The sequence below is a fragment of the Bufo bufo genome, chromosome 1, assembly GCF_905171765.1.
Source record: "Bufo bufo chromosome 1, aBufBuf1.1, whole genome shotgun sequence".
NCBI classification, from domain to species: Eukaryota; Metazoa; Chordata; class Amphibia; order Anura; family Bufonidae; genus Bufo; species Bufo bufo.
The window spans coordinates 149,882,643-149,948,041 of record NC_053389.1 but is presented as its reverse complement, the minus strand read 5'-3'; the positions used below and the strand labels follow the sequence as shown (position 1 = coordinate 149,948,041).

At 43.0% G+C, this 65,399-nt stretch overlaps 1 protein-coding gene across 1 annotated transcript; it reads right to left on the bottom strand.

The window, feature by feature from the left end:
- Positions 1-4,812: 4,812 nt before the first annotated feature.
- Positions 4,813-58,824, bottom strand: DRAXIN (dorsal inhibitory axon guidance protein). Its single transcript, XM_040430492.1, has 7 exons — positions 58,711-58,824; positions 35,511-35,933; positions 19,247-19,437; positions 16,202-16,310; positions 13,639-13,716; positions 9,681-9,770; positions 4,813-5,173 (listed from the first exon to the last, which is right to left on the bottom strand). Exons 2-7 carry the CDS (start codon positions 35,914-35,916, stop codon positions 5,061-5,063), a joined length of 987 nt encoding a protein of 328 aa, XP_040286426.1. The 5' UTR covers positions 35,917-35,933; positions 58,711-58,824; the 3' UTR covers positions 4,813-5,060.
- Positions 58,825-65,399: the final 6,575 nt, after the last annotated feature.

Sequence of the window (65,399 nt, the reverse complement as noted above, 5' to 3'; positions counted from 1 at the left end):
TCATAAACACTTATTTAAGCCACATTCTTATCAGTAAGATAAGAACTGAGCTATAATGAGTGCTTATAAGGTCAGAGAGCAGAGATAAGGAGTCCGTCTGCTCCTCGTCTGACAGAAAAGACATAAAATCGAAAGGGTGCTACTAGTGCATGTCAGGTCTGTACAGAAAAAACTACGCCATATTTTTAATAAAGACCAATTTAGAAAAGATTTTTTAGCTCAAAACTAGTACAATGCAGTATCTGCTCCCAAAGGTGTACATAGCCTTTAAAATAGACAAGCCTAATTGCTGTATGGTGAATGTGAAATAGGTTTGTGCGCTTTCCCTCCCCCAGTCCATCTTCCTGACCCTGCTCCAATGCTAATAGCATATTTGGATGGACATTACATTCAGTACTACCAACCGTACAGGAGTATACAGCACCACATACCTCATATATCCAGTGATGTCTCTTCAACTTATGCAAGTTCTCTTTCCTCATCTTCTCTAATCGTCCAGATTGCCATGACGACTTCTTTTAGCCTTGTCTAATCTCTGCACAGTTTGCCACACAGACATCTCACATACCCCACGTTTCTATCATCCTGCCCCTCCTGGTAACCCAACAGTGTTATCCTGCAGCTACTCCCAATACTGTGCTTGCTGTGTTCCCCAATGCCCCCATATACTATACTGGAGATATAACAGTAAAATACAGATAGTGTCCCCCATATTAATAATGCTCCAACAAGGTTCACCAATTGTAGTTTTTTCAAAGAATGCCCTCATTACTACAGTGATAAGGCTCCCCATTAGTGCCCTTGTTAATAGGAGTGTCCTCCATATTGTGCCCAATAGTAATGCCCCCCCACGGTATCCCCAGTAGTACCCTCAGTAGTGATAACGCTCCCCAAAGGGCCGCCAGTAGTAATAAGGCCCCTCCATATAGGCCCTTGTAATGCGGTGGCCACTGCATTCAGGGCCCTAGGGAAAACATCCTTAGCCCAAGCCCCAGATGTTTTGGCCTTTGATGCCTGTGGAACAGACGGCCCATTCCGGCACCAACACTTCTGGCGTTTGCCAGAATTGCCAATGAGCAGTCCGGCCCTGATAGTCCCACTCTGACTTTTCCTATCTTTCAAAGTTATGCGGTTATGCGTACCTCCCAACCGTCCGGGACAGTCCTACTGTGTGGGGGGGGGGGAATCAGTAGGCATAACTACTGTGTGGGGGTACTAAGGGAGCATAAATATTGCGTGGGGGTACTAAGGGAACATAACTACTGTGTGGGGGGAACTAAAGAGGAATAATTTTTATGTGGGGGCACAAAGCAGACTGTGCGGGATTGGGTGTGTATAATAGGCATTGGGCAGAGGAGTGACTTAGTGTAAAAAATAAAGAAATGAGCTGTACTTACCTAGTGGATCCAGCTCTGATTCTCCTGGATGGGCTCTGTTTAACCTGCTGCATCAATTACGTCACGTCGACAACATGTGACTGTTGGCATCAATCACTGGGCTCTTTGGTGCACCACTGAGGCCAGTTATTGGCTGCAGTCGTCATGTTATTGGTGTGACATCACCACAGCAACTGGGTAAAAAGAGTCTGGCCAAGAAAACCAGAGCGGATCTGAGCGGATCAGTACTGCTTTGTTCTTTATTGCAGCCTATTCCCCATTAACGTCCATTTTCAGTACAAAACCATTTTAGGCTACTTTCACACTAGCGTTGTTTGAATCCGGCGTTCAATTCCGACACCGGAACTGCCCGCCGGATCCGGAAAAACGTGTGAAAACGGATTACATTTGAATCCTTATCAGGATTTTGATCACAATAAAAAAATAAATTGGAAAAAACGGATCCGCCATTTATGGACTTTAACTTTTTTTTCAAATTTTTCGGGTTTAACATGCAAAAGCCGGATCCGGTTTGACGGAACACACGGCGCCGGATCCGGCGTTACTGCAAGTCAATGGGAAAAAGGCCGGATCCGGCGTTCAGTCAAAGTGTTCAGGATTTTTGGCCGGAGGTAAAAATACAACATGCTACGGTTTTCTGAAAAGCCTGATCAGTCAAAAAGACTAAACTGAAGACATCCTGATGCATCCTGAATGGATTACTCTCCATTCCGAATGCATTAGGATAAAACTGATCAGTTTTTTTCCGGATTTGAGCCCCTAGGACGGAATTCAGTGCCGGAAAAGAAAAACGCTAGTGTGAAAGTACCCTTAAAGGGCTGAGAGGTTATCTCAGAATGACAATCAAGGGACATGCTACCCTAATTTGTTATACAGGTTTCTAGAAACGTTGGGTGACAAGCAATAGGCCAACCCTTTCAGTTGTTACCCAATGTTCCTAGTGTCTTGAAAGCAAACTTGTGTAGTTTTCAGTGATTCATCCCCCACTCCTGTAACTGCTACATGCCATAATCAGGCAGATTCGTAAAGATGGGTGACAACTCCTGTAGTAGCCGTTGTGGTAGCCATAGAACGTGGCACTGAGGTCGGCTCTTCACACGTGAATTTCACGTCACGCAAAACAAAACTGACAACAGTCTAGTAAATGATTGTAGTTTATTTACATAGAAAAGTCACATCAAGAAGCTTTGGACCGCCACATTGACTCTTTTTTTTGCAGCCCGATCTACATAACCATCTGTGGGTTCCTATTGTTTCCATCTACATTTCTTACACAAATGTAACACACAGCGCAGACTTTTATTGGGGGGGCATGTACGATTCATTCACTTTACAAAAATCGGAGCTCTAAGTCACAAAATATAAGGATCGCTCACACAAGCCCCTCGAGCTGGACGATATCTACACAAATGGGCCCTCATAGACGGCTTATTCCTGAAAGTTAGGGCCGGATTATGGTTGGTGGAGGCCCCTATAACTACTCTGGGATCCATACCCCATCTGACCTCCTTGTCGTAAGCACATAAAAGATGGTTATAGTATGGAGATATCAGTGGACACTTGTTTTCTGGAGTTTTAGACATCAGGGTGCTTCCAGACCTACAAAGTGAAACACAGAGCAGGGAGACAAAATTTGTCTAGCAGCCAAGTGGTTGGATGAGGAGAACAGGCCTGGGAGGGAGGATGGGCGGTGTTGGCCACCAGGTGCCCAAAATGGCACTGGCCCCTGGACACTTGCCTCACATGTCTTCCCTGTAATCTAATACTGAATTGGCTATAGGTCCCGAGACCCTACAGCAGTGTGAATGTGTTCGAATCGCATTATTCCATTGATATTGGTTCCTTGTCACTTGGAGATCCCCACTGAAAATCAGCAAATGATTATCTTTAAATGGCATCTGTCAGCAGTTTTGTACCTATCGAACTGGCTGACCTGTTACATGTGCGCTTGGCAGCTGAAGGCATCTGTGTTTGTCCCATGATCATGTGTGCTGGCATTGCTGAGAAAAAAGATGTGTTAACATATGTAAATGAGCGTCTAGGAGCAACGGGGGCGTTGCCATTACACCTAGAGGCTCTGCTTTCTCTGCAACTGCCGCGCTCTCTGCACTTTGATTGACAGGGCCAAGCAGCATAAATGTGACCACACCTGGTTTTATCAATCAAAGTGGAGATGGTGCAACAGTTGCAGAGGAAACTGAGCCTCTAGGTGTAATGACAACGCCCCCATTGCTCCTAGAGGCTCATTTGCATATATCAAAAAAATCAGTTTTCTCAGCAATGCGGATGCCTTCAGCTGCCAAAAGCACATGTAACAGGTCAGACAGTTTCATAGGTGCAATCTGCTGACAGATGCCCTTTAAGTCATCCTCTTTATCCAGATGTTTCTTGGTGACGTGTTTCTGGTAAAGTTGGGTGACAACCAATATGGCTTCCATTAGAGGGTTTGCTATGTAGCTGTCCCAGTCTTTTACATCTGTCAACTTATAAAGGCTATAGAACAAAAGATGTATCATGTAGGAAGACTAGCAGGTAAGCTGGGTAGCTGTAATGGCAGCCATATATGTTGTCACCAAGTTGTTCTAGAACAGAATGGCAAATCATAGGCATCTGTCTCGCTGTATAACTGGACACAGTTGCTGTTCAGGACTTTAGGAAACCTGGATAACAAACCCTGTGGCTTTTATAGGCAGATTGGCCATCCAGGGTCCTGAAAAAGTGGAGTCACAGTAACTTTGTTTTCCTCCTAGAAACATGAGAACAGATTAATAGTGTTTTAGCAGCTTCACAGGTCAGAAAAACATAACGAAATTGTATGTGACAGTGGGAGAAAAGGTACACTTTTATTTCTCCTCTAGAAACAGCGCCACTCATATCCAATGGTCATATCTGGTATTGCATTATTCAAGTCGATGGAACCGAGCTGCACTACCAAACACAGCCTATGTACAATAGTGATGCTGTTTCTGGAAGACATAAGAGGATAATTTTTATGGAGAATTTTTCAGTTCTTTGGGTGTAGTACCCATCAGATCCTGTAGTTGTCACTATATCTTGTTACTCTTTTGCTAGTAATTCTTAGTGATTACTGAAAGGTCTGTATACAGCGTCAGACCTATATGAAGGTTTCTTCATAAAACTGCAGCAAAATCATTGATTTTCAATAATATTACAGGCTATAGCTACTAGAGAGATGTGTTAACATATGTAAATGATCCAGGGAGTTATTCTGATTGCCTGATTGGAGTCGGGAAGGAATTTTTTATTCCCCTAAAGTGGGGAAAATTGGCTTCTACCTCACAGGTTTTTTTTTTTTGCCTTCCTCTGGATCAACTTGCAGGATAACAGGCCGAACTGGATGGACAAATGTCTTTTTTCGGCCTTATGTTATGTACTATGTTACTATGTTACATCGCATTTTCTCTGCCATTAAAGCAACTATTTAGCACCTGATTGAGAATACCAAGTGCAGTCCCATTATAAATGTGCACAGAAATATTTGCAAAAGAGCCGCTGTCATTTGTGTCACAGTAACTCACATTTTAGTGTACAAATTTGTCCTTGTCATTACAAAGAATGACAGTAAAGGACAAGAGCTACAAATATTCATGGCCAGAGGCGTATGTCAGGTCTCCTCTACACTCCAGATCGCACATATACAATTCAGACAGAAATAAAGGATCCCTGATCTTTGTTAATGGACTCTGGATCAACACATCTTCCTTTCCTCCTGGTTACTCTCTGATTGCGATGGAATTTAGCATAGCAGCGGAGCCCTAGACAGGACAAAAGATATGGAAAGACGTCAGAACTCATACACAACCAGTTTACAGCTCCATACACGCTCCAAGTATAAAAACATAATATAGTAACTATTAACTGAATTATTACATAGTGCCCTTTGACGTTAATGGAAATGCCCCTGTGGTCTAAAGCAGTGGGTTTAAAGGAAGAGATGTTAGTGGCTAGGGCAGTGAAGGAAGTTACTTTTCACAAATACCGTAGGAGCCAGAAGAGAGCAGTGTGGAGCTGCATCTCATAGAAATACACAGAAGATTCTGCATACAGCACACACAGAAAGTACAATTAGTGTGAGACGGGAGAAGAGGTGTATGGATTAACCTACTATATCACTGCAAACCTGATTCGTTCGTTTGGGCAAAAATGCTTTCTGGTCATGGATGTACACTACTCACAAAAACTTAGAGATATTTGGCTTTCGGGTGAAATTTTTGGAAAGAGTAAAAAGATCACGCTACAGTGATAGTATATCATGACAGTAGGGCATTTAAGTAGAAGCATACGATGGTGATTTCCTCATCTCAAACAATTTATTGAAACAAAAGCCAACAACAGTGGTGGGTATACCCCCACAATAACTTGTTATGTGGCCTTGAGCATCAATTACAGCTTGACAACAACGTCTCATGCTGTTCACAAGTCGACTTATTGTCTGCTGAGGCATGGCATCCCACTCTTCTTGAAGGGCGGATCTCGGGTCATTGAGGTTCTGGGGTACAGAGTTACGAGCGTCTACACAGCGACTCAGCTGATCCCATAGGGATTCAGGTCTGGAGAAAGTGCAGGCCGCTCCATTTGAGGTCCCCCAGTCTCCAGCAGCCGTTCTCTAATGATGCAACCTTGATGAGCTGGCGCATTGTCGTTCATGAAAAACTAGGCCTATGTTGTTCATACAGAGGCACAATGACTAGATTAATTATGTTATTCAATTAGTATGGGCTTGTCACTGTACCATTCACAAAGTGTAGGGCAGTTCTGTATTGACTAGACACACCTGCCCACACTGTAACTCCACCAAAGGCAAACGGTGGCTGATGTATATCGCTCTCCTTGACATCTCCAAAATAGTTGGCGGCCATCATTTCTGATTAGCGTGAATAGACTTTCATCAGTGAACAGCACTGAGGCCCACTGGTCCCTCGTCCAGCGTAGATGCTCCCTGGCCCATGCAAGAGAATGGCGCCTATGGTCAGGTACTCTTGCAGACCACACTGATATAAATGGTTTTGAATGGTCTGACCTTACACTTGGGTGCCTGGAGTTGTATGGCATTCATCATCCACAGGGTATTGTTCACCATGAAGCAGTCATCAGAGTGGGATGTGGCCAAAGGACGTCCACTTCTATGCCTTTCTGTGACTCTTTCAGTCTCTCTGTATCTCTGTTGCAACCTGCTGATGACACTCTGTGACACTCTAAGCTCAGTGGCCACTTCTGTCTAAGAACATCCTGCTTGAAGCCTCGCAATGTTAGGTGCCTCAATTGTTAGGTGTCGTCTTGGTCTCATGATGTCAAAGTGTGAGCAGCATGATGAGGAGGACTGTTTAAATACCAATTGTAGTTGAACCAGGAAATGTATTGGGTGATTCATGGATATAACACCTGTTGTGAATTTTTCTGTTAAGCTCCTTGTTAGAGAACAGCAAGTTGTGCAAAACGTATTTAAACATTGAACAGTTGGACAGTGCATTCAAAAGTTTAGATAAGGTCACATTAAGTTCACCTTTAAAGGTTAGAGTGCATTTTAGGTTCATCCTAAAATTTCACCCAGAAACCAAATATCCCTAACTTTTTGTGAGTAGTGTACATAAAGAAGAACAAAGGGGGGGGGGGGGGGCTCTGAGGGCTGGGGGGGGGGGGGGGGGGGGGGGTTCTGAGGGCTGCTACCAGATGATGCTGTAGTTTTGTAGCCAGGGCCATATTTTCAACAAGGCACATGAGGGCATGTGCCTATGGCATCAGAAAGGAGGGTGGGCATAACAAGCAGTGTATAATGTGATGGAAAAATGAATACAGTCTGCAAAGAAAGCGATATGGACAATCACAATACATTAGTAAGTTCCTTGTATTAACTTTTTCTACATGATAAATTGCTAAATTGAGACAGCCAACCCCTTTAATTCCTCTGACTTGGTACAGCAGTTAACAAAACTAAGTGATAAGGAGACATCAGAGCAGTCAAATGAGGAAAAAAGTGAGGCCAGTATATGATCCATACATACATTGGCAACTAGCAGAGAGGATTCCTCTGCTTGTCACACTGCAAACCATTCCATAATCCACACAGACACCAAAGTAGTAAAGCTCCTCAGTATAAACCTGTATTAACTGCAAGGCCAATAACCTCATCACAAAACCACAGCAATCATGGTAAAACCAAGTGCTTTTACAACAGTATTTGTTTACTACATGTTCAAAATCATTTTATGTAGCTAGTGTATACCCTCAGGTCAATAAGCAGCTTTAGCATTAGATGTGTCTAGGGCAGCAAAAACTCTAAATACAGCCCTGCCTGTAGTTCACAGGAAGTCAGCTACACAGAGGAGAGCGACAATCAGATGCACAGGACTAGTATTCATACTGGTGTTCACATCACTCGGCTGCCCATAATGAAATAATTCAGAATGTACGGATACAACTGAGCAGCGATGAAAAAAATTACACAGCTAGAATATTGCTGATCAGTTAACATTATATGTACAGAAAAAAAAAATCCTGAAGTGCTCCTGGTTGTCTAAGGCAGTCAACATTATATGCTCCACTGTTAGGCTGATCCTGGAATTCTACTCCTTGGGGACCCCATAGTAAATGGATGATCTGGGCAGTTTGCCATTTGCTGGATTGGAAAAGAGCTGTTGTTTGTAAGACTTCTCCATTGTGGCCAAGTAAGGAAACCTCCCTCCATAAACTCCATGTGTGAAGAGGGTTGTCTACATTGAACACTGTATGTCCAATCAGTTGGTTACACAGAAGGGGAGGGCCATATAGCATTGATCAAAATGGGTCTGCAGAAGTTTAGTTTGGTTCCCTGTAGAAGCCTTGGGCCAATTTTGCATCCTGTTATTAGCTAATAATGCAGTTGCTCTATCAAGGGGAGTCCTGCATATAGCAAAGGATTTGGCTCCTTCTCCCCATAGAGGCCTCATGGGGCCCCTGTGCAACAGGCTCTCACCTCCCCTATACCATGCCTGCTTATAACTGGTAATGTAGAAAACGGTAGCTCATTACTAGTGATGAGCGGCAGGGGTCATATTCGAATTCCCGATATTTCGCGAATATTTTGTAGAGTATTCGTAGAATATTCGCGAATTCGAATATTCGGTATATTCTACAATTTTTTTTACTCGAAAAATCAGCAAGGTAATGATCGTGTAATATGCACTGTAGAATTTAGTGCTATATATTTGTTTTTTAGAATATTCGTCATTTTTTTCCATCTGAAATCATGATTCCTCCCTGTTTAAGTTACTTAAGCAGGAAGGAATCATGACTTCAGATGGAAAAAAATTACGAATATTCTAAAAAACAAATATATAGAGCAATATAGCTAATATAGTGCAATATTTGTGTTTCAGAATATTTGTAATATTCTAAAACAAGAATATAAAAAAAATGAATATAGAGCAATTTAGCAAATATAGTGCTATAATCTTTTTTTTTAATAGTTGTAATTTTTTTCCAATCTGAACTTCAGATAAGAAAAAAATTCCAACTATTAGATAAAGAAGATTTTAGCACTATATTAGCTAAATTGCTCTATATTCTTTTTTTTCGAATATTCGCTATATTGCTATATATTCTTGTTTTAGAATATTACGAATATTTATCGAATATATAAGTTTTTTAGAATATTTGTCTTTTTTTTTTTCAATCTGTACAGTTGTTCCACTTCGGCATACTCCTCCCCGACAAGCGTCCCCGTCACCATGGGAACGCATGGGGGTTAGAATATACCATCGGATCTGAGTTTTCAGGATCTCAGTGAGATCGTGAAAACTCAGATCCGATTGTATATTCTAACCCCCAGGTGTTCCCATGGTGACGGGGATGCTTGTCGGGGAGGAGTATGCTGAAGTGGAACAACTGTACAGATTGGAAAAAAAAAGACAAAAAATTCTAAAAAAACTAATATGTTTGATATAGTGCTATATATTCGTTTTTTAGAATATTCGTCATTTTTCCAATCTAAAGTCATGATTCCTCCCTGCTTAAGTTGCTTGTGGGCCAATGACTCATTGGCCCACAAGCAGAAAGCAGGGAAGAATCATGTTTTCAGATGTTAAAAAATTACGAATATTCGATATAGCGAATATATAGCACTATATTCGAAATATTCGCGAATTCTCGAAGTTGCGATATTCGAGATAAATATTCGTAATTCGAATATTCGCGCTCAACACTACTCATTACTCCTGTTTCCACAAGGTTGCACTGACTTTACTGGTGGATTCATTAAGTGTGTGACAGGCGAGCTCTACTGACCTTCAGTGCACATGCAGTCATCGTAACACTTGTTATTAAGCCCTCGGTTGTGCGGTTTGCAGAGATGTTCCCGTAAATCACAGCACGACCCTGGGAACAGAAGATTCACAACACAATAAATACTCAGCAATAAAAGTATAACCTAAGGATGCACTGGCTAAGTGCTCTTTTGAAATCAAAGGAGAAATACTGTTTCTTCAAAATAACAGAGACCTACCAGAAGAAAAGAATCTCTGGTGTGCACTACAAATGTGAAAACATTCCTTTTCTGAGACTTTGATATCGATGGCCCGCCTTCAGGATAGGTCATCAATATCAGATTGATGGGGGTCCAACATCTGTCACCCCCACTGATTAGCTGAGACTACACTTCTGATTCCTGTCAGGTGCAGTGTTGTCACAGAGACCTTGCATGGACTTGCAGTTACCCGGAGGCCACTGCTTAAGATGAGAGTTGTCCTGTTGTCACATGGACGTTAAATGGGGCTGAGCTGCATGACATAGTCGTGATGTCACTGGCCTGCGGAAGCTGCAAGAAGGCCGCCGCGTTACAACAAGTGCTGCCATCACAAACAGCTGATGGGCAGGGGTGCCGGGTGTCGGACCCCTGCCGATCAGATGCTGATGACCTATCCAAAGGATAGATCATCAGTAAGAAAAATTTAAATGACCCCTTTAAGTAAAACCATGTTATTTATATGGTATGGTACGTTAACTCATTGCTTTGTTATAATCTCCCTGCAGGGGTGGGCCAAGCTCCATTGGTCTCTTGTCAGTCAGTGTAGAGTGTGGTGCTGGAGTTTCAGTGGAGTCCTGTGTGGAATACAGACAAGAGATTGGGGTCTGAAAGAAACTTGCTGCAACCCATCCACAGTGAGTGTACAGAAAGCAACTCTATTGAAGGTTAGGCAGCCATATTGGTTGGTGTGAGGACTATTGCCTATGAAGTTAACGCACGTATTTTATTTTGGCTTATGGACTTTACAGCATTTTGACAAGGTGTAAAGGCTTCAGGTCCCTAGTCATATAAGAAAGAGACACATTATAAGTCTGTAAAAGATCTACACCCCAGACTGAGCACTGTAGAATCTCAATTTGGGAAAATATTGTCACCACCAGGCTGGATTATCATGAAACATAGTGATATTTAAAAAATGCTTCTGGATGTGGCTTGTGGAGTTGATTCTCTTTGCTTTGCCAAAAGTTTATTCAAACTGTTAACAAGAACTTGCTTACATTTACCAGTGAATGTATGTGGATACTGGAGAAACGTTCAGTATCTGCTGTGTACCTTTATCTGTCTCTGTGCACACCCACACCACTATCTTGGATCCCTGCCCTACAACTTATCACAACCCCAACACCATGGGTACCCCACCTTCGAGTAGGAGACTCCCCTTACTAAGGGTGTGTTCTGGGGAAAACGGTGTGCCCCCTCCTCATGGGGCACGGACCCTAGGGAAGTGTAGGAGCAGGGTTATTTCCACCGTTTGGACCACCACTCCCATCCTCATGTCCTTCCCACGCCAGGCATGACACTGCAGACCAAAATCACTGCTTTACATCAATATCTACGTATTGATGTCTGTATATTTGATTGATTTGGATAGTGATTTGAATCCACACATGGGAGATCATTTCCTAAGATCAGCGTTTCACAGGCCTATCTTAGGCCCCTTTCACACGGGCGAGTATTCCGCGCGGATGCAATGCGTGAGTTGAACACATTGCACCCGCACTGAATCCCGACCCATTCATTTCTATGGGGCTGTTCACATGAGCGGTGATTTTCACGCATCACTTGTGCGTTGAGTGAAAATTGCAGCATGCTCTATTTTGTGCGTTTTTCACGTAACGCAGGCCCCATAGAAGTGAATGGGGTTGCGTGAAAATCGCAAGCATCCGCAAGCAAGTGCGGATGCGGTGCGATTTTCACGCACGGTTGCTAGGAGACGATCGGGATGGAGACCCGATCATTATTATTTTCCCTTATAACATGGTTATAAGGAAAAATAATTGCATTCTGAATACAGAATGCATAGTAAAATAGCGCTGGAGGGGTTAAATTAAAAAAATAAATAAATGTAACTCACCTTAATCTACTTGATCGCGCAGCCCGGCATCTCTTCTGTTTTCATCTTAGCTGTGTGCAGTAACAGGACCTGTGGTGACGTCACTCCGGTCATCACATGATCCATCACATGATCTTTTACCATGGTGATGGATCATGTGATGACCGGAGTGACGTCACCACAGATCCTTTTCCTGCACACAGCAAAGAAAGAAGACAGAAGAGATGCCGGCTGCGTGATCAAGTGGATTAAGGTGAGTTAAATATATATTTATTTTTTTTTAACCCCTCCAGCGCTATTTTACTATGCATTCTGTATTCAGAATGCTATTATTTTCCCTTATAACCATGTTATAAGGCCTCTTTCACACGACCGTTTTTTTTTTTTCGTTTTGCGGGCTGTTTTTTGTGTTCCGTATACGGTCCGTATACGGAACCATTCATTTCAATGGTTCCGCAAAAAAAACTGAATGTACTCCGTATGCATTCCGTTTCCGTATTTCCGTTTTTCCGTTCCGTTGAAAGATAGAACATGTCCTATATTTGGCTGCAAATCACATTCCGTGGCTCAATTAAAGTCAATGGGTCCGCAAAAAAAACGGAATGCATACGGAAATGCATCCGTATGTCTTCTGTATCCGTTCCGTTTTTTGCGGAACCATCTATTGAAAATGTTATGCCCAGCCCAATTTTTTCTATGAAATTACTGTATACTGTATATGCCATACGGAAAAACGGAACGGAAACGGAAACACAACGGAAACAAAAAACGGAACAAAGGATCCGTTTAAAACGGACCACAAAAAACTGAAAAAGCCATACGGTCGTGTGAAAGAGGCCTCAGGGAAAATAATACAATCTTCAGAACACCGATCCCAAGCCTGAACTTCTGTGAAGAAGTTCGGGTTTGGGTACCAAACATGCGCGATTTTTCTCACGCGAGTGCAAAACGCATTACAATGTTTTGCACTCGCGCGGAAAAATCGTGCATGTTCCCGCAACGTACCCGCACCTTTTCCCGCAACGCCCGTCTGAAAGAGGCCTTAGGCTCCATTCACACGTCCGCAAATGGGTCCGCATTTTTGCGGAACGGGTGCGGACCCATTCCTTTTCTATGGGGCAGTAAGGTAACGGCCAAAGGGTGAGAAAGGCGCTCATAGGGTAAGTAAGTCGAGGTGCAACAGCTTCTTTCAGAGAGCTGGTGGATGCGATAGACTCACCTGTTATGGTTGCACCGAAGTTAAGTGCAACCGTATTGTAGGTGAGCAGTGAAGTATAAAAGGTGCAGGTCAGTGCTGCCAGATGCGTCAAGAAGCCCCTTGGGACTTTCTATGGGGCGGAATGGATGCGGACAGCACACAGTGTGCTGTCAGCATCCGCATTTGCGGAGCACGGCCCCGATCTTCAGGTCCGCAGCTCCGCAAAAGATAGAACATGTCCTATTCTTGTCCGCAGCTTGCGGACAAGAATAGGCATTTCTATAGGGGTGCCGGGCGGGTGTGTTGCGGATCCGCAATTTGCGTGTCTGCAACACACCACGGACGTGTGAATGCAGCCTTAGTATAAACCCAGCTGGAGGAAAATCCAACCAATTTATTAAGAGGCACATTATTACATCTTCTGCTGTCTGTGCACCAGAAACTGAAACATACCCCAGCCAGGAGCTGGAGTGGATTTTAGATATAATTTACGGCAGTTTTCTGGCGTAAATTATAGTAAATATACTAGTCTGTGGTTCCCCGCTCCTTTCCATTAAACACCACCAACTTTTTTTTAAAGTGTCGAGAGCATCAGAAAACACCTTGCGTAAAAAGTTGATACATGACCCCCATAGTCTCCACGACAACAGTTAATATACACGTCAAACAATATGACAGCTTCTCCTACCTGGCAGACAGTCGAGATGATGATCACACGGCTCCGCTTCACCCAGTGAAGTCGTATTAAGGTTTTCCCGCTGTTTACCTATAAGTAGATATCTTAGGAGTTATATGTATTTTTTCTATATACCTAAATTACGCCTTTTTTTTTTACAGGTGGCACACATGCGATTGTAAGTGTATTGCAAGTGCTATATATTGTTGTATACTTGCTAACAATCAATCATTGAGGAATAGGAGATAATTAAATAAAGAGCTGCAATCACATACAACGAATCAGATCGACGTTCCGTCAAGTACAAATATCTAAGGTTAGATTCACATTTGTAAATGAACTGACCCTCTTGAGTGGGGACAGAGGGAATAAAACTTAGCATTTAATAAATAATGTTTAGAATAAATGGCGTAACAAAAAAGTACAAAACACACATAAAAGACAGGCCTAAAGTGGGCCTAGACAATGGCACGGTGTTACCAATATAGAAAAGGAACGCTCTCACCCGTGATGAACACGACCAGAGGAATTCGTCAGGCAGGAATTAGCGCAGAAACCTGGGAGAAGGCGTCATCTTTTTCTTGTTCTTTTCTATAGGTAATTGCTGGAAGCCATGCACCGTGGTGTCAGTTGCTGTAGGCGTAGGCAGATGTCGGGGATGAATAGCCCTATTGAGACCCTGTAACAGGGAGGGGGCTAATGAGGCCCTGCCTACCTACACAGAGTTCTTGCCCCGCAAGGAGCGACCCCGTCCGGATACCTGTCCCTGTTGGGGGCCGTATCCCTGATAAACCCTAAAGAAATTTTCCCGACGTGTCACGCTTCATTAACAAACTCATCAGGGGAAGTACATAATAAAGGGTAACAGGCAAACGAGGCCTGTGGTCAAAGACAAAAATAGCAACAAAAAAGCCAAAAGGGGGCTGGTGGTTCTGAGCTAGGCTGGGCTGGTTAGAGCTAGTATAGCTCAAAAACAGATAGCAAGGTGAACCAGTGGGGCCACCCAGAGCTCAGAAACACAACAAAAACTCAATAAAGGACAGCCCCTTATTGAGTACCCAACTCCTTGGGACTTACAGAGACCTTGTGTTTGCCTTATTTATTTCATACCCTAGTGCTATTGCGGCCCACTGGCTCGCCGGCACTTTAGGTCGTCCTGTATCTTGTTGCTGGGGTCCGGTACCACTGGCCGGACTTCACTTTTTGTTGTGTTTCTGAGCTCTGGGTGGCCCCACTGGTTCACCTTGCTATCTGTTTTTGAGCTATACTAGCTCTAACCAGCCCAGCCTAGCTCAGAACCACCAGCCTCCTTTTGGCTTTTTTGTTGCTATTTTTGTCTTTGACCACAGGCCTCGTTTGCCTGTTACCCTTTATTATGTACTTCCCCTGATGAGTTTGTTAATGAAACGTGACACGTCGGGAAAATTTCTTTAGGGTTTATCAGGGATACGGCCCCCAACAGGGACAGGTATCCGGACGGGGTCGCTCCTTGCGGGGCAAGAACTCTGTGTAGGTAGGCAGGGCCTCATTAGCCCCCTCCCTGTTACAGGGTCTCAATAGGGCTATTCATCCCCGACATCTGCCTACGCCTACAGCAACTGACACCACGGTGCATGGCTTCCAGCAATTACCTATAGAAAAGAACAAGAAAAAGATGACGCCTTCTCCCAGGTTTCTGCGCTAATTCCTGCCTGACGAATTCCTCTGGTCGTGTTCATCACGGGTGAGAGCGTTCCTTTTCTATATTGGTAACACCGTGCCATTGTCTAGGCCCACTTGGGCCTGTCTTTTATGTGTGTTTTGTACTTTTTTGTTACGCCATTTATTCTAAACATTATTTATTAAATGCTAAGTTTTATTCCCTCTGTCCCCACTCAAGAGGGTCAGTTCATTTGCCTTTGTCTCTTGGGAGTATCTAGGATAAGCCTTCACTGAGCTAGACCTAATTGATTTTCTTAGATTCACATTTGTAGCAGAGATTTAGTTAGGGGCCTAAGTCACAGTTTCCGACAAAATAAAGGACAAAATACATCTGCAGGTAGCTGTAGTTCGGTCATGGCCCACCTGGAACATTTTAACTCTTTACAGAGTTGACATTAGGCATAACTCTGTGCCTTTAAGAGTATGTGGCATACCTGGCCAAGATTTAAACCTGTTTTAGGGTACTTTCACACTAGCGTTTAAGTTTTTCGATATTGAGTTCCGTCATAAGGGCTCAATACCGTAAAAAAAAAACGCTTCAGTTTTGTCCCCATTCATTGTCAAAACTGAACTGAACAGAATGGAATGCTCTAAAATACATTCCGTTCCGTTTAGTTGTGTTCCCAGACCGGAGAGCAAACCGCAACATGTTGTATTTTGCTTTCTGTCCTGGGATGCGGATGTAAGTCAATGGAGACGGATCCATTTTTTCTGCCATAATAGAACACAGATCCGTCCAATGTTAAAGATATGTTAAAGATAATAGAACCGGATCCGTTCATAACGGAAGCGTTATTGCTGGACTCTGCTGGATCCAGCAAAAACGCTAGTGTGAAAGTAGCCTTAGGCGTCTTCTATGTGCCCCTTTAATTACCTTTCTTTGGGGATGGCCATGTGTCAGGTTTCATATCTTCATAATCTGTCCAATCAAACAAGGTCATGTCTAATGTAGGCATCACATCCCCTCCCTTTTTTCCATGGGACTGGAAAACATAACAGTAAGTCAGTATGAATAACATACATATGCTACTTGCAGAATTAGAATCACACTTAAAGGGGAACTCCCACCCAGAGGTGTACTTCAGATCTTCCGTAAACCATTTTTATACATTCTTTGGGGGAGATTTATTAAGACTGTCTATGAAAAACCGTTGATCGACTGGCAGCCAGGCCCTCTCCTGCTAAAGCCTACCCAATTTCTCTATTTTTTTTAAAGCAATGAGAAAAATGTGGCATACAGCCATTAATAAATTTGCCCCTTAGTGTTTGTTCCTCTAACAGAGGATGTCACACAAACAATATTCTACATTTTTAAAACCAGCACCTGGATCTGAATACTTTTGTAATGGCATGTAATCAACATTTTAGTATAGCCAGTGAGTTATTCAATAAAATGTATTTGCTGTTTGTTTTCCCCTTGTTTCTCTGTCCACCACACTGGAGGTGGTCGCACATGCTCAGTTCCCTCTTTCAACTACCACCAGTGAGATATACTGTTAGAAGCTGTGACAGATACAGAGAGAGAGCTATAGAAGAACGGGCACGTCCCTGAGAAAGGACACATCCCTTGAGAAGCTGACTTGAAATAAATCTAGCAGAGTAATTGGAGCAATGAATAGGGAGCTGTCTGGATCCATGTGAGGTACAGGCTGGTTCAAGCCGTTTTAGCAAGCACTTGTCATGTACTATACAATGTCTCTTTCATGTTTTGCATTGATCATGGGATAATCCCTTTAAGTAAAACTCTATGCTGCCTGTTATCTAGAAAAGGCTGTGCTCCCAGTGCCACACCTGTCCATGAGCTTGTATTGCACCTCAATCCCATTCAAGTGAATGAGACTGAATTGCATACCAGACATAACCTATGGACAGTCACAGGAGTGATGATGTATTTGGGGGGAAAAAATCCCTTTTACTAATCTTGGACAATCCCTGTACCTGTAAGGTACAGGGGTTGCCGAGTGCTTGTATTCGACTATTTTTGGCAGCCATAGAAAGTTGAATGGAGTGTCTGTGCACATGCATGTCCGTCACTCCATTAAAATTGGGGAACACTGACCCCTATTCTGGTGATCAGTGGTGGCCCCAGAGATTTTACCCTGGCCAATCAAACACCTATCTTGTGGGTTAACCCCAAAGGGGTGATCCCTTTACTATTAGGGAAATGCAAATATTACAAGTAGTAATATCTCACACACATTGTCACTCAACGTTCCCAAAATCCTGACTGACAGACCTAATCAGGTAGTAACATGGAGCAGCACAGCATAACAAGACAGCTTTAAAATTCAGGACTCTAGAAAAAAACTTCAAGGGGCTGTACAGGATTAGAAAAATATGGCTGCTCTCTTCCAAAGCAGAACCCCTCCTGTGCACAGGTTGTGTCAGAGTCCGACTGGGGTTCCTTGGGCCCACCAGAGGAAGTTGTTCTCAGGGCCCAATTCCCATATTATCATCAATAATATCTAATAGGTTTTGATTCACAGAAATAGACCCTATCAGCAATTTGTTGTCTCCAAAGGCAGCTTCTTTCTCTGGACCTTTGGGTCTCACTATGGTATCAGAGCATGGGCCCACCGGAGGATCCTCTGGTACTCTGGTGTGCCAGTCTGACGATGGGTTGTGTGTGGTATTGCAGCTAAGTTCCATTCACTTCTGTGAATAAAACACCATGGACAACCCATGGACATGTATGGCGCTGTTTTTGTAAGAAAGCAGCCATGGTTTTAATCCTGGACAAAAAGGAGCAGTGAAGGTGGCCATAGTAGCTGTCACTCAGGTCCAAAAATAGTAACAGTTTGACATAACAGCATATATATTTTGCTATATTCCTACCCTTAAAGGGGCTGTGCCATAAACTATTGTTCACTACTGTTCACGTCCGTTGAATGGGTCCGGATCCGTTCCGCAATTATGTGCAACGGGTGCGGACCCATTCATTTTCGATGGGGCCGGAAAAGATGTGGACAGCACACAGTGTGCTGTCTGCATCCGCATTTCCGGTCCGCGGCCCTGTACTTCAGGTGCGCGGCTCCGGAAAAAAATAGAGCATGTCCTATTCTTGTCCGTAGCTGCGGACAATAATAGGAATGATTTATTAAGTGCAGGTGATGTGCGGCATCAGTGTTTTGCGGTCCACGACCGCAAAACACTATGGACGTCTGAATGGACCCTAAAGTGTATTTTCATCAATTACCCTAGCTCCCATTCTCCCTTTTTTGTGTCAAATTTACCTAATTTGCAGTTTTCTCTTATCCCCCATGCTTGAATCCTACTTCCTGGTTTGTCAAGTGACTCCTGCCCCATCACGCCTTATGTGTTCTGACATCAGCAGGACACGTGATACTAACCTCGCCCCTTTTTCTTACCAGTGACACTTCCTACGTCCTACTTTACAAGGCTCCAATGCAGGACGTAACCTACAGATTTGCCACATGGCGCAATGGTAGGCTAATAACTTTAGAAAAAGTCAGTTTTGACCAATGGTGGTATTTGGGGAAAGTGATATAACAGCAATATCTGTTGGCTGGGATACATTGCTGCAATCCTCTTTTACTACGGTTTAATAGGTTGTGCTGAATCGGAAGAGTATTACGAAGAGAGCGGAGCAGCAGCAGCTCCAGAGCGGTGTGAATGGAGCAGACAGATGGAATGATCAGAGGTTGCATGCTGCGTGTTGGGCTTCAGCCTCATCCGCCAAGAACAAAGGACTTTATTTTTTTCAAAGACATCAGCCCCCGTCCTGCTAACGCCTGGAGAAAACTTTTTCAATATTAATCTAGCAGCTTATCATCTCCTCTCAAGTATCATTAATTGGCCCAGGGCAGACCCGAGGAGGCACACGCTGTCTGACATGATAAAAATATATTTCCAGGCATGTTCTGTGATATGATGGCCACTGGGGGCTACTGACTTCTACCTTGGCGCGGCGTTGTGTCTCCACCGCTGCTGTGGGATGCTGCTCGTTAATATACATCGGCTTTGTGATGGTTAATGGTGGACCGGTGGCTGACACACCAGGTGATGTCTCAGCGTGAATTAGCTGGGTGGGATCTCGGAGGCTTAAATCTTCTTTCAAAAGACCACTGGGCTCGGCTTCAAAGCCTCTGCCTGCAAATACAGAAGGACGAAGGATTAGAAAGCAAATTGGCGCTTGTTAATATACCGGCGAAGAGGGGCCGGACCACTTCATATTATGTCTGTGTATTCTGGTGCCGTCCACCTGAGGACAATAGAGCAGCATGATTTTGCAGATAGGAAGAAAATGCATGGAGACTAAAGTGAAGTCATTCTTTTAGGCAAGTGCATAGCTAGCAATCGCATAATGTAATGATATATCAGTATATAATACCTCTGCAGGGTTACAGGGAATTTGTGGTGGTAAAACATTTTAGCCTAGATTTACTAATCCTATAGATGGGGTAAGCTTAGACCGACTGCCTAGACCTGCACCATTTATCACAGGGGCTAAGGCTGGATGATGAATTTGCTGCAGGGATAGACACTTTTCTCTAACCGTATACCAACTATTGGTTGGCTTAAGTTTGAGACAGAATTATTGGGCAATTTTGGCACTAAATGGCACATCTTTGGCCATGCCCCCTTTTCTGATAAGAGAACGGTGCAGAAGAATTCTCAAGAATTAGATGGGCCACATTGTGCCATAAATGCACCAGATTTGAGCCAATTTGCACAAAATTTTGGCTCAGTTTATGACAATGCCTAGATGCACTTGTAACGTACCAAACCACAGGGGAAACACTTGAGGCTCACGGTGGACCGATGGGTGTAATAGTTCATGTACTCACGGTTAGCAGATGCCTCCCTGGTGTGGCGAACAGTGGATGGGAAGACATCACTAAATCCTCCAGGCACTCTCTGTTGCAGAGAACACCAGCCAGATGTTGGTTGAGGTGCCCTTGATGGTAATTGGTGTTTAAGGTGCTTTGGTAGCTGGGCCCCAGGTTTGTGACGCCAGCACCGTAAGGTGCAAATGTCGAGTTTAGTAGTGGAAATGATGAGGAGTCAGTTGTTATAGAACAATTCCAACGTTTACTTGAATTAATAGTCTCAAGGCAGATGTTACAGTCCATATGCCAAAGTGCATTCGTATGGCATAAGTGATGACTCAGAAAAAGGTACAATTGTATTACACTTATCAGTTTTAGGCAATTGTCTATTGAGGAGTTGTCTCTTTAAAGTAGACACTTCACAGGAAAGACTTCTTGTGATAGTCCTAAATTCAATCTATAGCACCCTGGTATTAAATATGCTGATATCTGTTCACTTTGAGCTATCCTATAAGGGCGATCTCCCTCGTGGCAGGCAAACACTTCTGCTTCATTATTTGCAGGATGCTCCACTAAAAAGGTTTAGGTTTTTCCCCACTATATCCCGAAAGGCTTGTCGTGTAGTGGACAAGGACAATTCTGCGCACTAATTATCAATACGTATCCTGGCACTTGGAAAGTTACTCTCAGGCACTGGTGCTGATGAGGTCCATAAGCTAGGTTCAGCTTTAACCCTTACTAGGCTTACTGCTTATTTATACATAGGCTCACTGTCTGGTGCTTGGTTACTGTGGTTGTCTTCTCCAGGCTTGATCAGGGCCCAGAGGAAAGGAAAACAGCTACATGTTGAGTTTAGCCTGTTTCTCTCCTTCATGTCACACATTATGGCCATATCACAGCCAGATCCCCCATAACAGTGTGTCCTCCACAGATTCCCCCATAACAGTGTGTCCTCCACAGATTCCCCATAACAGTGTGTCATCCACAAGTCCCCCATAACAGTGTGTCATCCACAGATTCCCCCATAACAGTATGTCATCCACAGATCCCCCATAACAGTGTGTCATCCACAGGTTCCCCATAACAGTGTGTCCTCCACAGATCCCCCATAACAGTGTATCCTCCACAGGTCCCCCATAACAGTGTGTCATCCACAGATCCCCCATAACAGTGTGTCATCCACAGGTCCCCCATAACAATGTGTCATTTACAGGTCCCCCATAACAGTGCGACATCCACAGTTCCCCCATAACAGTGTGTCATCCACAGATCCCCCATAACAGTGCATCATCCACAGATCCCCCCATAACAGTGCGTCATCCACAGATCCCCCATAACAGTGTGTCATCCACAGATCCCCCATAACAGTGTGCATGCACAGCATTATCTCCATTCACTGCTATGGAATTTCAAAAAATAAGAGCCAGTGATCAGCTATTATCAGAACACTCATAGGATAATGGAGGATGACCATGCATGCACATTGTGCTCTCCCTTCACTTCAGGGGCCCGGATGGGACAACACAATTTTTTCAGCTAGTGGTTTTATAAAGTGCACCATGGAAAAACAGAAGTGCCCTGGCCATTTATAACGCGGGGTCCATGTCCAGAATTCCCATTTAAAATGGGAAGGAATAAAGATCCACGCCAAAACTGCATCAAAAGTGTTTTTATAAAATTAGTCAGAAAAAAAACACATCCCAAAAAATTCTGATGAGGATTCTGCATTAGGTTTTTTTAAACACATAAAATACTCTACTGTGAGAACATACCCAAAGAGGCTGCAGGATCAGCAGCTTACAGTGGAAATGCTAAAGAGAGATAATGTGATAATGTGGCAGTCTACACTCAGCTGCTGTGGTTGCAATCGCTGTCCGTGCCTACAAAGTTCTGTCAAACTGCTAGTCCAATATTTCAGGATTTGGGGCCCCACTTTCAATTTTGCCCAGGGTCACACTTTGTCTAAAACCGACCCTGTGTGAGGGGCACATGTGTGCATAACTACTGTGAAGGGGGCACATGTGGGTATAACTACTGTGAAGGGGGCACCATGTAAGCATAACTACTGTGAGGGTCAGAATGTGGACATAATTACTGTGAGTGGCACAATGAGGGCATAACTACTGTGAAGGGGCACAATGTGGGCCTAACTACTGTGAAGGGGGCACCATGTAAGCATAACTACTGTGAGGGTCAGAATGTGGACATAATTACTGTGAGTGGCACAATGTGGACATAAATACTGTGAAGGGGAACAATGTGGGCATTACCACTGTGTGCTGGCACAAAGGCGGAATAATTACTATGTTGGTGTATTAAAGGGTTTTTCTGGGATTTTAATATTAATGATCTATCCACAGGATAGGTCATCAAAATCAAATCGGCAGGATTCCGACACCCGGCACCCAATCAGCTGGTTGAAGAGAAGGTGCACTCTGTGCAAGCGCAGCCTTCCCTTCATTGTTTACCTGCTCGCCGTGAAGTTATGTCATCAAAATTAAAGGGTTTCTGTCACCTGAAAAATGGGTATTAAGCTGGCTGACATTGGCCGGCTTCCTCACTGTGACGTATTCAGCGCAGGCGCAGTGAGGAGCCCAGCAGCCGCCGAGCGTCCTTCCCTCACTGCGCCTGTGCCGAATACTGAATGAGATGGTGCAGGCGCGAGATTTTCGCAGTAAACACGGCCGGCGGGAGGAGAGCAGCGCTGCCCTGGCCCTGTCAATCAAGAGAAGAAGGGCCTGAAAAGAGGTGGGCAAATGGAGCTTCTAGGAGCAGGTGCAACGCCCCCCCCCCCCCCCCCCCCCCCCGCTCCTAGAGGCTAATTAGCATATTATAAAAGTTTGTTTTTCTCAATAAAGGCTTCAGGCAGTGAGATGGCACTAATATAGTTATGTTCAGCTGACATTAGCACATCGCTAATGTCAGCCAGCTTAATACCCATTTTTCAGGTGAAAACCTCTTAAAGGGGACTGGGTGTATATAGTTTTGTTTTGGGCAGAGTTAAAGCTGTGGCTCGGCTCGCCACAGCACATATTGTCCTTCTTTCTGTTTTTCAAAGTTTGGGGGGTATGCCACAGCAATCAGCCAAAAGATCCCCGTAACCATGACAGCCTCGGAGCTGTCATAATAGAGCCAACCACTGTGCCCCCATAAATGAGCTAACAATAGTGCTCCCATAACAGAGCCAACCAAAGTGCTTTGATAATAAAGTCAGTCCCAGTATCCCCATAACAGAGATAGCTGCAGTGCCTGGAACAATAATCAGGCAGATTTAATAAAAAATAATGACAGAAAAGTGGAAAAGGATGAAAGGGAACCAGAAGACCTCTTGTATTTTATAAACGGAATTATAAAGCGCCATCCTGCAACCTTAACTGACATGTGATATCTGGCCTGCAGCATAGAATGTGCATGGGTGAGGATGAGGAACCTCCATGTACTCCTCCTGTACAGGCCTTATTAATGCACGTCTCTACACACATACAGTATAGCTACACTGTATAACAATGCCCTGTTAGTTTAACACAAATTGTAAACATTATTTTACTCCCCCCCCCCTCCGCCTCCATCTCCCTCAGAACACCCCCCAGGAGACGCTCTGCCCTTTCCTTCCCAAGAAATACAGAGCAATGGGACAATTAACCATAAGCTAAATGATCTATATGGATAAGGAGGAGGCAGCGCATAACAGTAACCTCACGCGTTTCAACCCATGGTATATTTCTTTAATTATAACCCTATGTTGCACCGGTCTCTGGTGGTGTCTACACTGGGTTATCAGCAATTACAGCCTAGCTGTTAGGATGTGTGTAATTGCATTCATTTGTCTAAATTAAGGCTCCCCACTGACTGCTTGTGTTCATGAATTCACAGACTACGATCATCCCAGGAACTGAAAACACGTCTCGTAAGCAAACCCATCCAGACAGAAAAGATGTCTCCAGTGGTGACGATTAGCGCTCTGCTGCTGACTATTCCCATAATGATTTCCAAGTTCTTGTTAGAATCAAGTAAGCAAATCTTGGTTAATAAAGTCTTCTACGTGGCCGGCGCGCTCGCCAAAGTGCTGCGCATTAATCTTGCCGCTCCATTATTGCAATTAAGGGAAACAGAAGATAGATATTTTATTGCTCAATATTATTTGATGTTAGATCCTAAAAGTGGGCAGAGAGCTGTAGACTAATCCACAGTAAGGAGAGGTCTGGCAACAGGGATAATCTCACTCTAGGGGTCCATAAACCTCTCTTTGATGTCTTCGGCTGACATTAAAAACATCTACGGGAAATCTTTATCTATGGGATTAAATTCTTTGCAGCGGTGAAAATCGTTCTTCCCAATCAAATTGAGAATGAGGGTCAATAATTGATCATGGTGATGGAGCACTGCATATCGGGCAGGTAAATCTATGGTGTCCATAGAGGACAATAGGAAGTGGAGCATTTTTGAAATTTGCAAGTAAAAAGCTCTAGTGATTTCCAATGTAGATTGTTTGCCTTTCAGGAATAGAAGTCACATAAAACACACCGCTATCTCCTGTCCTGACCATGGTACTGTAGATGCATCCCTCTACATCCTCTTACGGGAGTCCGTAGTTATAGGGGATATAGAGGTAGCAGGGGCAACCAGGGCCCTGTTCCTGAAGGTCCCAACAGCTCTTCCGCCCCATAAGAAGCCACCAGAATTATACATGGCACAAGGTAGGTAGGCGTCCTGGTACAGTCTGCATTAGGGCCCAGGAGATTCAAGTTGTGTCTCTGCTTTTAGAGGTTTGTCAGCAGTTGGGATTAGTAAAGCATGTTCTAGTCTAGTAATCCAGCATATGCTCTACTGCACACTGGACCAGGGTTAGTGCAGGTCAAACCAGGGAACTGCCAGGGCCCCAATTCTAAGGTGCTCCTAAGGGAAGGAACCCATGAGAGCAACTGAAGACCACCCAATATTAAGTAGTGGCGGTGCTGTTATACTATTTGGTAATTGGAGCCCTTGGCTCTCTGTACTGAACTGTTGTCCAACCACTCCCCTGAGTGATGGGTCTAGCAGTCTTTTGATTGGACGAAACAGCCATCACTCACAGCCAGGGGGAGGGGCTGGAAAAATGTTCAGTACAGATAGCTGGGCACTGAACAAGATTGTATTTTTGTATTTTTTGGTCACTCAATCCACATGACAACATCCTCAGGTATGAAAAACTCTCTGTGATGCTTTGTGTAGAGCTTGTGATCTTGCAGAATGGCAGATTATATTGGGACCTGTATTGGAATGGTGCCCTCAGTACTCACTAAAAAGCTGCAGCTTTTCACTGTGAATGTTGGGTAAGAGAAACATGAAGCAAATACATTTCTATTGACATCTCTGCCATTTCCAGCAAAGGCTGCTCCTTGAAGAAAATGTTCCGTATTTCAGCCTTTTTTACGTCCTATGATTTTATGTATTTAAATGTCACTGCTAGGTCCCAATCCCGAAATTAAAACGTTACTGTAACTGTGTGCTGTCATCTAATCAGAGCAGAGGAAGGCACAAGAGTGGGTGACATTTTGTGGGGTATTTGGAGAACAGTATAGAGAAATTATGGATGATACAATAAACAACAGTCGGAGTGTAAAGAATTTGAGGTAAGGATTTAATCCAAAATGAGAATTGTAAAAAGTAAATAACAGATGAAAGGAAGCTCCTAAAAAAAATAATATTATATTTTATATATATATATATATATATATATATATATACACACACACTCACCTAAAGAATTATTAGGAACACCATACTAATACGGTGTTGGACCCCCTTTTGCCTTCAGAACTGCTTTAATTCTACGTGTCATTGATTCAACAAGGTGCTGATAGCATTCTTTAGAAATGTTGGCCGATATTGATAGGATAGCATCTTGCAGCTGATGGAGATTTGAAGGATGCACATCCAGGGCATGAAGCTCCCGTTCCACCACATCCCAAAGATGCTCTATTGGGTTGAGATCTGGTGACTGTGGGGGCCATCTTAGTACAGTGAACTCATTGTCATGTTCAAGAAACCAATTAGAAATGATTCGAGATTTGTGACATGGTGCATTATCCTGCTGAAAGTAGCCATCAGAGGATGGGTACATGGTGGTCATGAAGGGATGGACATGGTCAGAAACAATGCTCAGGTAGCCCGTGGCATTTAAACGATGCCCAATTGGCACTAAGGGGCCTAAAGTGTGCCCAGAAAACATCCCCCACACCACCACCACCAGCCTGCACAGTGGTAACAAGGCATGATGGATACATGTTCTCATTCTGTTTACGCCAAATTCGGACTCTACCATTTGAATGTCTCAACAGAAATCGAGACTCATCAGACCAGGCAACATTTTTCCAGTCTTCAACAGTCCAATTTTGGTGAGCTCGTGCAAATTGTAGCCTCTTTTTTCCTATTTGTAGTGGAGACGAGTGGTACCTGGTGGGGTCTTCTGCTGTTGTAGCTTATCCGCTAGGAGATTGTCTTGACCAGGACCACTCCCCTAAATGCATTGAAGCAACTGCCATGTGATTGGTTGACTAGATAATTGCATTAATGAGAAATAGAACAGGTGTTCCTAATAATTCTTTAGGTGAGTGTATATATATATATACACTCACCTAAAGAATTATTAGGAACACCTGTTCTATTTCTCATTAATGCAATTATCTAGTCAACCAATCACATGGCAGTTGCTTCAATGCATTTAGGGGTGTGGTCCTGGTCAAGACAATCTCCTGAACTCCAAACTGAATGTCAGAATGGGAAAGAAAGGTGATTTAAGCAATTTTGAGCGTGGCATGGTTGTTGGTGCCAGACGGGCCGGTCTGAGTATTTCACAATCTGCTCACTTACTGGGATTTTCACACACAACCATTTCTAGGGTTTACAAAGAATGGTGTGAAAAGGGAAAAACATCCAGTATGCGGCAGTCCTGTGGTCGAAAATGCCTTGTGGATGCTAGAGGTCAGAGGAGAATGGGCCGACTGATTCAAGCTGATAGAAGAGCAACATTGACTGAAATAACCACTCGTTACAACCGAGGTATGCAGCAAAGCATTTGTGAAGCCACAACACGCACAACCTTGAGGCGGATGAGCTACAACAGCAGAAGACCCCACCGGGTACCACTCATCTCCAACACAAATACGAAAAAGAGGCTACAATTTGCACGAGCTCACCAAAATTGGACTGTTGAAGACGGGAAAAATGGTTTCTTGAACATGACAATGAGTTCACTGTACTAAAATGGCCCCCACAGTCACCAGATCTCAACCCAATAGAGCATCTTTGGGATGTGGTTGAACGGGAGCTTCGTGCCCTCGATGTGCATCCCTCAAATCTCCATCAACTGCAAGATGCTATCCTATCAATATGGGCCAACATTTCTAAAGAATGCTATCAGCACCTTGTGGAATCAATGCCATGTAGAATTAAGGCAGTTCTGAAGGCAAAAGGGGGTCCAACACCGTATTAGTATGGTGTTTCTAATAATTCTTTAGGTGAGTGTGTATATATATATATATATATATATACACACATATATATATATATATATATATATATATATATAGTGCTTTTAAGCCCCTAAGAATGTGGTCTATTTTGGACTTTAGGACATTACGATTTTTTCATTTCTTTATCTCCGCATTGCAAAAGCCACAACTTCCTTCATCAATATAGTCTTATCACCAGCACTGTGACACAGTTGAATACTTCCGTGTGGCACAGGATCCGATTGTTCCCTGCCATGACATTCACCCTCATAGGCCTCAGTCTACTAGGCAAGAAGCCTATGAGGCAGTAGAATGGTGCAGGCAGTCGCAAAACAATGACAATTGCGACCACCTGTGCCATTCAGGCAGTGAGATGTCATTGCAACTACTCGCACCAAGACATATGTGTTGCATTGACTTCATTGAAACTGCCTGAGCTGTCATTTAGGCAACTCGGGCTGCAGGCCACAAGAGGAATATAGCCTGCAATGCACAGCAGTGGAGTGGAAGTGAGGTTAGTATTTTGTTGTTTTCTTATTCTTCTCAGTTGCTCCTGGGAGGCCCAAGGCAGCTGCCTCTTGAGCTCTGCTAGCCACTGGAGGACCTTTCATGGGTCCATACTTTATTAACTTAGTAGCAGGACATGTAGGGCACACATGGGGGATGTACCTGCACTTACTATTATTTCTGGGCGCCGCTCCGTTGCACCGCTGTGGCCCCCGTTACATTCTCCCGCGCTGTATGCTAAGTAACAGCATCGGAACACCAGGGAAGAGACATCACCTTTTGTCTGTGGGCGTTCCTTCTCTCTGGCTGTAGCGCTGTCCAATTGCAAGGGAGAAAAAAAAAGCTCACCTTCTCCCTGGCCCTTCGCACAGGGAGAAAAGCTGATGTCTTCCCCCTGGTGTTCCGATGCTGTTACTTAGCATACAGCGAGGGAGAATGTAACGGGGGCCACAGAGGCGCAATGGAGCGGCGCCCAGAAATAATAGTAAGTGCAGGGACATCCCCCATCTATGCCCTACATGTCCTGCTACTTAGATAATAAAGTATGGACCCATGAATGCGGCACTATAGTGGGGCATTGTACCCACAGGGGCGCTACTGGGGGCATTATAACTACTGGGGCATTAACAGGGGCATTATAATTATTGGGGGCACTATAGGCAGCATTTAACTAGGGGTACTATAGGGGGCAGTATAACTTGTGGGGGGAAGGATAACACTGTTGAGTCACCAGGAGGAGGAGGATGACAGAAAAGTGAGAAATCTAAGATGTCTGTGTGGCAAACTCTGTGGAGACAATATGTTTCTGAAAGAAGTGATCATGGCTGCCTGGTTGAATGGAGAAGATGAGGAAAGAGAATGTCTATATCAGAGGAGACGTCACTGGATGCAATAGGTATGTGCAACAACAGCGGTCCGCAAGGGGTCCCTTTAAGATGAGATAAGTGTTTTGTCATGCCAGTTGCAATGAAGCAACAACGGGACCGAGTCCCTTTAAGAAATGGTGTTGGTACCCAGGTGTAGGCGTTGGCTCTGAAGCAGACAAATAAGGTAAACAATTGAGGGATTTGAATAAATATTTGAGTCCAGACCTTGTGATGAAGTTCAATGACAGCTTTACTTTGCACAAATGTTTCTCTAAACAGTTTACAGACTTTATCTTGGGTTATCAGCTCCGGGTCATCTGTAGTAGGATCCTTTTGGATTAGTAAGGAGAAGGATGTATGAGAAGACAAGTCAGACTTGAAAAAGAAGTGCAACACTTCGAAACGCATTGTTTTAACTAGGACCTCCACCGTACATGTCCAGACTTTAAACATGGTGCCCGCTTGCATGTGCAGCGGGCGCCATAGCCACCGGATTTCTGCTGTTTAACCACTTCCAGACCAGGCAATTTACCCCCTTCCTGACCAGGTCTAATTTTGCAAATCCGACATGTGTCACTTTATGTGGTAATAACTTTGGAACACTTTTATTTATCCACGCCATTCTGAGATTGTTTTCTCGTGACACATTGTACTTCATCATAGTCCTAAATTTTAGTCAATATATTTCACCTTTATTTATGAAAAAATCCCAAATTTACCAAAAATTTAGAAAAATTCTCAATTTTAAAAATTTCTATTTCTCTGCTTTTAAAACAGAAATTGATACCACATAAAATATTAATTACTTAACATTCCCCATATGTCTACTTTATGTTGTCATCATTTTGTAAATGTCATTTTATTTTTTTTAGGACGTTAGAAGGCTTTGAATTTTAGAAGCAATTGTTAAAATTTTCAAAACCCACTTTTTAAGGAACAGTTTAGGTCTGAAGTCACTTTGTGGGGCTTACACAGTGGAAACCCCCCATAAATGACCCCATTGTAGAAACGACACCCCTCAAGTTACTCAAAACTGATTTTAAAAACTTTGTTAACCCTTTAGGTGTTCCACAAGAATTAAAGGAAAATGGAGATCAAATTTCTAAATTTCACTTTTTTGGCATATTTTTCATTTTAATAAATTTTTTTAACAGCCAAACAAAACTCAATATTTATTACCCTAATTCTGCAGTTTACAGAAACACCCCACATGTGTTTGTAAACTGATGTAAGGGCACATGGCACGGCGCAGAAGAAAAGGAGCGCCATATGGTTTTTGGAAAGCAGATTTTGCTGAACTGGTTTTTAGATGCCATGCCCCATTTGAAACTCCTCTGATGCACCCTTACAGAAGAAAATCCAAAAAAGTGACCCCATTTTGGAAACTAGGGGATAAGGTGCCAGTTTTATTGGTACTATTTTGGGGTACAATTTGTAATTGCTCTATATAAAGTTTTTTGTGAGGCAGGGTAACCAATAAATGGCTGTTTTGGCACTGTTTTTATTTTTTATCTTTTACAACATTCATCTGACAGGTTAGATCATGTGCTATTTTTATAGAGCAGATTGTTACAGATGCAATGATATCAAATATGTCTACTTTGTTTGTTTGTTTCAGTTTTACACAATAAAGTATTTTTGAAAAAAGTTATGTGTTTGTGTCTCCATTTTCTGAACGCCATTTTTTTTATTTTTCCACTGATCGTCTTGTGCAGGGGCTCATTTTTTTGCAGGAAGAGTTGACGTTTTTATTGGTACCATTTTTGGGTACATATGATTTTTTGATCATTCATTATTACACTTTAAGGTGACCAAAATATTGGTTGTTTTAGCACAGTATTTATTTATTTTTACAGCGTTCACCTGAGGGTTTAGGTCATGTGACATTTTTATAGAGCAGTTCGTTACGGACTTGGCAATACCTAATATAAATACTTTTTCTTATTTATTAATGTTTTACACAATAATAGCATTTAAAAAAATATATATATGTTTTACTGTCTCCACTGTCTGAGAGCCATAGCTTTTTTATTTTTGACCGATTATCTTAGTTAGGGTCTCATTTTTTGCAGGATGAGGTGACAGTTTGATTTTTGGAGGGCATACACCTTTTTGATCGCTTGATGTTACACTTTATGTGATGTTAGGTGACAAAAAATGGCTTTTTTGTCACTGTTTTTATTTTATTATTTTTACGGTGTCCACCTAAGGGGTTAAGTCATGTGATATTTTTATAGAGAAGATTGTTACGGACGTGGAAATACCTAATATGTCTACTTTTTATTTATTTATTTCACTTTAACACAATAATAGCAGTTTTGAAGCAAAAAAAAACATATTTTAGCATTATCTGAGAGTCATAGCTTTTTTATTTTTTGACTGATTTGTCTTAGGTTGGGTCAAATTTTTTGAGGGATGAGGTGACGGTTTGATTGGTACTATTTTGGAGGGCATACGCCTTTTTGATCGCTTGGTGTTGTAATTTTTGTGATAGGTGACAAAAAATTTTTTGCCACTGTTTTAATTTCAATTGTTTACGGTATTCACCTGAGGGGTTAGGTTATGTGATATTTTTATAGAGCTGGTTGCTACGGATGCGGCGATACCTAATATGTATACTTTTTATTTATTTATTTCACTTTAACACAATAATAGCATTTTTGAAACAAAAAAATTATGTTTTAATGTCTCCATGTTCGGAGGGCTATAGTTTTTTTTATTTTCTGAGCGATTTTCTTATGTAGGGGCTAATTTTTTGCCGGATGAGGTGACTGTTTTATTGGTAGCATTTTGTGGGACATACGCCTTTTTGATCACTTGGTGTTGCGCTTTTTAGGATGTAAGGTGACAAAAATGGCTTTTTTTGACACAGTTTTAATTATTTTTTAATAGTGTGTATCGGACAGGGTTGATCATGTGATATATTTATAGAGCCGGCCATTACAGAGTACCAAATATGGCTATTTTTCTTTCTTTCTATTTAAAAAAAAAATATTATTACTTAATTGGGGAATTTTTTTTTTTTACGTGAAACCTTTTTTTTTTTTTTTTTTTATAAAACAGAGCTGTACAGCCTCAGTGCAGGGCTGATCAAGGTCTGCACTCTCCTGGCCCGGCGGTCACATGACCACCAGGCCGGGACAGGAAGCGGATAGCTGTGTATACAGAGATCTAGAAGGCAGGGACACCTGCACCTGGGAACTGTCCCTGCCTTCTCCCTGTGGTGCCCTGATGTCACTGACAGTGGGCACCCCGCTCAGCAGCTGCATGATTAGCGTGCAGCTGCCATCTCTGAATGGACTTTCCAGAACGTCCATTCAGAGATAAACGACCAGTCCAAGTACGTTTATAGTCAATGGGCGGTCGTGAAGCAGTTAAAATAGCAAACACCCGCGGCACATATATGCAGTCAACCATAAAGCTGATCGCCTACATTTCTCCCCTCAGATACCATGATAAAATGCGACCACGGCATCTGAGCAGTCTGGAAGCGGGAGCTCCCACTCCGGTAATAGCGTTCCACGGCTGACATCGGGGAACCTGTTACAATGCTCTAGTAGCCCGAAGCCTCAAACAGGCTTCGGAGTCTATTAGAGGAATATACCAATACAGGCCACTAGGTGGCAGCATTGTATTGTTATATTGAAAATTAAGTGTTCAATGATGGCTATACAGCCATCAATGAACACCAAGGGCAATCTAATGATTGTCAGTTATTGTCAACCAGGGTGACTAAAAAAAAGTAAAAAAAAAGATTTTACAAATATAAAAAAATTAAAATATATAAAAGTTCAAATTACCCCTCTTTCCTTAAAATAAAAAAACGTAACAAAAAAAAAAATAAACATCATGGACATTGCCGTGTTTGAAAATTGCCATACAATTAAAATTTAACAATATTAATGGCCTACAGCAATGGCCCCAATAATTTTTTTTATAAAAAGTGATCAAAAAGTCAAACACACTTCAAATTCATCACTGAAAAGTACAGGTCGCACCGCAAAAAATTAGCCCTCACACAGCTCTGTACACACTACAAAAAAGTTTTAGAGGTCAGAATATTGTGATAATTTTTTTTATTTTTCTCAAGGGTTTTAATTTTTTTTCAGTATTAAAAGAAAAATTATACAAGTGTGGTATTGTAACCATACTGACCTGGAGAATGAACTTTACCGCATAGTGTAAAAAAAAAACAACCTTTGTCAGAATTGCGTTTTTTCCTGATTCCATCCCATTTGGAATATTTTTTCAGTTTCCTACTACATTGTATGCAAATGGCGCAATTAGAAAGTACAACTTGTCTCGCAAAAAATAAGCCCCCATAAGGCTATGTGAATTGAAAATTAAAAAGTTAGGACTATAAGAAGGCGGGAAGTGAAAAACGAAAATGCAACAATGGAAAATCGCAGGGTCCTCTAAGGGTTAAAGAGATACCAATAAATAAGGCTTATACCAATCCTGAAGCGGTCGTAGTTTAGTGTCCTAAGATGCTGTATGGAGCTTCGGTCCAACACTGAATCCTCCACTTACGTTATTATAATGCCTATTCAGCCTTGCCCAAGGCAGGAACTACTGTAGGAATAACTACAGATGACATATGCATTATACCAAGGCTGTGTTTGGAATATGGAGGGCTTATTCTCATTCTCATATTCTGCACAATCTTCCCAAATTGACCAATGGGTGCAACTTGTCTGTCTCACTCTTACTATATTGGTATCTTTGCAATATTGTACAGTCTCCAGTATGTTCTTTTTGTATGATGGGAAACCTGAAGTTTATTTGCTTCCTCCAAATGCAGCGAAGCCTGTAGCCAGGGTGAAGGCATTTACTTTCTCTGGCAGATACACAGCAATCCTCCTTGTATGGTCGCTGAATTTTCTGCTGCTTTTAGTAACTCTTTCCCTGGAGGTTTGGCACATATTCTGTCACTCTGCTGCTTTTGTAAGCCACAGGTCAGGAAGATTCCCTGTCATCTCTGCTCCTAGCTGCATACACACTCTATGTCTACATAAGGGAAGGGAAGGGGTGGTGCCAGCCCATGCCTAGCAATAATAACCTGGGACTCACTCTCTCCATATGCAGCCTTTGGGACATACAGTGCATGACATACAGTTTCAATAACACTTGCAGCGGGACACTGCAACAGTACATCATTTCATTTTCTGTGGGACAGATTTCTTTTAGACATTTTTCATCAATCTGACCCATTACATTAATAATAAAACAATGCCTGCTGCAGTCACCACTAGGGGGGGCTAAGGGGTCAGCTGTATATTGTTTTATTACTGAGTTAAAGGGGTTCTCTATATGCACTCTATGTACATTAGGAAGCTGAACAGGAAGATACAGCTAATGTGGTCGGGATCTCTTTGGAAGAGTCCGCAGCCAGTCAGTCGGTCATGTGGTCACACCGAGATAGTAGAATCGTTGATGGAAATGTAAGTACTGCTGAAACTCTTCCACAGGTTAGTTTAAAAAGTTAATTTCGGTACAGCTCTAGAGGACCCCTTTAAAGGGAGTCTGTCACCACATTTCAGCATATTAGACCGATCAAATAGGGTTATATGATCCACCCAGAACTTAAAAACGGTACCTTTGTTGTAGAAAACGGACTTTTCTTTTAGCCGAAAATGAACTTATAAGGTTATGTTAATGAGCCCTCTCAAGTGCCCAGGGCGGTCTCTCAATCCTCGGAGCCCCAGGCAGCACCTCCTCAACGGCTCATAACCCCGCCCTCCGTGCGCCTCTGCCCACCCGTTTACTCCCCTCCCCTATCCTTTTCCACTGCGGCTGTGCGGTCCAAATCGTAGCGGGCGCATGCGCAATGCGATGCCCGCTCCTGGCAGGGCATCGCAATACCTACTGCGCATGCGCCAGCTACGATTTGGACCGCACAGCCGCAGTGGAAAAGGACAGAGGAGGGGAGTAAACGGGCGGGCAGAGGCGCACGGAGGGCGGGGTTATGAGCCGTTGAGGAGGTGCTGCCTGGGGCTCCGAGGATTGAGAGACCGCCCTGGGCACTTGAGAGGGCTCATTAACATAACCTTATAAGTTCATTTTCGGCTAAAAGAAAAGTCCGTTTTCTACAACAAAGGTACCGTTTTTAAGTTCTGGGTGGATCATATAACCCTATTTGATCGGTCTAATATGCTGAAATGTGGTGACAGACTCCCTTTAAACGTATAAACGGTATGCAAATCGGTCCTAAGCTACCCCTAGTGGTGACTGCAGTCAGAATATTATATATCTATATAAAGGATTTGGAGGTCTGTATTAGAAAACAATATTCTTTATATAAAAAAATATTCAACACAGGAATTTGGAACTATTTTGAATGAAGAAAAACTAAATGGTGTTAAAGGGTGGGCATTCTTTTTTAATGTTCTCATGCCAGAAATATAAGCAGCCCTCATCAAGAACCATGTGATAAATATTGTTTAAGAGTATCTTTAAAAAATATATCACTTTCTGGTTTTTACTAGAGAATAAATTGCAAAAATAAGTAGTGTTGAAAAGGACAATACCTCTATGGTGCTTCATCTTGTGATTGCCCCTTCTTTGCTCCTTGTGCTTCCTTCCCTTGGTGTGAATTCCCGGTGGTTGGTTTTCTCTCTCATTATAAGGAAATTCAAAATTTTGAAACCCTTCTTGCTTCTTATTGCCCAGATGCCGGCCACCCCCTGACTCCCCCACATCCTCTCCGGCTATAAAAGATGGCACCCCACCACGAGTCCTGTCTTTCTTGGCCACCCCTGACCTTTTGTGTGGTCTCTCAGGATGTTCTTGATGCCACACATCTTCATTATACTTGTTCTCTGAGATTCTCTTACGTTTTACTCTGGCTTCAAATGTGTTGGCGCACATCAAGAAATTCATCATTAAAAGCAACACAAGAAATAACTGGAGAAGTCTGCTGAAGGAAGATGGCATTTTTCAAAGACTTGCACCTGTAGATATATCAAGAGAGGAGCGTCATTATCAAGGACACTCCGACAAAGGAAGAACATCTGCTTTTTTAGCAAATTGCAAATTATTTATGAGTTTTTTACAGAGACGCATAAAGAGACAAGTAACTGATGATAGATAATATGGGATCATCTTCTGATTTCTATAGAAAGTGAAATAATGCAGCCTGTAAACCTTTGAAATATTCTGAATTGGAGCAAATGGGAAAAATACACCTTAAAGTGTCTCTATAAATCTATATCTATAAATTAGTCCATATCTACAAAATGCCAAACAGTGAGTGGAAAGAGCTAATACTATAAAATCCCAGATCCTGAGTTTATAGGATTATATACTGTAGCTGGCATCCAGCTGGAAAGGACATTTGCGAGGAGCTGACAAGACTCCTCCCCAATGTCTTTTTCAGCAGGATGCCAGGCACAATATACAGTTCTGCAGACTCTGGTTCTGGGAGCTCCATAGTGAGTTCTTTATTTAACCCTTTATAGGCAGAGTTAATTTTCTGCTTGTCTAAAGGCCCTTTTACATGGACTGACATATCATGCAATTGTTGGGAATGAACTAAACGTTCCAGATAATTGTCTGTTTGTCAGCAGAGATTTACATGCAGCAATCACCTCCTCTGTATGGGGACAAGTAATCAATACATTGATTGCTTGTCCCCATAGAGAATCACTGTTCCTGGGTAGCAGATCTCTGTTTAGATAGCATAATCTTCTGCTGAATGACAGCATCAACTGATGAATGAGTGTCTGCTCATTCAACGGGTGATCGCAGGCACCATTTACACAGGCCAATTATTGGGAACGAGCATTTCTACAAACCCTCATCCCCAATAATCAGCCTGATTATCAGTCCGTGTAAAAGGACCTTTAGTGTCTCATCCACTGTAATATAATAGATTTTAATTTAAACTTTTTTTTATTAAAATAATCTCAATAAAACCCAGACCAGACAGATGACATGGCTGTGCTGCAGCAGCTACAGATCATGGTGATAATTTCCCATCAGACAGTAATAAGATCCTAGGCTTTGGCTCAATCCTCCAGACTTGTAATGAGCACTGTTATACAAGCGGGGTCATTTTTCTTCCTGCCACTTACAAGTTCACTACAAATCTGGAGCACTGTATTTATGTCAAGTCCAGGGACTGAGCTCTAATGAGGAAATCTCCTTGTTACATGCTATACCTTGCAACTAGCTGCTAGGCTATATATGTCTCTATAGACAGTAGAAAAAGACAAAGTTATTCAGCACATCCTATAAAACAAAGTAAATGCCCAGGTGCGCTTTGCTGTGGCTGAAAATGCAAAAGTAAAACCAGAGGTCACCTTGACGTGGTGGATGGGAACAAATGATTTTAATCAAAATAAATTTGTTAAGTACCTCTTATTCATTTATTCATTTAAACAGTGACTATAGCATTAGAGAAATTTATGGGGCACATTTATTAAGACCGGCGTTTTAGATACCGGTCTTAATAAAGCCCTAAGCTGGCAGTGGTTCAACTGAAGTTACGAAGAGGCGCCGGAATCTCCATAACTTTGACACATCCAGCGGCAGTTCTAAATTTAAGACAGCATCTGAGCTGTCTTACATTTAGACCTTTTTCTACGCCTGAAACAGTCGTAGAAAATGGCAAATGAGACGGGCCTGTCGGCCTTCCCTGCCTACGCCCGCTTATTTAGACCAGGCATAAGCAGGGCAAAGTCACAGATTGCGATGCAACTAGCTATTGCTTCGCAGTCTGTGCCTGAAATACACCTAATATAGGTATATTTCAGCTTAATAAATGACCTCCTATATGTTCAGGGTTTGCAGAGTGCTGCTGTTGCATTGTGCTTGGGTTTTACTTTTAGGGTACTGCTACACAGCGATTTTGGGCCCAATAAATTATGCGCCCAAGTGGGTCAAGATTCAGTCCGGATGCTATGTGTTTACTACAGACATTGCATCTGGAAAGAAAACTCGCTTTTAGCCCTTAGGGTCCTTACTCCCATGAATTTGGCACTGGCATTTTTTTTTACCAGTAGGAACCCCCACCAGAATAATCAGTTTTTGTGGAGTTTTATCCGGACTTTTTTTGGACACGTGGGAGCAGATTTACTAAGAGTGTCGCACTTTCAACTGTCTAAGAATACTGATCTCAGTCTTAAAAGGGTTTTGCCATCACATACAATGGGGGCATATCACTAGGATATGCCCCCATTGTCTGATAGGTGCCGGTCCCACCTCTGGGACCCGCACCTACAACGAGAATGTAGCAGGGAAATTAATCGCAGCCCCCCTCCATTTATTTCAATGGGGCCACCGAAAATAGCCGAGCCAGCGCTCGTCTGCCCCATAGAAATGAATGGGAGCAGGGGCCGCTCGTGCGTGGAGTGCTCCCATTCACTTGTATGGGAGCAGCGGGGAGCAGCGCTTGGTGGTGGACAGACCCTGGGAAACCCGGGGTCCTCCAGCCACAGCTCTCTCCGCACTGTTCTCCTTGTAGGTGCGGGTCCCAGAAGTGGGACCTGCACCTATCAGACAATGGGGGCATATCTTAGCATTGTATGTGATGGGAATACCCCTTTAATATTAGATGAATTTGCTATTTTGGCACATGGACCTTTATAAATTTCGGAGTATCATAAATCATAAATTTATGCTGCAATTCTGTATGTATGGCAAAAATTTGTCCATCCTCCAATAAAACTGTCTAGTCTAAGTTTACGCCATCTCGAAATTGGCATAGTTTTACTCCAAAAATGCACCAAAATTTTGTACCAATTTTTGCACACAGAGGTGCATTTAGGCCACACCCCTTTCCCGTGAAGGCATGCTCCCTCATTAGACAAGGTGTAAAAACTTAGAAAAGAGTGTAAAGCAGTTGTTAAATATGATGCAAGGTATGCTCGCCAGTAACGCACCAAAAGACTGATGCATTTTCAATAGTAAATCTGCCCAGTATGTCTTACCACTTGTGTTTTTTCTTGAAGATTTTACCCTATATAGAGTGAGATGTCATAACACTTGGAAAAATGCCAAAAGCTACAGCATTCTGCACTTTTTGAAAGAAGCAAGAAAGATAAAAAATGCCACCTAATGCTAGGAGCAAAATAAACACTTGTCTGTTCTGCATTTCATATTTCGCATAGACCTTCTGCTAACATCTGGAGCTGGCATTTTTACTGAAAAAAAGTGTTGCTGCGAAAAAAAAAAAACACAACTAAAAAAACTACACGTGAAAGCACATGTGGTGTACATCTCAGCCAACCAATGGAGAGCCCCGATTTCAATGGGTGCTGTATAATTCTTCACATTCCCTGCAGAAACAATTGCTGAGAGATAGATTTTGGGGATGGTTTGAGCTGCAATGCCAGGCATCAGTATCCAGACCACAAAGCTGGAAGAGCCATATAGAAGGGGCGTAGCTAAAGGCTCATGGGCCCTGGTGCAAGGGTTCAGCTTGGGCCCCTCTTCCCTCAGTGCTCTGTGGCAATGAGCAGAGGGGCACCTAGCTTTTCTGCGGCCTGAGGCAAAAATTTTAACTGCACCCCCCTCCAATGCCAAATTCTCAACCTAGCCCCTTCCCTCCAGCCCTACTGTTTGGCCAGACACAAAAGTGAGTGGAATACAATAAATTCACAGCGTGTGTCAGTGAGAGTTCCCATTCTGGCCTCTGCTCCTCTGACAGGATCGCACAGCATTATACTGATTTATAATTCTGTGTAAGGCCTCGTGCACACGACCGTTGTTTTGGTCCGCATCCAAGCCGCAGTTTTTGCGGCTTGGATGCGGACCCATTCACTTCAACGCGGCCACAAAAGATGTGGACAGCACTCCGCGTGCTGTCCGCATCCATTGCTCCGCTCAGTGGTCCGCAAAAAAAATATAACCTGTCCTATTCTTGTCCATTTTGCAGACAAGAATAGGCAGTTATATAAAATGCTCCTCTTAGTGGCCCTAGAAGATTCAATATCCCCATAGTGCCCCCCCCCCCAATAATGCATGCCAGTCCAAAAACATGCCCCCATCCCACTTGTGTGTGCCAGCCCCTATTCAGTGCCCCCAGTAGATGCCCCCATAATCCCCATAGTTCCCCCAGTAGATGCCCCCATAGTGCTATCTTCCCACAATGTCCACATAGTACCCCCAGTAGATGCCCCCATATTGTTCTCCCCCCACAATATCCCTATAGTGCCCCAAGTAGATGCACCCACAGTGCTCTCCCATCACAATGTCCCCATAGTGCCCCCAGTAGATGTCCCCATAGTGCTTTCCCCACCCCCAATGTCACCCTAGTGCTCCCTGTAGATGCCCCCATAGTGCTCTATCCCCACAATGTCCCCATAGTGCCCCCAGTAGATGCCCCCATAGTGCCCCCCCATGTCCCCATAGTGCTACACTGATGCCCCCATAGTGCTCTATCCCCACAATATCCCCATAGTGTTCCCCCCTCCCATATTCCCCATAATGCCCCAGTAGATGCCCCCACATCATGGTGTAAAATAAAAAACAATAAGCACAGATGCTTACCTCTGCTGTCAGTGATGCGGTGCAGGCCTCTTTCCGCCTGTTTCCTGAGCCGTACACTGCCCGACTCAGGCGGCGTGATGATAATTACCTATCAGAGGTAACGGCGGGGCAGGGAGACATCGCTCCCGTGCCCGTGCTGCAGTACCTAATTGTATTGCCGTCCTAAGGATGGCAATACATAATTAGCAGTGCGCCACTGGCAAGGGGGGCCCTGTGGGCCCCCCTGGCTTAAGGGCCCAGACACCGTTGTGAACACTGCGACCCCTATAGCTACGCCAGTGCTTAGGGAACTACTGGGTAACTGATTGATGCTAATGAAAGGAGTAGTTCAGTGTACCACTGTGTACTAGACCAATGAATCTACCTAAGGTGTTCGGTCACCTACCCTCACCTCATGTTTAACACCGCCATCTTGAATTCAATTCAGAATACTTCCAAGCTTTGCAGACTCCAATAACCAGAAAGATTTCCTATGACCTAACTGCTATATGCCGCATTGTTTTATAACAATGAATTTTCCCCGCTGTTCTCCCGTAGCTTCGTCTATGCATTGGTATCGCCATCCAGACGGCAGAGCTGCATTCCTACAGAGCAAGCGGGCACCTCGTAAACCAATGCCACTAATAGTGATAATGGGAGGAAAATTGAAAGACACGTTGTCATCAAATGTGTTATCTAAAAATTATGCAAATTGGGAATGGGCCACCTGATTTGCATATTTCCACCAAATTAAGTTTTCTTCATCAGCTGGCACCGCTAGGAATAAATCCAAGGCTGGAGATGCACCCATCAGTGCCAGCTCATAGCCAAGGAAGGAAGGGGGTGGGGTGGGGGGTATACTGAGGCTTCTGATATAAACTGACCCAATTTTGGATAAGTGCAAGGAGATGGTGTAGTGTAAAGGATTACGAGGGTATCTGAAGTACAGTGTATCCTAGCATGAACAGAGCAGGGTACAATCTGCTGATATAAATTGTTCTCCAGATTCACATGCAAATTAGTGTAATTAATCAATGTGATGTTTCCTTTTCATTTCCTTCCCTCCAATTTATTCCTTCCCTGCTGCTCGACTTATTCAGATACAGTGCCTCCTTCCCTTGGGTGTTCTCCAACATGCTAAGATTTTTGCCAGGCTTGCACAGATGCTGCAGTCACCAGCCTTCCACCCAGCTGGCACCAACGCTGCATCCTAGCGCTGAGCCCCCCAATCTACAGCACCCGCCTGCCTAACGCACAAGTGCTAATCCATTAATTACCTCTGTGTTATATCACCTTACGTAAATGTTTCATCAAATATTAAACACTGTTCTCAATATGGAATTCATTAGATCACATGTTTATGGTTAACAGGGGACAATCCGAATCCATCATCCTGCGATCCCGATCACCAGGCTGGAGATGGATTGTGAGAACTTTAAGGCCCCTTTCACACGGGTGAGTGAGGTGAGGTGAACGCATTGCACCCGCACTGAAGCTGGACCCATTCACTTCAATGGGGCTGTTCAGATGAGCGGTGATTTTCACACATCACTTGTGTGTTGCGTGAAAATCGCAGCATGTTCTATATTCTGCGTTTTTCACGCAACGCAGGCCCCATAGAAATGAATGGGGGACTGCGTGAAAATCTCAAGCATCCGCAAGCAAGCTTCTATCTTCCTTCAGCAGGACCTGTGCTGACGTCACCGCGCTCACCACGTGGAGATTACGTCATCAAAGGTCCTTTTGCAGGTCTTGAGAGAAGAAGCAAGAAGACGATGCCGGCTGCGCGATCAATTGGATAAGGTGAGTTAATTATTATTTTTTTAACCCCACAATCCACATTTTAGTAAGTATTCTGTATTAAGAATGCTATTTTTTCTGTTATTAGGTTTCCTGATGCAGTTTTGGAAGCCAAAACCTGAAGTCAATTCAAAAAAAGAGAAGTCGTACCTGTTCTTTCTCTTCTTTTATGATAAACTCCTGATTTTGGCTCTCAAAACTGCATCTGGAAACCTGAACGTGTGGCTGTGCCTTAATGATAAACTGTTCGATGGTTTCCTTATAGAAGTTGTAATATATGGGGAAATTCAAGAGCAGGCATTCAAATCTTCTACAGCACCACCACAGGAGAAATGAAGAATTACACCATTTCTATTAAAATCAGTAGTCAATCCATGTAATGCCAGATGTGCTGAGTGCTCCAAAGCAAGAGACACCAATGCTGGGGACAGGGTCCTGAACTACCCTCCACTGTTGCCTCATTATGTCCTAACAAGTTAATATTAACCTGTGGTGTTTCAGCTGTTGTGATACTACAACTCCCATGATGCCTTGACAGATGCAGGCTATTAGGGCATGACAGGAGTTTCTCAATAGTTGGGGGAGAAGCAGGCAAGAGCCTGAACACATTTTTTAATGGATTTTCTAAACTAGATGCCCCCTTTAAAGAGGACCTTTCACCACTCCTGACCTGCCTGTTTTAATAGCTTCATGCATTCCCCATGTAATAACAATTCTGGAGCCTCTATTCTTATGGTTCTATGTTGTGGCATTTCTTTATTATTTCTTCTAGAAGTTATGAATGAATTGCTAGCAGTCTGCAGTAAGGGTAGAGAGGGGTGGTCACCAGTTGGGGCTGTGTACCTGCACAGTCTGAAATTGGCAGCACTGATTGGATAGAGTCAGACTGTGCAGGTACACCCCCCCAACTAGTTACCTCCCCTATGTACCCTTACTGCAGACTGCTAGCAATTCATTCATAACTTCTAGTAGAAATAATAGAGGAACGGTACAACATAGAGCCATAACAGTAGATGCTCCAGAATTGTTATTACACGGGGAAGGCATGAAGCTATTAAAACAGGCATGTCAGGAGTGGTGACAGGTCCTCTTTTTTCTCATTCAAAGTTTTTATAGAATTTTCAGAGAAAACGATGACAGAAATGCGTAGTAAAATATACAATACTAAGCAATGAGTTTAGGACAATCAGAATACAATATCAGCAGTTCAAACCACCAGGGGTGCAACCCCTAAAACAATAGGAACAGTGTATAGAAAATGAAGCAAAAAAATGTCAGGAAACATTAGAAACAACAGAAAAGAAACAAGAGGGAGAGAGGTGGGGAGGGGAGGCAGGGTACAGACGAATGAGCTTGCTACAGATAGGCATCCCGGAACTCGTCAGAAGTGCGGAACGTCTCCCAAGGGCTCCACGCCTTTGTGTAATGGGCAACGTCCAGCGGGGTGATACAGATTAGGTCCTCCATCCTCTGGTGGAGAGCAATTTCCTCGAACCACTCCTTCAGTAAGGGGGGGGGGGAGGTGATTTCCAATGACGGTTTTGCAGCTTGAAGCATATACAGTCAGGTCCATAAATATTGGGACATGGACACAATTGTAACATTTTTGGCTCTATACACCACCACAATGGATTTGAAATGAAACAAACAAGATGTGCTTTAACTGCAGACTGTCAGCTTTAATTTGAGGGTATTTACATCCAAATCAGGTGAACGGTGTAGGAATTACAACAGTTTTCATATGTGCCTCCCACTTGTTAAGGAACCAAAAGTAATGGGACAGAACAATAATCATAAATCAAACTTTCACTTTTTAATACTTGGTTGCAAATCCTTTGCAGTCAATTACAGTATGAAGTCTGGAATGCATAGACATCACCAGACGCTGGGTTTCATCCCTGGTAATGCTCTGCCAGGCCTCTACTGCAACTGTCTTCAGTTCATGCTTGTTCTTGGGGCATTTTCCCTTCAGTTTTGTCTTCAGCAAGTGAAATGCATGCTCAATTGGATTCAGGTCAGGAGATTGACTTGGCCATTGCATAACATTCCACTTCTTTCCCTTAAAAAACTCTTTGGTTGCTTTTGCAGTATGCTTTGGGTCATTGTCCATCTGCACTGTGAAGCGCTGTCCAATGAGTTCTGAAGCATTTGGCTGAATATGAGCAGATAATATTGCCCGAAACACTTCAGAATTCATCCTGCTGCTTTTGTCAGCAGCCACATCATCAATTAATACAAGAGAACCAGTTCCATTGGCAGCCATACATGCCCACGCCATGACACTACCACCACCATGCTTCTCTTATAAGGTGGTATGCTTAGGATCATGAGCAGTTCCTTTCCTTCTCCATGCTCTTCTCTTCCCATCACTCTGGTACAAGTTGATCTTGGTCTCATCTGTCCATAGGATGTTGTTCCAGAACTGTGAAGGCTTTTTTAGATGTCGTTTGGCAAACTCTAATCTGGCCTTCCTGTTTTTGAGGCTCACCAATGGTTTACATCTTGTGGTGAACCATCTGTATTCACTCTGGTGATGTCTTCTCTTGATTGTTGACTTTGACACACATACACCTACCTCCTGGAGAGTGTTCTTGATCTGGCCAACTGTTGTGAAGGGTGTTTTCTTCACCAGGGAAAGAATTCTTCGGTCATCTACCACAGTTGTTTTCCGTGATCCTCCGGGTCTTTTGGTGTTGCTGAGCTCACCGGTGCGTTCCTTCTTTTCAAGAATATTTTGAACAGTTGTTTTGGCCACGCCTAATGTTTTTGCTATCTCTCTGATGTTTTTTGTTTTTTTTTCCCAGCCTAATGATGGCTTGCTTCACTGATAGTGACAGCTCTTAGGATCTCATCTTGAGAGTTGACAGCAACAGATTCCAAATGCAAATAGCACACTTGAAATGAACTCTGGACCTTTTATTTGCTCATTGTAATTGGGATAATGAGGGAATAACACACACCTGGCCATGGAACAGCTAAGAATCCAATTGTCCCATTACTTTTGGTTCCTTAACAAGTGGGAGGCACATATGCAAAATGTTGTAATTCTTACACCGTTCACCTGATTTGGATGTAAATACCGTCAATTAAAGCTGACAGTCTGCAGTTAAAGCAAATCTTGTTTGTTTCATTTCAAATCCATTGTGGTGGTGTATAGAGCCAAAAATGTTAGAATTGTGTTGATGTCCCGAAATGTATGGACCTGACTGTATTTCAGAAGGGAGGCCTTATAGGCTGGGATAGTCAGGTCAAAGATGAACAACAAGAGGGATTCAGGAGTGTTAGGTATAGGAATCCCTGTCACTGTCCGTGTGATTTTGTGTACCGAGTCCCAGAAAGGACGCAGGGAGAGGCATTGCCACCAGACGTGGATCATGGTGCCTTCCTCTGACAGACATCTCCAGCATCTATCGGATACAGACGGGAACCATTTATGTAAAAGAGTGGGCACCCTGTACCACCTGGAGAGGACCTTGTCGTTTGTTTGTGAAAGTTCCTCTTTAAGGTTTGCTCCATGTTGCGTGTGGGGCCTTTATCCCCAGCTTTCAAGACTCTTCATTATATGGGATTCTTATGGTGTGCGGCTGTATATTTACAGCTGCAGGATTTTGGCCTCATTATCAGTTGTCATCCTGTCAGACATCGCAGAGACCAAAGTGTTTTCTGTATAAATCAGACCTCGGGGGTCTTGCCGTGTTTATCGTGTTATTACCAGGATGAGACTACTTCTACTCCCCATAAATTCAGAGACAAGAGGCTTGGCAAGACCAAGGACTTCACAGGGAGCTGGAATTAAACTCTCATTAAACATCAAAGATCTGTTCCCCTGCCTGTGCACACGCTGCGTCCGCTCTGCGGTGGTCGCATTGTCACTTTCTGGACCCGATATTAGAAGTAGGGGGTTCAGCAAGAAAACATTGGCGATGAAGAAGAAGAGACAGCTGGGGCAGTCAGACAAGTGCTCAGGCCCTTTGTTCTTCTCTCTTCCCATGCTCCGCAGAGGATTTTATGAGAAATCGACAAACTTGAGAGAATGACCCATGTACAGCGCTACAGGCTACAAAGCGCCAGGACTATTATTTGTTGTTGTTTTTTTCATGTTGTTCAGAACAGCGTAAAAGGACCAAATAATGGCCACCGACCCCTTCTCTAATATAGGTTTTTATCCAAGGGGATTTGGAAGAAAAAAAAAATAATTGTTTTGTGTTTAACTCTTTCATTAATTCGATTTATTGGTTACGAGACAGAATGAAAAATGGGGAAAAAATTATAAATAAAATGCAATAACAATGGGGAAAAAATAATAATAATGGAAAAATAGTAAAATACAAAAAAATGGGAAATATTATAAATACCAAAATCTAAAGGTAGCAGATGACGCCACATCGGATAGGGGACGCCACACATCTACAGTGGCTTCTCACCCTATGCTATAACTCCCACATCTTTTATGGGTGAACATCATTGGAGGTGCAACCTTACACACCCTTAGGACGACTATTCTAGGATTGGACTATCCCATATAGACGTTGCATTAGCCCTATGTCCCCTGATGAGTTTTGGGCTATATAAATAAATGAAATGCGTAGGGACAACATTTTTCTTTTTATCTGAGCACCTGTGAGTAGGTTTCTTTAGCACCCTTTAATAAGTACGGATAGGGGTCAATCTCTTCACTGTCCTCTGATACACCATACACTATCACATAGATGATTAAGGGGCGATTTGTTTGAGGATTGAAAACAACTGGAGCCAAATTAATCTGTGTGTGAGGACGTGATTTATTTGGTGTGGATGCTGGTTCTGTCCACCTTTACCTACACATTTATCCGGGTAAGCGGTGTATATATTACAGTATACCTATCCATATACATGTGTCCGACATGGAATTTGTGATGCTTATTGCCTAATCAGTGTGGCTTCATGGTTACAATTTGGGCTATTTTGATTTTTTAGATTTATTATTAAAAGTTATATTTTACTACTGCCCTTTTAGATTTTGGTTTTTGTATCTGGTGGTAGCCTTGTAGGACTATATTTCTGACCTATGAGCAGTAACAGCTCCTGTGGTGGCTGTATTGATTCTTTTTTTTAAATATAATAAATAATAACCAAAGTAAAGCAAAAAATAAATTCATTATTTATAATGGAAAAATATAACAATTCTATAAAAAATATTGTTACAAACAAACATCTAAATTCAATTTCTTGTAATAAAAAAGTAGAATTGTAATACAAATAAGGAAAACAAATGTACACATAATAATAAGAATGAAAATAATAGAAAATAATTATGATTAAAAAGAAACAAAATAAATCAAATAATTATATGATTAAAAAATAAACAAAATAAAACAAACATACAATATTCTTAGGTTATAAATCATATTTTTTAGAAATTAAAAACAAAATTGCTGGTGAAGGGTATTCATACATTTACAACACCCTGGTATATGGTACTTTGGCACACTAGGATATTGTTATACTCTTTGTACTGTATGAAAAATGGAGTCATGCATTTCAGTTCATATGCTTAGTGGGAATGACACAGGAGTCGCCATAGGGGGTGCAAAGGTAGCAGTTGGACCAGGCTGTCCTACTTGAGGGCGCCCAAAGTTGGAACCTGATGTTATAGGTAAGTCCTCCAATCATAAATGACCAGACATGTTCCTTTCTCAAACCATCAGAGGCGTTACTTGAATCAACTGGGCACCAGTAACTACCATGTGCCATTTCTAATAATGGTGTCACCTAACGTGGTACAGAGGCCTTAGGGCTGCCTTTAGGCAACACGGGTGAGGTACGATTGCTACCTCTGCACCCCTACAACTATGCCTTTCAACAATACCTGCAGTGATTGCCAGCCTCAAATTCATGAAACAGAGGGATGTCATAGCCCGACCCCTATTAGATGTCTTGTCCTATACAATTAAAGGGTAACTCCACAGTAGCACGTTTATAACTATTACTCTGCTTTACCAGTACAGGAAAGTCTCCTATAGATTGCGGTATTTTTTTGATGTGCTATTAAAGCTGAGCTGGTGGGTATAATGACAACCAATAAATCAGCCCATAGGGTGGCATTTAGGAAGCCTGAAGAAATGATCCCATATGATTCCCTCTTCATGTTTCTATACAGTCATATAGTCACTACATTTTGAGGTTGATGCTAATCTGCTTCAAAAAGAGGCGTTTCTGGTCATTTTGGGGAAGTTCTGAGGTGTATTTGAAAAGATCTTAAAATGGTAAGTACGTCACTGCTGCAGGTGTAGCTGTATGGGTCTCGATAGTTGCAGTTGGGACTGAGCCCCAAATCTACAGGAGGTAACTAATATGTAGATGCGTATATGTAGCTGTGAGTGTAAAGGTATGTGAGGGTATAGTAATATGGAAGCATCATATGCGCATATGGTAAGTGGTGATATCATCTGTGTGGGCAGAATCTGAGTAAATTATTTATGGGTTTAGGATGTGGCAGTAAACAGGGGTAATATCTGAGTATAAGGTACATGAATGTACTATTTATATCTATAGTATTTGGTCATATTTTAAATCTATACAATTATTTTTATTATTTAATAATTTATTAATACATTTTTTATTTATTTAAGTATTATTTGTGTGTACAGTATATGGAGGTTTAATATATATACATAGTTTATAGAGATATTATTTGTGTGTGTAGTATAGGGCAGTTTCATTTATATATGTAGTTTAGGGATCGACCGATTATCGGAGTCACCGATATTATTGGCCGATATTCGTGATTTTCAAAGTTATCGGTATTGGCATCTAACCTTGCCAATAACGGCGATAATGCGTCCAGCACGCTATCACAAAACATGAGCACGCTGCTGTCAGTGCGCTCATGTTCCCTCAGCAGCACAGGGGAGAAGGAGTCATTCTCTCCCTCTCCCCTGTGCCGCGCTGCCAATGAGGAGAGACGGGAGGAAGAGGGGCGGGCGCACTGCGCCACCAATGATAATTAACGTCTAATACAAATACAGGAGGCGGTGCTCAGCCTATATGACAGGAAGCTGCGATCAGCGGCAGCTAACCCCTCAGGTGCCACACCTGAGGGGTAAACTGCTGCCGCTGATCGCAGCTCCCTGTCAGAGGCAGGGTGCCGGCTATGTGATTCTGCGCCAACACACCCGACTCCTGTATTAAACGTTAATTATCATTGGTGGCGCAATGCACCCTCCTCACCCCCTAGTATTAACATAATTGGTGGCGCAAACCCCCCCGTTCCAGTATTCAAATCATTGGTGGCAGTGGCAGCTTCTGATTGGAGCCCCAGCAGTGTAATTTTGGAGCTTCGATTGGTTACCATGGCAGCCAGGACGCTACTGAAGCCCTGGCTGCCATGGTAATCTCCCTGCTGCTGTGTGTACTATGCACAGGGCAGCAGGGAAAGTGTGAAGTCCTATTCACCCTAATAGAGCTCTATTAGGGTGAATAGGACAAGGGATTAAAAGAGCCCAGGTTCTAGCCCCTAAGGGGAGAAATAGTTAAATAAAAAGTAAAAAAAAAACAAAAAAAACCCCACCAAAATATTAGGTATAAATCCAAAATATTAGGTATAAATTACCCCCTTTCCCTATTTTACATATAAAATATATAAACAATAAATAAATAAACATATCACATATTGCCACGTCCAAAAAGTCCAAACTATTAAAATATTTTAAAAAATCTCCCATATGGTGAACGCCGTAACAGAATTTATTTTTTATTCTTTTTCAAAAATGAAAATGCACAGAATATCAGTATAAGTTGTTGGCTGAAAGTTCACAGGTTATCGGTATCTGCTCTAAAAAATCTATATCGGTCGATCCCTAATTTATAGGGGTATTATTTGTCCTGTTGGCCCCCATCGTTTCAAACTATGACAGATATATGAGACGCCATGTAATGGTTTCATAAATCCGCAGCCGAAAAGAGATGCTACCATTAATACACGAACCCCGCTGCATCTCACAGCAGTCAGCCTAGCGCCTGTTGCTATGAACAAAAATAGGTTTTCGGTGTTGCCATCTGTGATTTATGTGATTTTATTTAGTTATTCTGGAGAACGTAACGCCACTCTCCGCTCATCCGGACCCCCCTCAATGCCCACCACCGCCGTGTGCTCTTTAATAATGCCCCTCCGATCGTTTTGACATTCTCCCTTTGCGTCTTGTTTATCAGAGATGCAAACATCGGCATTTTAATAATAAAGGTGATTGATGCCGCGCCACCGGCAGATGATTAATTACACTTCTAATTAAGGCTAAAGCGGAGATAGATCTCTTGATAACACAGGCTGCTGGACCAGATAATGCCGGCAGCCTGGGACCACACAATGGGACTTTAAAGTGTGACAAATGTGGAATGGCTGGCGGTCCGTCCATCTGTCTGCACACACTCGGGGAGGAAGCCATCAGTATGCTCTGAGCTACGTGGTGGCACAGTCTCATAGGCAGCGGAGGAGCCACAGTCATGTTATCGGCAATCATCTGCTGTTGGTTTACTCCAATATCAGGGTCAGACCACTCATCTTCTGAAATACTCTGTGCTGATCCCAGTCCTTCCATTCCTACTTCTGACGCTTCCCAGCTGTTTTCAGTAATATTTCAGGAGCGGACAGGTCATCCCTCAAACCCCTTTTGATGGTGCACAGGTAGCCCTTGTGACTCAAATACTCCTCTGTCACACACACAATAGCAGAGATTTCGCAATGGTATAAAATGATGCCTCTGCCTGAAATCCTGTGCAATGCTAGCGGCCCCGCTCCTTACCACTTTTCACATGATGACCGTGCCAATTTCACATATTTATTTATTGTATGCACTTATATAGAGCCACTATATCCTGCAGCGCTTTACAGACATTAGCATAATGCATCCAACTGTCCCCAATGGGGCTCACAATCTAAGGTAAATTGCCCAGTTCTCACTAACATAACAGGATCTCTCTCCTTAAACCCTCTGTGCTGCTGCAGAACTCATCTCCTTTTATCTCATCCTCTGTGAGGACCTGTAACCTCTCCTGACATGTCTGTTCTACTATCTGCATTCACCATACAATGACAATTCTGGAGCATCTATTCTTATGACTATATGTTGTGACATTCCTCTATTATTGCTTTTAGAAGTTTATGAATGAATTGCTAGCAGTCTGCAGTAAGGGTACAGAGGGGTATTACCGGTTGGGGTTATGTCCCCGCACAGTTTGACATTATCCAATCAGTGCTGACAGTACAGTGTCAGGCCCCCCTCCCTCCAACTGCTAATAATTCAGTCATAACTTCTAGCAGGAATAACAGAAGAATGGCGCAACATAGATATATATATGACAAATGAATAAGGCCTCATGCATACGACCGTTGTGTGCATCCAGCGGCCGTTGTTCCGTTTTCAGTTTTTTTTCGCTGACCCATTGACTTTCAATGGGTCCGTGGAAAAATCGAAAAATGCACCGTTTGGCTTCCGCGTCTGTGATCCGTTTTTCCAGTCCGTGAAAAAAATATGACCTGTCCTATTTTTTTCACGGACAACGGTTCACGGACCCATTCAAGTCAATGGGTCCGTGAAAAATCACTGATGCACACAAGATAGTCATCCGCGTCCGTGATCCGTGTCCGTTTTTCAATGCAAACTTCATTTTCAATGCAAACTTGACTTTGTTTTTTGTTTTTTTCACTTTTCATGTCCGTGGATCCTCCAAAAATCAAGGAAGACCCACGGAAGAAAAAACGGAACAACCGCAAAAAAAAAACGTTTGTGTGCATGAGGCCTAAGGAGAAGGCAGCACTCCCAAAAAAATCAAAGTTTTATTCACCCATTCATTTGTCGTCCGGTGAGGATTTGGATTGTGCACCCCTCCTTTTTCATAAATTTTTTCATTTACTGTTGCTTTTTTTTTTTTTCTTTCTTGTGCCGCTCTAATTGTATGTTTTTGCTGAGATATATGACAAAATGCTCCAGAATTATTGTTACATGGGGGGTGCAAGTAGTTACTAAGGGCTCTTTCACACCTGCGTTATTGTCTTCCGGCATAGAGTTCCGTCGTCGGGGCTCTATGCCGGAAGAATCCTGATCAGGATTATCCTAATGCATTCTGAATGGAGAGTAATCCGTTCAGGATGCATCAGGATGTCTTCAGTTCAGGACCGGAACATTTTTTGGCCGGAGAAAATACCGCAGCATGCTGCGCTTTTTGCTCCGGCCAAAAATCCAGAACACTTGCCGCAAGGCCGGATCCGGAATTAATGCCCATTGGAAGGCATTGATCCGGATCCGGCCTTAAGCTAAACGTCGTTTCGGCGCATTGCCGGAGCCGACATTTAGCTTTTTCAGAGTGGTTACCATGGCTGCCGGGACGCTAAAGTCCTGGCAGCCATGGTAAAGTGTAGTGGGGAGCGGGGGAGCAGTGTACTTACCGTCCGTGCGGCTCCCCGGGCGCTCCAGAGTGACGTCAGGGCGCCCCAAGCGCATGGATCACGTCATCCATGCGCATGGGGCGCTCTGACGTCATTCTGGAGCGCCCCGGGAGCCGCACGGACTGTAAGTATACTGTTCCCCCGCTCCCCACTACTACTATGGCAACCAGGACTTTAATAGCGTCCTGGGTGCCATAGTAACACTGAAAGCATTTGGAAGACGGTTCCGTCTTCAAATGCTTTCAGTACACTTGCGTTTTTCCGGATCCGGCGGGCACCTCCGGCAACGGAAGTGCATGCCGGATCCCAACAACGCAAGCGTGAAAGAGGCCTAAAACAGACATGTCAGGAGTGGTGACAGCTCCTCTTTAAGCAGCTAGGACTACAGACTATTCATCCATTTTACCTGCGCCGACAATGTGCACTGTAACAAACCATCAGGACAGAAGAAAGATTTATGCGGCTCAGCACACAGAGGGTTGTTTAGCTGTGAGGCTGAGTTCACACAGGCGAGTATTCCGCGCGGGTACAATGCGGGAGGTGAACGCATTGCACCCGCACTGAATCTGGACCCATTCATTTCTATGGGGCTGTGCACATGAGCTGTGATTTTCACGCATCACTTATGCGTTGCGTGAAAATCGCAGCATACTCTATATTGTGCGTTTTCCACGTAACGCAGGCCCCATAGAAGTGAATGGGGCTGCGTGAAATCATCGATCATTATTATTTTCCTTTATAACATGGTTCTAAGGGAAAATAATAGCATTCTGAAGAAAGGACCAGTGGTGACGTCACTCCGGTCATCACATGATCCATCACCATGGTAAAAGATCATGTGACGTCACCACAGATCCTTTTCCTGCACACAGCTAAGATGAAGACAGAAGAGATGATGGCTGCGCGAGCAAGTGGATTACGGTGAGTTAAATTTTATTTTTATTTTTTTTAACCCCTCCAGCGCTATTTTACTATGCATTCTGTATTCAGAATGCTATTATTTTCCCTTATAACCATGTTATAAGGGAAAATAATACAATCTACAGAACACCGATCCCAAGCCCGAACTTCTGTGAAGAAGTTCGGGTTTGGGTACCAAACATGCCGATTTTTCTCACGCGCGTGCAAAACGCATTACAATGTTTGGAAACTCGCGCGGAATAATCGCGCATGCTCCCGCAACGCACCCGCACCTTTTCCCGCAACGCCCGTGTGAACTCAGCCTAAGAGTTATGAAACCAAGAAAAGTTTGCAGACTTGGGTGTAAACAGGAATGCTCTCATTCACTGACAGTAAGCAGAGATCTTGAAAATGGAATGAAAACACAACATATATTAGAAAGTCAGAGGAGCCTTTATGGCTGTCATAGCGGCACACATGATTGTGGCAGTATATAGTATATATAAGGAGTACATACACAGCGCCTTCTGGCTCCCTTATGTGACTCCTCTGCCCTCTACAACTTTGTATTAATAGAAACTCAAGAGAAATCACAGCACTGAATCGGCAGTGACCCCGGTCCGTCATGGACGCCTATCACACACATTAGTTATTTATAAAAGGTAGCCCGGAGCAGCGCTCCTATAATCTCTAGATATGGGGGGGAGATTGGAGGGGGGAGGGGAGATACAAGTGGTCTCAGCTTTTCAACCTTCACAGTTTTTCTTTCTTAGTGGTGCTTTCTGTAGAACTGTGCACTATAAACATTGGGAGCATTGATGAAAATGAGTATGTGGGACTATATTTAATATGTATCTACACGGTATTAGGTAAAGAATGGCGCCAACAATCATCTGTACACCATTAACACAGTGGGGGAGATTTTTCAAACTGCTCCAAAGGAAAACTGGCTTAGTCACCCATAGCAACCTATCAGATTCCACCTTTCATTTTTCAGAGCTCCTTTGGAAAATGAAAGGTGAAATCTGATTGGTTGCTATGAGCAGTATCATCAAATCACATTCTGTCGTTGTGGTCAGGGTCGGACTGGACCAGAGTACCAGAGGATCCATCAGTAGGCCCAAGCTCTGACAATAATGGGCCCTAATAAAACTGGGCCACTAAGGTCCAAGGGACTTCAGTCCGACACTGCTTGCGGTTGACGCAAAATTACAGCAAAACACATAAGTAACTGCACCATGTGAATGCAGCACTAATGACAATGTGACAATTACATTGTCCCTTAAAATGTTCCCTTGGGTCTGTTTTCCTAGAAAGCCAATTAATCTATTAAAATGAATTTGGGTTCTTAGACCAAAGAAACTGGAGAAAACTCCAGGACTTACAGACCCCATAGAGGTAGCCCTGGTCCGATCCCGACCCCAGTGCTACGAGACAATGGCGCATCCTCCGGTACTGTGCATAATAGTGTAATATCTAGTAACTGGATGCTTCAGCAGTAATTATAGAGATAGAGGCACATCCGATATCACCCTCCAGAAAATCACATGTGACATTTACATAATCAATATGTGGCTGTATACGGGGGAGGGGAGCAGGTCTATAGCCAGATCTCTAGTGACTTTGTGTGCGTGGCAGGAAGGGGGTCGGGTGTCAGATGTTGACGCTGAGTTAAGCAATTTGCTGGATCCATTGAGGTATTGTCAGAAAGATGTTCCTTTGTTCCAACAGTATCAACATCTTCTTAAAGGGGAAATACACCCAAAATAGATGTTTTAGATAGCTGACAGGCCACAAATCGCTATGAGCTACAAGGCTACCTGCACACGTCTTGCAGAAATTCCGCATGAATTTCTGTGCGGATTTTTGGGTGTCTCTGCACCAAATCCACACTAAAATCCACATGAGTTACTTGCGATTTTTGCTGCGTATTTAATGCGGTTTTTCTGTAGATCTCACTCTTGCACATAAGAACCGTACAAACAATCAACCTGCTGCAAACTTCAGAATCCGCGCGACAGGTCAATTTCCGCACGAAACGAAAAAGCAAAGTGTACATGATATTTGTCTAATCTCATACACTTTGCTGGTACTGTATTACACTGCATTTTTTTCTGCACGGGAATCTGCGAGGAAAACACACATGTGTGCAGGTAGCCTCAGGGTGCCTTCACATGTGGCCAAAAAATATGTACTGAAATCCCAGTTTTTCACTGACAAAACTTGCACAGCTTTAATATCGCTTGGGTGCCTGAGCCCATAGGCAATATTCACAATCCACCACAATCGGGGACACGGTTTCTGCCTCAGTTCTTCAATTTCAGTGCCACTGACCTGTATGCGATTTAGCACCACTGAATGGCGCTAAACCACGAGCAGACTCCGACAGAGGGAGTCCTGTGGTCTGGAAACTCCCACTGAAAACAATGGGAGCGGTTTTCGGTGCAGAATCCATGCTGATATCCGTGGCAGAATCTGCCATGTGAACATAGCCTTTGAAGTTCATTCTTGGTTGGACGATCCCTTTGAACACATTCAAAAATTCTTAGGGATGTTGAGATTGTGGAGGGTGGTAATTCCCACTTTAGACACCCTCTTCTTTATTAAAAAAAAATGTGCCATGCTTGGAGGACAACAACTTTTGTGGGCATCATATCATTACCTTTATTTTTATTATTTTAATAGCTTCACCGCCTTTTAAAAATAAATAATTCAGACAACCCCTTTAAGCAATGTTGGCACAAGTACCAGCGCTGCAAACTGTTGTTGTTGCTAGGAAACCATCAGTAGGTATGTGTCCACCTTTGAGTACCTGTGAATACCCTTTAGCATTGAGGGGAAAGAGGGGAAAGCTGATAAGCTGAAGGTTATTTTCCTCTTTTATATTGTTGCATTCGGTCAGATCTCTGACTATTTTTGGTTAGCAGATAAGATGACTTGTGGGGGTCCTGCTGTCAGAACCCACCTTAATCAGCTATTATTATACACCATTTGAAGCCTTACATGATGACTCCTGAATTTAATAGTCACAGTTTATAGTGCTTCTCTGGCTAAAAGAGGGGGAAGGGCGGACACTGTATTTGGGATACGATGAGGTCATAGTATTCAGTATATTGGGCAGACTAGATGGGCCAAATGGTTCTTATCAGCCGACACATTCTATGTCTATATTTCTATGTAATTCCCTAAAGGAACAATCACAATGCCTGACTCCATAGGACCGATAGTCTGGTTCTAGGACTTTGTCTTGGAGGTCATGATGGTGCCTGGCAGTGGAGTGGAACAAGATCAGTGACCAGAACAGATGACAGACCAAGGGCACACATAGATCCACACAAACCTACAGACATACCTATGTGTATATAGATTGTTAGTGGATATGGCCATATCAGCTATTCCCAGCGCTAACAGGTGTATAAAATCCACCAGTGCAAAATACAGTCATGTATTCCTAATAGGCTCAGTGGCTTTCAACATGGCACCACTGCCACAAGATGCCTCCTTTCCAAAAAGTCAGTTTGTCTAATTTCAGTCCTGATATAGTGGTCCTTGCCTGGTAGCAACAGCAGCAGGTACTCTTCATTAGGAACATCATAGACTAGGGTCTCCATGGTTGAGAAGCTACACACAAGCCTAAGATCACCATGCATGATACCAAGCATTGGCCGGACTGGTGTGAAGCCGCCCCCATTGGACAGTAGAGCAGTGGAAATACATTCCTCACCATCTCCTGTCTGATGGAAGAATCTGGATTAGATGTATGTCAGAAGAAGGCTTCCTGCCCTAATTGGTAGAGAAAACTGTAATGTTTGGAGGAGAGATAATGGTTGGGGCTGTTCTTCACTGGTTTGGTTGAGTGAGGGGAGGTCACGTACCCCAATCAATAATATAACTCTAGAGAATTGTAACCTGTGTGCTGACAATTTGAGGATGATCCTCTTCTGGATTGTGAGGTGACACTCTCCCATGTTTGGGGTGGATGAGGTCAACCTCACCCCATTAAACTGGGAAGACTAGAAGCTATTATAGAGGTTGTGGGTATGTCTGTGTATGTGTGTGTGTCTGTGTGTGTGGGGGGTTATACTTACAAAATGTCTGATGCATTTTTCTAAAGATATTATAGAATAGATTTCTGTTTATCCAAACCCATTAGCAATCAGAAGTCCTTCACTGTTCAGTTCATCCCTTCTATGCCCTAATCCTATTACCTGCAATAATAATGTTATTTTAATCATTATTATTATTACTGGTTTTGCTTTTATTGCTCATATTCTCTAATAGTGTTTTTATTTTTTTTATCAATTTTTCTTCATTTATTATGTTACTATATATTTTTATTTGATCATTATATATATATATATATATATATATATATATATATATTATGTTGTATATGTATTTTTACATCTGTATTTGTATATATTTTGTATATTTTATGTTACATTTACTTTTATATATATATATCAAATCCTTCAACACTGCTCAGTATGAAATAAAAGTTTTTTTTTATGACATAAAATCAATTCTTCCCACCACACTATATGTTAACCTAATACAAACTCCATGGCACAGACCAGACAGCCCCAGCCTAACATTAATATTAGAAACCTTCAGATGTAGAAGGGTTGAGCTTGTCATTTGGCACAACTCACAAAGGTAACCTAATGTTCTCTTTGGTTTTATAGATAAAGTCTACAACATTATTTTGACCCAGTGTGAAAAATATATGGGTGGATAAAATAATTAACTCTGCTTCTATAAGAATTATCCAAATCCTGCCAGCTTTCCCCATGTTAAACAAGAGGAATGATACTTAAGATTTCTAGGAGTCCCCCACCCCCCTTTATACAAAAGACAGAAGGATTGTAACAGAAGGGAAGAGAGAGAAGATCATTACTACAACCTACCTGCCATCAATAATGTACTAGTGGAGTGAACTGAATGTTAAATGTCCAAAGAAGCTGGGGGTGTAGCAATTATGCCAGGCACTATGGGAAGAGGGGTGCTGGGAATTTAAAAGTGTAAGCACAAGATGTAACTGGGGGGTTCAGGAGGGAGATATGGTCAAATATCAAATAAAGACAAAGCAAGAGTAATGCAATATATACATGGGAATGAAGGACTCATAGACTTACCAGACCCTGGAGCTCTGACTCTTCTTCTGTCTTCTCCTCCTTGTCTACCTGTCTTCAGCTCCACTAAAATCCTCTTCAGCATCAGCAGGGGAGATGAGGTTAGAGCTGTAGGAGGGGCAGGGAGGAGTGGAGGAGGAGGATAGAGAGGACATAGGAAGGGGGGTTATGGATCCTAAAATATCAGCTGTAGGTACCCAGATGCATGGGGAGGAGATGAGACTGTAGTGATAGAGAGTTCAAAAGAGTTCATGACACCACACTGACTCTTGTAATAATAGGCACACAGGAGCTTGTCCCAAGAGCTCACACTCTGTATTATTTTTGAAAGAGAATTCAGAGGGATACAGGTCCCCAGTGGTTTGTTGTGCATACAAGGCAGAAATGTATATAATAATGTATCAATGTATATAGATATGAGAGAGATACCTGTGCTCATCTCCACTGCTAAAAAAAACAGAGAATGAGATAGGAGCTAACAAAGAATGTGCAGAGAAGACAAAAAGATGACAGGATCTGGAAGTTGTGACTGCCCCTCCATCCTCCGGCAAACCTTGAGCCCTAGGGTGGAAGGCTGGGGGTAAGCACATCTGTCTGGACATCTGGATAGTGACCTGTAATTCCCTAAGCCTGAATCTTGGTGGGGGTGATATCTCCCCCCAGGCTGAGCAGGACACAGGCAATTAAACCAGTTATTGAAGGTAGAGCTGACCAGTGACCTGATCTGTGCCCTAGCCCCATGCTAACTTTTAAATAGCAACAGATATATATATATATATATATATATATATATATATATATATATATTCATGCCTCGTCATACATGGCATCTTCATCTGTGGCTTATCAGGAATGCCATCTTTATGCTAAGCCTTACCCAGAACAATGTCTGGGCAGCACGGTAGCTCAGTGGTTAGCACTGGTGCCTTGCAGCACTGGGGTCCCAGGTTTGAATCTGACCAAGGACATCTGCAAAGCGTTTCTATGTTCTCCCTGTGTTTGTGGCTTCCTCCCACACTCCAAAGACATACTGATAGGGACTTTAGATTGTGAGCCCCATTGGGGACAGCTTGATGCTAATTTCTGTAAAGTGCTGCAGAACATAGTAGCGATATGTTGGTAAGGCTGATTAGTCAGCCTGCATTTGTGGGAGGGGCGGAGGCTCCTCATATACGAGCCACACCCTCACTTACAGGCGGGTGTTTTCAGGTGCCCCACCCTCCCTCCCTTATCTTCTCATTTCCACAGGGTATGCCCACTTATAGGCCTACCCACGATCATGGCTTAGGGCACACAACAAGCCATTTAGTCAGGTCAGTTAGGTCACGCCTAGCTGGGTTAGGTTGATCCAGTTGTTTCTCTCCCTAGGGTTCTTCAGATACCTCTTGGCCGTAGCCATGACCACAAATAAATGTGTAAAATAAATAAATGTCTTCATGCTCTGCCTTATGTGGAAAGCTATCTTCGTGTTCTGGCTAATCCTACATTATAGCTTAGTGCTTTTCCTTATGGAGAATAACATCTTCATCCTCTGCTTTATCAAGAATAAGGTCTTCATCCTCTGCCTTATCAAGAAACTATCTCCAAACTCTGCCTTATCAGGAAACCATCTCCAGTCTCTGCCTTATCATTAATCCATCTCCAGACTCTGCCTTATCAGGAAACCATCTCCAGTCTCTGCCTTATCATTAAGGAGACAATCATCACACTCTTCCTTCTCAGGAAACCATCTTCAGGCTCTGCCTTATCTTTAAACCATCTTCAAGCTCTGCCTTATCATTAAACTATCTTCAGGCTCATCCTTATGTGGAAATCCATCTTCATGTTCTAGCTAATCCTACAATATAGTTTAGTATAAAACAGTATAGTTTTAGTTTTTTTTCTTATGGAGAATAACATCTTCATCCTCTGCTTTATCAAGAACACCATCTTCATCCTCTACCTTATCAGGAAACCATCTACAGACTCTGCCTTATCAAGAAACAATCTTCATGCGATTCCTTATCAGGAAAATATCTTCAGGCCCAGTCTTATCATTAAACCATCTGCAGGCGCTGCCTTATCCGGAAACCATCTCCAGACTCTGCCTTATGAGGAAACCATCATCATGCTCTTCCTTATCAGGAAACCATCTTCAGGCTCTGCCTTATCACGAAACTATCTTCATGCTCTGTCTTATAAGGAAAGCATCTCCAGACTCTGTGCCTCATTGTACATGGCATCTTCATCTGTGCCTTATCAGGAGTGACATCTTTATGCTAAGCCTTACCAAGAACAATGTCTTTTATGCTCTTTCTTATGTGGAAAACCATCTTAATGTTCTGGCTAATCCTACAACATAGTTTAGTATAAAACAGTATAGTTTTAGTTTTTTCTTATGGAGAATAACATCTTCATCCTCTGCTTTATCAAGAATACCATCTTCATCCTCTGCCTTATCGGGAAACCATCTCCAGACTCTGCCTTATCAGGAAACCATCTCCGGACTCTGCCTTATCAGGAAACCATCTCCAGACTCTGCCTTATTAGAAAACGATCTTCATGCCCTTCCATATCAGAAGACCATCTTCAGGCTCTGCCATATCATTAAACCATCTTCAGGCTCTGCTTGATATCATTAAACCATCTTCAGGCTCTGCCTTATCAGGAAACCATCTTCAGGCTCTGCCTTATCAGGAAACCATCTTCAGGCTCTGACTTATAAGGAAACCATCTTCAGGGTCTGCCTGATCAGGAAACCATCTTCAGGGTCTGCCTGATCAGGAAACCATCTTCAGGCTCTGCCTTATCAGGAAACCGTCTTCAGGCTCTACCTTATCAGGAAACCATCTTCAGGCTCTGCCTTATTAGTCAACTATCCTAAGGCTCCGTTATCTCCATGCCTTAGGCATCATGCACACGGCTCTTGCCCGGTTGTGGCCGTATTGCGGCCCGCAAACAGCGGGTCCACAATATGCGGGCACCGGCCGTGTGCTCCCCGCATCACAGATGCGGACCCATTCACTTGAATGGGTCCGCAATCCGGAGCTGCGGTGCGGAATGGAGGTACGGAACCCCACGTAAGCACTACAGAGTGCTTCCGTGGTGCTTTTGTCTGTGCCTCCGCACCACAAAAAAATAGAACATGTTCTATTTTTTGGCGGTACGGACGGATCACGGACCCACTTAAGTTGAATGGGTCTCGATTCGTCCCGGCCGCCGCACGGACGTTGCCTGTGCATTGGGGACCGCAAATTGCGGTCCCCAATGCACGGAACAGCCATGTGCATGAGGCCTTATTAGGAATTCCATCTTCATGCTCTGTCTTATCAAGAATGCCACTTTATGCTGGTCCTTATCATTAATGCCATCTTTATATTTATCCTATGCAAAATGTTTCAAATTCCAAGTTTATTATATCTTAGGACACATATAACAAAATAACAATATTTTATTTCTAAAATTAGATTAGATTAGTGGTATACTAGTCCCTATCAGATTGGAACAGTTTCAATGGAGTCCAGGAGAAATGGGACTACTTAAAAGTGGCACTATTGAAGGCAACAGATAATTGCATTAGGCTTGTCAGTAAAAGTAAAAAAAGGAAGAGACAACTGTGGTACTCAGCAGAAGTGGCCAAAATCATTAAAAACAAAAAGATAGCATTTAGTAATTATAAAAAAAAACAAAAAACAAAACGAGGATGACAGGGAAATTTATCAGATTAAGCAGAAAGAGGCCAAGCAAATTATAAGAGCTTCTAAAGCACAGGCAGAAGAGAAATTAGCTGAGTCAGTGAAAAAAGGCTATAAGACATTCTCCAGATACATAAATGAAAAAAGGAAATGAAAACAAGGAATTACCAAATTAAAAACAAAAGAAGGAAGGTATATGGAAGAAGATAAAGAACTAGCTGACTGCCTCAATGAATACTTCTGTTCAGTTTTTACAAATGAAAATGAAGGAAAAGGACCTCAGTTAGGGAGGAAGACTAATGAATCTTTTGATGCATGTGTCTTTACAGAGGAAGAGGTTCTAAGTCAGATGTCTAAAATTAATACAAATAAGTCACAGGGGCCTGATGGGATACACCCAAAGCTACTAAAAGAGCTTAGCGGTGTACTAGCAAAACCATTAACAGATTTATTTAACCAATCACTGGTAACAGGAGTCGTCCCAGAAGATTGGAAATTAGCAAATGTTATGCCCACTCACAAGAAAGGTAGTAGGGAGGAATCGGGCAACTATAGGCCAGTAAGCCTGACATCAATAGTGGGGAAATTAATGGAAACCATACTTAAGGAGAGTATTGTGGAACATCTAAAATCTCATGGATTGAAAGATGAAAAACAGCATGGGTTTACTTCAGGGAGATCATGCCAAACTAATCTTAATGATTTTTTTGATTGGGTGACTAAAATAATAGATGGCGGAGGTGACATTGCTTATCTAGACTTTAGTAAGGCTTTTGATACTGTCCCACATAAAAGGCTTATCAATAAACTGCAGTCTTTGTGCTTGGACTCCCATATTGTTGAATGGATTAGGCAGTGGCTGAGGGACAGACAACAGAGGGTTGTAGTCAATGGAGTATATTCAGACCATAGTCTTGTTACCAGTGGGGTACCTCAGGGATCTGTTCTGGGACCCATATTGTTTAATATCTTTATCAGCGAAATTGCAGAAGGCCTCGATGGTGAGGTGTGTCTTTTTGCTAATGACACAAAAATTTGTAACAGGGTTGATGTTCCTGGAGGGATACACCAAATGGAAAAGGATTTAGGAAAACTAGAGGAATGGTCCAAAATCTGGCAACTAAAATGTAATGTTGATAAGTGCAAGATAATGCACCTGGGGCATAAAAACCCAAGAGCAGAATATAAAATCAGTGATACAGTCCTAACCTCAGTATCTGAGGAAAGGGATTTAGGGGTCATTATTTCAGAAGACTTAAAGGTAGGCAGACAATGTCATAGAGCAGCAGGTAATGCTAGCAGAATGCTTGGGTGTATAGGGAGAGGCATTACCAGCAGGGCCGTCTTTAACAAGGGGCAAAAGGGGCAGCTGCCCCGGGCCCAGTTGCTCCTGGGGGGCCCAAGGCAGCTGCCTCTGGAGCCCTGGTAGCCACTGCCCCGGGTGTCAGGCTGTCAGCTACATAGGGGGTGCTGCCATGCCTGCCGGCACTCCAGGCAGCGTACTGTGAGGGCTGTGATTCTCTAGGACCTTAGATGACATCATCACCATGTGACCAGTAACCTAGCAATATTACTGGTCACATGGCTATGAGGTCATCAAGGTCCTTTCTACCAGGAGTGTTACTGTAGAAGTTTGCCTTAACTGTGGAGCTTTTTTTGTGAAGATTACATTAGAAAAAGGTGACGGGCTGTTATGCTAATATACTGTAAACTACTGTATAGTGGGGGGCTGTATACTGTGGGTGCTTTATATTGTGGAGTGCTATACTGCTGTATTGTATAGTGTGGGGGGCTGTATACTGTGGGTGCTGTATATTGTGGAGTGCTATACTGCTGTATTGTATAGTGTGGGGGGCTGTATACTGTGGGTGCTGTATATTGTGGAGTGCTATACTGCTGTACTGTATATTGTGGGGGGTTGTATACTGTGGGGGGCTGTATACTGTGGGTGCTGTATATTGTGGAGTGCTATACTGCTGTACTGTATACTGTGGGGGGCTGTATACTGTGGGTGCTGTATATTGTGGAGTGCTATACTGCTGTACTGTATACTGTGGGGGGCTGTATACTGTGGGTGCTGTATATTGTGGAGTGCTATACTGCTGTACTGTATAGTGTGGGGTACTGTATCGTGTATAGTTTGGGGTGCTGTATACGGTGAGGTGCTATACTGCTCTACTGTATACTGTGAGGTGTTGTATACTGTGGGGTGCTGTATACTGTGGGCTGCTATACTGCTCTACTATATACTGTGGGGTACTGTATAGTGTGGGGTGCTATACTGCATATTGTGTGGTGTTGTATACTATAGGGTGCTATACTGCATACTGTAGGGTTGCTGTAAACTATAGGGTGCTATACTGCATACTGTGGGGTGCTGGGGTGCACTGTAACACTAGGGTGAGCCGAACCCTGGTCTCCTTCCTGCAGAGCGGTGCCCACTTCCAGCCTGAGCCCAGCTGCCCAGAGCACTGATCCTGAGCCGCTAGAGTCTTCAGAACTGGAAGTATTTACAGTCATTCACTGTACTCTACCAGATGTGTGGATTTTTTGTGTGTGTGTTGTGGTGGAGGGCGTGATTGCCTGCTAAGGTGTGGGAAGGCAGGATCCAGGGGGCCCAAGTGAATTTTTGCCCAGGGTCCAATCAATATTAAAGACGGCCCTGATTACCAGTAGAAAGAGGGAGGTCCTCATGCCGCTCTACAGAGCACTAGTGAGACCTCATTTGGAGTATTGTGCTCAGTACTGAAGACCATATCTCCAGAAGGATATTGATACTTTGGAGAGAGTTTAGAGAAGAGCTACTAAACTAGTACATGGATTGCAGGACAAAACTTACCAGGAAAGATTAAAGGACCTTAACATGTATAGCTTGGAAGAAAGACGAGACAGAGGGGATATGATAGAAACTTTTAAATACATAAAGGGAATCAACAAGGTAAAAGAGGAGAGGATATTTAAAAGAAGAAAAACTGCTACAAGAGGACATAGTTTTAAATTAGAGGGGCAAAGGTTTAA

Excerpts from the sequence above, each read along its gene's own strand:
- DRAXIN (XM_040430492.1), bottom strand. The coding sequence starts at position 35,916 with ATGCCATCTTCCTTCAGCAGACTTCTCCAGTTATTTCTTGTGTTGCTT. Across the intron at positions 16,311-19,246 it reads AGACACAACGCCGCGCCAAG|TCCCATGGAAAAAAGGGAGG; the intron begins GTAGAAGTCAGT and ends TATGTTTTCCAG. Across the intron at positions 13,717-16,201 it reads ATGGCCATCCCCAAAGAAAG|GTAAACAGCGGGAAAACCTT; the intron begins GTAATTAAAGGG and ends ATCTACTTATAG.